General features: G+C 37.6%; 1 protein-coding gene and 1 pseudogene across 1 annotated transcript in view; both read left to right on the top strand.

Moving 5' to 3' along the window:
- The first annotated feature begins 17,860 nt into the window (after nt 1–17,860).
- Nucleotides 17,861–50,772, top strand: LOC116533357 (annotated as a pseudogene).
- A 16,562-nt stretch (nt 50,773–67,334) lies between these two features.
- STEAP1 (STEAP family member 1) overlaps nt 67,335–72,089 on the top strand; it is a 12,254-nt gene continuing 7,499 nt past the window's right edge. The window contains exon 1 of the mRNA XM_032252984.1: nt 67,335–67,732. The gene's annotated coding sequence lies outside the window, so the exon portion shown is untranslated. The remainder of the gene's footprint in view (nt 67,733–72,089) is intronic.

Here is a 72,089-nt window from a genome sequence, read left to right as displayed (position 1 = left end):
ACAAGCCTAGACTAAGAAGACTATAATAAATCCCAAACTCTTCAATGTTCAGACACCAAAAACATCTACAAGCATCAACACCACCCAGGAAAACATGACCTCCCCAAATGAACTAAATAAGGCACCAGGGACCAATCCTGGAGAAACAGAGATGTTTCAGACAGATAATTCAAAATAGTTATTTTGAGGAAACCCAGAGAAATTCAAGATAACACAGAGAAGGAATTTAGAATTATGTCAGATAAATTTAACAAAGCAATTAAAATAATTTTTTGATGCTAGCTGGTTGTTTTGCCCATTAGTTGACACAGTTTCTTCATTGTGTTGATGCTCTTTACCATTTGGTACATTTTTGGAATGGCTGGTACTGGTTGTTCCTTTCTATGTTTAGTGCTTCTTTCAGGAGCTCTTGTAAAGCAGGCCTGGTGGTGATGAAATCTCTGAGCAACTACTTGTTCCTAAAGGATTTTATTTCTCCTTCACTTATGAAGCTTAGTTTGGCTGATATGAAATTCTGAGTTGAAAGTTCTTGTCTTTAAGGATGTTGAATACTGGTCCCCACTCTCTTCTAGCTTGTAGGGTTTCTGCTGAGAGATCCACTGTGAGTCTGATAGGCTTCCCTTTGTGGGTAACCTGACTTTTCTCTCTGGCTGCCCTTAGCAGTTCTTCCTTCATTTCAACCCTGTTGAATATGATGATTATGTGCCTTTGGGTTGCTCTTTGTGGTGAATATCTTTGTGATGTTCTCTGTATTTCCTGGACTTGAACATTGGCCTGCCTTGCTAGGTTGGGGAAGTTCTCCTGGATAATATCCTGAAGAATGTTTTCCAGCTTGGATTCATTCTCTCCGTCAGATTCAGCTACACCTATCAAACATAGATTAGATCTTTTCACATAATTCCATATTTCTTGGAGGCTTTGTTCATTTATTTTTATTCTTTTTTCTCTAATCTTGCCTTCTTGTTTTATTTTATTGAGTTGATCTTCAATCTCTGATATCCTTTCTTCTGCTTGGTCGATTCAGCTATTGAAATTCATGTATGCTTAGCAAAGTTCTCGTGTTTTTCATCTCCATCAATTCATTTATATTCCTATCTAAGCTGTTTATTCTCATTAGCATTTTGTCAAATCTTTTTTCAAGGTTCTTAGTTTCTTTGCATTGGGTTAGAACATGATCTTTTAGCTCAGAGAAGTTTGTTATTACCCACCTTCTGAAGCCTGTTTCTGTCAATTCATCAGACTCATTCTCCATCCAGCCTTGTTACCTTGCTGGTGAGGAGTTGTGATCTCTTGGAGGAAGTGAGGTGTTCTGGTTTTAGGTGTTTTCATCCCTTTTGCACTGGTTTCTTCCCATCTATGTGGATATATCTACCTGTGGTCTTTGTGGTTGGTGACTTTCCAATGGGGTCTCTGAGTGGACGTCCTTTTTGTTGCTGATGAAGTTATTTCTTTCTGTTGCTTAGTTTTCCTTCTAACAGTCAGGACCCCTGCTGTAGGACTACTGGAGGTCCACTCCAGACCCTGCTTGCCTGGGGATCACCTGCAGTGGCTGCAGAACAGTAAGGGTTGCTGCCAGTTTCTTCTTCTGTTATCTTTGTCCCAGAAGGATACCCGCCAGATGTCAGCCTGAGCTCTCCTTTATGGGGTGTCTCTTTGGTTATACAGGGGTTGGGGAGCTGCTTGAGGAGACATTCTTTCCTTTGTAGGAGCTCAAGTGCTGAGCTGTGAATTCAGTTGTTCTGTTCAGAGCTGCTGGACAGGTACATTTAAATCTGCTGCAAGAGAACTCATAACTGCCTTTTTTCCCAGGTGCTCTGTCCTGGGAAGGTAGGGTTTTATTTATAAGTTCCTATCATTCTGCTGCCTTTTTTCAGAGATGCCCTGCCCAGCGAGGAGGTAGCTTAGTCACAGTCTGCCAGCAGAGGCGTTGCTGAGCTGCCGTGGGCTCTGCCCAGCTGCTGTGTGAACTTCCTTGCAGTTTTGTTTATAGGAGTATAGTTAGAACTGCCTCAGTAATGGCAGACTGCCTCAGTAATGGTGGACTGTCTATGTAATGGCAGAATGCCTTGGTAATGGCAGATCACCTCAGTAATGGCAGACTGCCTCTGTAATGGCGGACACCCTATCCCCCACATAGCTGGACCGTCCTGTGTCCAGCTGTGCTTGCTGTGAAACTCTCAAACCAAAGCATCTCAGATTGCTGGTCTTTGTGGGGGTGGGACCAGCCGAGCCAGATCACCTGGCTCCGTTTCAGCCCTTTTTTTCAGTTGAATGGGTGACACTGTCTCTTAGGCGTTCCAGTCGCCAATTGAAAGGGTGGCCGGATTTGCATAAGTTTTTGTGCAGAGACCTGCGGCGCCAGCTGAAACAGCCACACTGGAGACTCGTGGTGCTTTTCTGCCCACGAGTCTCCTGGTCTGTGGGCAGTAAAAATTCATTTGGAAATGCAGTGATGACTCACCCTCTGCGTTTTCACTGGGAATTGCAATCCAGAGCTGTTCCTATTCTGCCATTTTGGACCCTCCTGCATGTTCTTACTTATCTGTGGGAGCTAAAAATTAAAACTATTGATCTCACAGAGATAGAATAGAAGGATGGTTATCAAAGGCAGGAAAGGGTAGTTGGGTAGAGAATGGAAAGGGAGTTTGTTGATGCGTATAAAAAAAGAGAAAGAACAAATAAGACCTAGTGTTTGCTAGCACAACAGGGTAACTATGGTAAAAATAATTTAATTATACATTTTAAAATAACTAAAAGAGCATAACTGGATTTTCTGAAAGAATAAATACTTGAGGTGATGGATACCCAATTTACCCTGATATGATTATTACACAATGTATGCCTTTATCAAAATATCTCCTGTAACCCATAAATTACACATCTACTGTATACTCACAAAAATTAAAAATAAAATTTTTTTTAAAAAATAAATGAAAGCACTTTGCCTTTTTCTTCTTATTTCCTTGATATTATTTCCCACAATCAGCAATCATTGTTATTGTCATTTTTCCCTCTTTACATCCTGAATCATGCTAGCCCATTGTAGTTGTTCAAAAATAGACAGTGAATAAATAATTCATCCAATTAACCCATAAGAACTATAACTGAGGCAAACCAGTGGGAATACATATTAATAGTTGTATAATTTATTTTCCATCTCAAAGCTTTTCTGGATATTAATTTTACCAGAATTTACCTAATGATATGGTAGGATTTCTAGACACACGCAACAATATTCTCCTTAATTATACACTTCCCTAGGAGTAGCCAGTATTGAAGTTCAAGTCTTCTGTCCTTTCTACACTTTGATTTTTAGAAGGGCTAGTGGGGTGTGAATAGCATCCTGTATGAGTAATTTGCATGCCCATAAATATCCAGTGCCTTTCTTTTACTATGCTGATATTGTCTGATAATAATCATTAACAGTTGATAAAATTGTGTGTATTAGTAAAGAGACTAAAAGCCATATTTCCTGGGTTTGAATCCTCCTGCTCTGCCCCTTATCAGCAGTTCCCTTGAAAAACATAACTATTTTGATCCTCGGTTTTGTCAGCAATAAAGTGGAGCTAATACAGCATCACACATTTATCAGGGTTGTTATGGAAAATAGATAAGCAAATCTGTGTGAAAAGCATTTTGCAAACTTTCTATACACTGTATACTGTAAGTATCATAGCTATTTCAGTGTAAGCTTTTCCCCTTGGCTAAGCATAATTTGTTGCCCTCATTTCTGCTTGGAATGCAAACGTTATGGCAAGCTAGATAAATGGAAAATTTTAATCATCATATAATGGAGCACATTAATGTGATAAAGACTGTTACACTGGCACAATTATTGTGCCTTATGTCAGTTTGGTCCCAGTGCCAATCAGACCTTTTATATATATGCTTGTGTGTGTGAGTGTATGTTTTATATCATTAAATACTATTTGCCAAAATGAAACAGATTCCAAGAAATAGTTTATTTCTGGGATATCAACTTATTCATACTTTGCCTCTAAGAGTATTAAAATACCCAAACAATATTGTAATTTGTAGAATTTAACTTTTATTTACACTATCCCGACAACCAAATTTTTATTAGCAAAACATTTTCATGTATTTTAAAATGATAAAGACTAGGTCACAACCTATAACCCTTATTCATATCTTAGCAGAAAGCAGCAATTAAATTCAGTTATGTGGTCACTGTCGCAACTATGGCTTTGACGCAAGCAGAAGTTCTGTCAAGATTCTCTGCTCATCTTTTTCTTTACTTTTTTTTTTTTTTTTTTTTTTTGAGTCAGAGTCTTGCTCTGTCGCCCAGGCTGGAGTGCAGTGGCGCAATCTCAGCTCACTGAAACCTCCTCCTCCCAGGTTCAAGCAATTCTCCTGCCTCTGCCTCCCAAATAGCTAGGATTAGAGGCGGAAGCCACCACGCCCCGCTAATTTTTGTATTGTTAGTAGAGATGGGGTTTCACCATGTTAGCCAGGCTGTCTTTTGATTATAACATAATAACCACTAGGATTAGAGACACATTGCTTGATTAGTCTAAAACCATGCAAGTCATAAAGAGTCATCCATATTTATGGAGCTTATTATATAATAAAATGTTAATGATAAACCATAAGCAAACTCTGAGGTCTACTATCTTGCCTCCACAATTTAACGTAATTTACATGCTTACAGAATTTATTACATTTCTAACAGAAATTTCATTTTCTTGTGGAAATTTTGTATCAATATGTTTTTGCATTTACTAGAAACAAAAAAAGAAAAGTAAAGAAATCTGAAACTCCAGAAAATTAGGATATAATGTAATAGAGCCATGTTTTATGCAGCCACTCCAATTTAAAACAGTAAGTCCATGGCTTTAAGGTAAATAAAATAATTGATTCTAAAACAACTGATTCTAAAAATGTATACAGAATAAATAGAAAAACTAGAAGTCATTAGCAATATGTTGAACAAGACACATGATTTTTTTGTCCATCAGGGGAAAAAAGGAATTAGTACTCCAGGAAAATAATAAAATTGATAGAAGGAACATAGTTGAAACATGAAACTAATTCAAATGTGACATGATTTTGAGCAGCCATTAGAATGCAAGACAGGAGAATATAAATGTTATCAATCTTGGCCATGTAAAACTAGAGGTAAAAATTTTAGAAGCTAGGTCACTGCCATGAAAAGAAGACTAGACCACAAATATTTTTATCTTACAACTTGATGACACAAGAGGTTCTCCTACTTTATAGATAATGAAAGCAGATTTAGGCAAATTATTTAAATTTACACATGTACTCAAGAGGGTAATTTCTAAAAGATATAAACTATATTGGGAGGAGGTGGGGGAGAAATGGAAAGTTTTGGTAAATGGGCTAAAGCATTATATAGCAAAGCAATAGATAATTCAGAAGTTGATAAATTGAGGAAGAGTAATTAACATAGCAGAATATTTAAAAACACAGACAATGGCACTAATCACTAAAGGAGCTAAACACAGTTAAAAAAATGTTTAACTCTGGGGAAATGAACTGTGGTGGAATGGATCAAAACAAATGGCCTTTTTTTATAGGCCCTTCTGCACCATTTAACTTTAAAATATCTTCATCAAAAGTAATTATGACCTGCTAAAAGAAATCATAGATTATACAAATAAGTGGGAAAACTTCCATGCTCATGGGTTGGAAAAATCTATATTGTTAAAATGGACATACTGCCCAAAGCAATCTATAGATTCAACACTATTCTCACCAAAATACCAACACCATTTTTCAAAAAATTAGAAAAAAGTATGCTAAAACTCCTAAAAAGCCAAAGAGCCCAAATAGCCAAAGCAATCCTAAGCAAAAATAAACAAATAAATAAAGCTGGAAGGATCACATTGCCCAACTTCAAACTATACTTGAGGCTACAGTAACCAAACAGCATGGTACTGGCACAAAAGCAAACACATAGACTGATGGAACAGAATAGAGAACCCTGAAATAAACTCATAAGTCACACACCTACAACCTCAATAGGGTGGACTGAATTTTTTAAGTGTGCTACCTATACACCGTTAAATACTACCCAGCCATTTAAAAGAACAAAATAATGTCTTTTGCAGCAACATGAATGTAGTTGGAAGTCATTATGCGAAGCGAATTAATGCAAGATCAGAAAACCAAATATCACATGTTCCCATTAATAAGCGGGAGCTAAACACTGGGTACTCGTGGACATAAAGATAGTAACAATAGATGCTGGGGACTACTAGAGAAGGAAGGAGGGAAGGAGGGCCAGTGGTGAAAAACTTAACTATCGGGTACGATGCTAAGTACCTGGGCAATGGGATCAGTTGCACCCAGAAACTCAGACATATAAAATATACCCATGTAACAAACCTGCACATATAACCCCTGAGTCTAAAAAGTTTAAAATATTTTTTAAAACCAAGTAAATAAAAATACTTTTTTAAAAAGTACGGGTGAACTAGGTTTATTAACTGTTTGGAAGACATGTTCAACTGGCTGTCTCACATCTTCCCCACACTTAAAATCTCCATGTTGAGTTCATCATCATCATTCCCCATTAAGCATTGCCTCCTACTACATTCCTTTATCATTCAATAACTCCTTCATTTATTTATCCAAAATGGAGCACTCACATTGATGCATTCACTTTGATCCACTGTACTAAATGTGGGAAGTACAATGACGAACAAGATAGAAATGGCTCGTTCACTCATGAAGTATACATCTTAGTAAGAAAGACAGATAAAACACACACACACACACACACACACACACACACACACACACATACACATACACATACACAAAACCTGACAATTAAAATAATTTCATCTTTAAAAGAAACAAACAAGGGGCTGAGAAGCAGAATAGTAAGGATAGTCCATCTTTAACTGCAGGATGTGCAGGAAGATCTCTCATAGGTGACATTTAAGATGATACCTAGCCGGGCGCGGTGGCTCACGCCTATAATCCCAGCACTTTGGGAGGCCGAGGCAGGTGGATCACGAAGTCAAGAGATCGAGACCATCCTGGTCAACATGGTGAAACCCCGTCTCTACTAAAAATACAAAAATTACCTGGGTATGATGGCACACACCTGTAGTCCCAGCTACTAGGGAGGTTGAGGCAGGAGAATTGCTTGAACCCAGGAGGCAAAGGTTGCGGTGAGCCGAGATCACGCCATTGCCCTCCAGCCTGGGCAACAAGAGTGAAACTTCGTCTCAGAACAAAAAAAAAAAAAAAAAAAAAAAGATGAGACCTAAAGAATTAGAAGGAGCTATCCATATATAATGAGTATGTCACAGTCACACTTGGGTTTATTCCATTTATTCTGAATACCCTTTTTACATTTAGAGAACTCCCTATTTCATAAGCGAAAAAATGTGAAGGTCAGGTATGGTGGCTCACACCTGTAATCCCAACATTGTGAAAGGCCAAGGTGGGAAGACTGCTCGAACCCAGGAGTTTAAGACAAGCCTGGGCAACATAGCAAGACTTTGTCACTACAAAAAATAAAAATAGTCAGCCACGGTGTTGCATGCCTGTAGTCCCAACTACTCAGGAGCCTGAGATCACCTGAGCCCAGGAGGTTGAGACTGCATGACTGAGCCACTGCACTCCAGTTGGGCAAAAAAGTGAGATCCTGTCTCAAAAAAAAAAAAAAAAAAAAAAAACCCAGGCCTACTGCAGAACAGTTTAGCATTGTGTAAACATCTATTGCAATTAAGCAAAAGGAGCCAGTCACAAAAGATCACATATTATATATACCATTTATATAAAATGTACAGAATAGGCAAATCTATAAAGAAAGAAAATAGATTAGTGGTTGTTTAGGGCACTGGGACAGGAGGAAAGAAGAGAAAGAGAGAATAGGGAATGACTGTTAATGGGTATAGGAATTATGGGAATATTCTAAACTTAGATTGATAATGCTTGTACAACTCTTTGAGTATATTAGATCTCCCACATTAGTTAGAAGTATAACTCACAAGCCTGCATAGTTTTTCTTTAATGTGGTCATAATAGGATTAAAGAATACAAGGTAGGAGTTATGCAGAAGCATTTCCTGGGGAACAGAACAATGCAAACCATGTGATTAACTATTTAGGGTTAAGGATCATGATGGGCCAGTGAGAGCCCAAGTGTGCACTTTAATAAACTGAATGTGATACACAAAGCCCTTTCATGTTTGAGACCCAGGGAAAGAGCCCCACTTGCCTCAACTAAGGTGGTGGCAGTAGACATGAAGAAAAATGGAAAGACTCCATTAATATTTGGGAGTTTCGTTGGACAAAGACACCTGATATAGGAAGGTGGAGAAAAAGCTGTTAATGCCTTCTCAACTACAAATGCCTGCCACATCTTGGAAGAAGAGGAGAAGCAGAGAGAACAGGAAGAGGATGTGGAAGAAGAGAAGATAAATAGGTATAGAAGAGGAAGTATTAAAGCAGAATTAGAATATTTTGCTGACTTTTTGAGCAACCATGTGTTCCATTCCTTCTTCCCCAACCCCAGAACCTGAATGACTTGTCTCAATCAGTTATCAAATTCTCCTAACCATAGGGCATGGGCATACAATATAACCTTGAACAAAATTACATATAGAAAGGGAATATCTGATAAGAGAGCTTCTGCTATGATTTCCTTTATTACTCTATTCCATAAAAGGACACAAAAAACAAGTACTCTGGTAGGGAAATTATTCTTATCTAGGTAAGACTGATGACTTTTTTCCTGTATTTATATGTGTACTACAGCTCATTTAGCAGTTACCTACTTACATGTTTGAATTTTTGTATTAAATTTTAAGTCCCTCGAATGCATAGATGATGTTATTTATCTGAATTATCTTCAACTTCCAGCACAGTGGCTGGCACATAGTAGCTTGTATTAAATTATTGCTGGATGGTATGATGAAACATTTAAAATTAAGTGCCAATAATAGAATACATTAGCAACAAGGTAAAGAAGACACATGCTCTTTCATCCACCAGGGCAAAAAAAAGGAATCAGGTGCTCTAGATATAATTTTTTAAATGACAGAAGCAACATAGTTTAAACATGAAACAATTTCAAATGTGACATGCTTTTGAGCAGCCAGTAGAATGTATGACAGGAGGCTGTAAATGTTATCAATTTTGATGATGCTTTGATATCTGGTGAAACTGGAAGAGCCTCTAATGGCCTAGTCATAAATTCCCCTTCCCATTCTGCTCCTTTGGATAAGATCTCCTAACCAAACAACACTCCTTATCAAGTGGACCAGGTTCAGTTCCTGCTTATCCCTGAGTAGTAATTTTTCAAAGAAGCCAATCACACCCTCCTGCAGCAACCAGAAATCACCCCACACTCTTGTTACTACAAAGCCTGCCTCACACAGCCCCTGGTTGCTAACTCTTTTCCTGAATGCTACCCCGAGGAGTCCCTGTCACATGTGATGAACATTTCCACTAGGCTGCCAGTGTATCTGCCTTATATCTGCCTGTCTGGTGCTGGTGCTGGCTTTCATATGGGCCTTACCCTCTCTGTGTTCTTTCCTCCTAAAGAAGGCTAATTAACCTCCTCGTGGCACAGCACCGATTCCAAATGCTGTTGCTCATCTGTTCACTGTTGGGTGTTGGGCATTCCGCCATTCCCATAATCCTAGAGCAAGAATCCCTCCCTCACCAGAAGGGTAAACAGGGGGTGATTAGAACAGATGATTGCATGCACAGATACATGGATGAATGTATAGGTGAAAGGTAAGTGAACCACTGTTTTTCACTTGAGTTTAAATTAATTTGAATTAACTATTGTTATTTCATTCTTTAATTAGCAATTGTTATAGCACTCCTCTGCTATTTCTTCTTCAATAAATGGAAGAAAAACTTTTAAGTTTGAAAGGAAATTTTTCAAAATGTTTTCTTAACCAAAGACTAGAAAGTACAGGAACTGTAATAACTATGAGAAACTTAAGAGTAGAAACCAGAAAAATCCCACTGTTTTTAGCATGGGGGAGAAGAGCAACAGGAAGGTCAAGGTCTTAAGTTCCTGATTAATAGTTACAGTTGAGGTGTTTTCTTGTAATGAAATTTATCTCAAACTTTTTCAGTCTAGTGACCCCACTGGCAAATAAAATAGAAACTACCCCAAAGAAGAACTAGAGATAAAGTCACTGTTTCTTTGAAATATTTGCTGCTTTAAAAAGTCAAGCAGATATTGCCTTATACTCCACAATAGAGCCATGTTATCTGTGGCTGTGTGACAAACCACACCAAAATATATTGGCTTAAAAATAACCATTTTGTTTTGCTCATGAGTCTATGAGTCAGTGTTTGGGGCTGAGTTTGGCTGTTTTTATTCATGCAGCTTCAGACATCTGGCAGCTCAACTGGATACGGAAGGTCCAAGATGGCATTACTTGCCTGCCTGGCAGTTGGTGCCGGCTGTCATCTGGACTTTACTCTCCCCATAGTCTTTCATCCTCAAGGAGACTAGTCCAGGCTTCCCCATGATGCAGCACTGATTCCAAGGGTGGACAGAGTAAAGCCTTGAGACCCAGGCTCACAATCAGAAAATGTCACTTCTGCCACAGTCTAGTGATCTAAGTAAGCCACAAACTCTGACCAGAATCTAAGAATAGGAAAATATACTCCATCTCCTGATGGAGAAGTAACTAAATCACATTGAAAAGGTATGTGCTCACAGAGTTAGAAGGACCTAATATGGTCTTCTTTGTATACTATCTATTACACCCTCCCATACATGTCTAAGGAAGATGTGCCCAGATTTACCTTGTAGTTTCTGGCACTTCACTACATGTTCCTTAGGATATATGGAAACCAAGATAAGAAGCAAGGATCTGAAGAATATTTATATTATGAATGCATGAGCATTTTTATTAGGAATACCATATGAATAAGATGAATGGTGTCACTGACACTCAGGGTGTGAATGAAATATGAAGTAAGATGAAGCACATTAGTAACATCCAGTGGGATTTTCAGAGCCTATAGCATCTTGATTTTTCTCCCTTTCTTTGTATTTTGTAGCATTGGTTTTTAAATGGGCACAAAGGGAAATGCAATGATTGTTATATTGGTAAACACAAAGAGATAAAGTACACAGGCAGATCGACATATTGACAGTGAATGTCCCCCAAATAGCACCAAATCCACCACCACAATTTATAGAGATTTTGTATTACCTCACACACTCTTGCTTCCTTTCCACTTGCTCAAGGTCTACCCTGCCTTTCTCACTTGCAGGTTGAGACTATTCATTCAATTAAGAGTTATATCTTCTCATGCTTTCTCCTTTATGAATATCTCAGATCACACCCTGGTTCCTGGTGGCCTGGATCCTTCTATACCCTAATTATTCCAACTTTAAGTTAGATTTTGTAGCTGAAAAACACTGATAGAGACTGTGTGCATTTTAGCAACTGACAATCTTCAGTGAAATTCACTACAGAAACAAACTCTTTTTCACACAGCACTTGGTTAATGAGGCCGTTAACCACTGTAGTCCTTTTGATCTTAATTTGATTTTATTTTGGACACAATCGCTACACCTACCTCTACCAACTCAGTTGAATGTCACCTTAATTTCTCATCAAAAATGAAAACTAATTACATAGAAGGTCTTCAGCTGTTCTAAAAATTAGAAGTGTCCCACATAACTCTGTTTTACTGGAAACAGAGCTTGCTCACACTACCTTGGGCAACCATCCAAGTTTGTCAATCAGCAGCATGTTCTCAAAGACTGTTTGCCAAAGAACCAAACTAAGCGATGCATAGTTCTGAGTAAAATACACATTACAGAAAGTGTTTCCCTTTGTTTTTAAGACACAAATTCTTTATAAACTTGAATTTTTCCTCTCTACCTCTGGATTTAATAGTGCTATCCACTGATTAAGAAGTATTAAAGATAAGTGCATTAAAAAAAAAAAGACAAAAAAAATCAAGTTTGCTGTATGCTGTCAGCATGGTTTTTTCATCAGACTAAAGAGTTAAGCACCAAAGTTGACCCAGTTAAGTTAAAGGTAGATTTTAACAAAATTATCTTATTTTAGAAAGCTGGGGCAAGGAGCTATTGGGAAATCTTTAGAAAAGTACCTATTCAGCTTTATTATTATAATTTTCCACCTAGTGATTCTGCTCTTGTTTTATTTTTGCATTTTGCAGTTTGTAACATTATTGGATTCTTTTTCTGTGTTTTAATACTCTGAACTTGTTTTCATCTATTTAGTGTACATGAATACACATGATTAGCCAGTAATGCAGATGACTAAGCTACCACCGTTGTGAGCTAAGCTTTTCAGGAAAGATGCTTACAGTATAGTACAAAGCCACAGTTTAACTTCTACAGCACTTGGGTCACATATTCTCTCCCAACCTAACTTATAAATAAACTCAGATAACAAATACAACAACTGACATCCATTGAACATCAACTGTGTGCCAGGAACTATGCAAAGCTCTATATATGTCTCAGTTCATTTAAGCCTTATGCAGGTTAACCACATCATCTAACCAAAGAGTTTGGGAAAAAGAGACTTTTTCCCTTATTTAAATGCCATGTCTATATTTCTATGCCAGCATGGTTGACAATAAATGAAATAGCCACATTTGGATTCCCCCCAAAAAAAATCAACTTGATTACGAACATATAAACACAATGAAAAGCAGATAAATTACAAAAGGTTTCCCCTTTACAAAAACAAAAAGATTGCCAGAATTTTTTATAAAATTAAACATATTCACCAGGTGACTCAAAAATTCTACTCCTAGGTATTTATCCAAGAAAAAATTGGAATATATCCACACAAGGACTTGCACACAAATGTTCACAGCAGCTTTATTCATAGTAGCCAAAAATTGGAAACACTTCAAAGTCCCTCAACAGGTTAAAGAATAAGCAACGGTGATGAATATTCAATGAACATTCAATCAATGGAATACTACTCAGCGATAAACAGGAACAAACTACTGATGCATGCAAACAATAAATGATCCTCAAAAACATCATGCTGAGCAAAAGAAAGCAACCACAAAAGAGTACATCTCATACAACCTTTTTTATATGAAATTCTAAAATAGGTAAAAGTAGTGACAAAAAGCAGATTAGTGGTTGCCTCCAACAGAAACTAAGTGGGAATAATTGCAAGTGAGCACAAGAAAACTTTTTGGAGTTCTGCATATATTCTGTATGTTGATTGGGATGCAACTGATATATATATATAAATTCTTAAAACCTATACTGTACAATTAAAACAGGTATCTTTTATGGCCATAATTTAAAAAATCAAAAAATAATACATGGCAGCTTGGATGTGGTGAAAAGTGAACACTTCTACACTGCTAGTGAGAATGTAAACTAGTACAACCACTATGAAAAACAGTGCAGAGATTCCTTAAAGAACTAAAAGTAGCACTACCATTTGATCCAGCAATCCCACTAATCCTGCTACTGGGTATCTACCAAGGAAAATAAGTAATTATATGAAAAAGATATTTCACATGCATGTTTATAGCAGCACAATTTGCAGTTGCAAAAATATGGATGAAACCAGCCCAAATGCCCATCAGTCAATATATAGATGATACATATATCATATCATATGATATATATATATATCGTATATATATACACACAGCACAATTTCTTTATCCACTATATATATCTATACATATATATATGATGGAATACTACTCAGCCATAAAAATGAATAAATTAATGGCATTTGCAGCAACCTGGATGGAACTGGAGACTATTATTCTAAGGGAAGCAACTCAGAAATGGAAAACCAAACATGATATGCTCTCACTGATAAGTGGGAGCTCAGCTATGAGGATGAAAGCATAGGAATGATACAATGGACTTTGAGGACTCAGGGGAGAGGGTGGGAGGGGAATGAGGGATAAAAGACAACCAATTGGATTCAGTATATACTGCCCAGGTGATGAGTGTACCAAAATCTCACAAATCATGGCTAAAGAACTTACGCACGTAACCAATATCACCTGTTGCCCAAAAGCCTATGGAAATGCAAAATTTTAACAATAAATAAATAAAACAGGTGTATTTTTATTGCATAAAAATTAAACCTCAATAAATTAATCAAATGTTAAAAGACTGCCAGAAAGTTTCATTTAAATTGAAATTTTTTCCCTCAGCCCTTATATGTTTTTAACTACTCATGATGGGTGAAGTAAAGAAACAAAGTACTAAAAGCTACAGTCAAGTAAAATCTGAAATATAGAGAATTTCTGAATTATGCTTAATTTCATTTAATTCAAAAATCATTTATTCAACATTATACAAATATATTTACTGTCTATTACATTTCTATTTTGGGGAATTAATTATGTCTTAAGCAACACTCATTGAGAAGAAATGTCACATATTTTTTCTTTCCCAAGAAAGTAAGGAAGAGGAGCATGAGTCCCACCATAAGAAAATGGTGACAATCCTGGCAGACTCTTCCTTATCTAGGAAACAAGCTTATTTTCCCATTGTCTTTATACCTCAAATTGTCAGTAAGTGTTGCTCTCTGATTTTTCCATCCATTCCGTGTTGCCAGAGCCTACAGCTATAACCTTTATCTTCCTGGGGCCTCATTGGAACAGCAGTAGCTTATTGGCCCCAGTGTGACTCTGGGGCTTCTTCACCCCTAACCGACAGCATAGGAGTTCTCATCTCCTTGCCCAATCCACAGGCTGGGGAAGAGCATTGGCTGGACCAGGCAATTACTAGCTGCTTCCCACATAAAAGTGCTCTACCCCTGCTTGTACAGTGGTCAGTTAGCCTCCCCTCTGTAATCAGAGTAAGTAACTCCTACTGTCATTATGCTTCGTTTAGCCAATTCAAAGCCTATCACAAGTTATCTTAGCAATTCCAGAAGAAAATAAATTTTAAACTTCAGAGGTGACTGAATTGTATATGAATTGGTGTTGGAATGAATTGGGCCCACATCTAGGGCAGCTACATCTAACCCGATGCTCCCACTGTGTCAGCCACTGTTAGAAAAACAATCTCTTGGTGTTCCAAGTTGCTATGTCCACTCCTATTCCCTGCATAACTCCTCTTCCTAGTGTTATCTCTGAGTTTGACTTTCCTGATTGCTTCGGTCAGAAATACAGTCTTGCTTTTTTGTAGGGAAGGTATGTGAAATTTTAGTTGATCTTTTAACATTAGTTGATTCCATTTACATGATACTTGTTTTCTGAATGTGAAAAGGTAGATGGAAACCGCAGGAAATGTTGTGTCTTTTTGCCCAATCCTGAATGTCTTTGGCCTGATGTGAGTCCCCTTAATCCCTGGTTATAATGCTGAAGCGTCAATTTGTGATTGTTTAGAAACAGAACAGTGGTTTCTGCTGCCACTCCAGGTCATAGATTAGTATCCACGGTTGTCAAGACATTTTGTTTACCCAGGCAAAATGATAAGGATACAAAGTGGTATACTTGTCCATCACATGCTGCGTGTATTCCTATATGGGTATCCTCAAGGATAGGAGCCTTGTAGGTACAGGTCTGTTGCCACAATAATTTTGATGTTTAATTAAGCCTATTTTTTAAATTATTGCTTTAACCTTGTTAACTAAATTGGGAAGGTAAAATAATAAAATTTGTATTAGTTATTTTTTCAAGTTAATTTGGCAAGACTAACTTCGCCACTAGATTATATTTTTTTGGTCAAGAAAAGACACCTTTTCTGAATGTGACAGTAATAGTAAACTAAATGACAATGATGGTTTTACTCAGACATGTGATCCCTCATATACTGAATTCAGTTTTTAACTTATGTCTTTATGTTTGTATGTAAATGTGTGTGCGTTTTGATGGCTCCATTGCTGCATTAACTATATCATTGCTGCACTAACGTAATACAACTCCACAAAATAACACACTGTGGCTTTAGCACTTCCCTGTCCCTGTCAGTGGTTTCAAGCTCACACCAACATAAACTTCTGATTGTGACATTACATCCCCTGGAAGATTTACTAAGCCTATGTTAAAATTTTCCCTCCTTATATTTATTAAGTCTGTTAGCTAACCATTGTAAGCATCCTAATGTCACATTGATGAAGATTGTTTGAACTTTTTCAAACAGTATTTTGTTATTTCAAAAGGAGTAATTGAAGGAGCATCCTAGTGTGACAGACTTCATAAACCTGAAGTCTCTGGTATTCATAAATTCCAAAAAGACTGCTCCCTGCTCACTCGATTCTGCACACTGATTCTAAGAGAATCTCACTTATATTTAGACATATAAGATTTACATAATGCTGCCCAAATATTCAGTAAGGTCTAAAACAAACAAAAGTACAGTCCCTACTGCTTTGCATAGGGGACACTTGAGCCAGACCCAGAGCACATCTGCCCAGGTGTCCCTCCTTGGCTTTTTGACATCATCCTCTCTCTGACTGACTTCCAGCCCTACAACAGCTTGACATGCAGGCATTCTGCCAACAGGGAAATGCGAAGAAATTTCACCCATTACCCAAACCAGAACATTTTTCTTTTTTCCATCCCCAATTTGCTGCCAAAAGTGTCTGCTTGTAGCTTGCATTTGGAGGTTCTGAATATGTAGAGACCACAGTTTCACCTCATGGAAAGTTATTTAAAGAGCTGGAACAGATGAATAATTTAATCCACATGTCTTGTTCTTGGTGGAATTCTCTTATCATCTCCAAGCATGATCTTTCCAATCCTTTTCCAAAAGGAAAAGTGAATCTTATTCATCTGGATACCCTTGAGTCTTTTCCAATATTTATCTCACTTTTCTACTGGACATTGCTTAAGTAAACTGAATCTCAACTTTCCAATGAACTGTTGGCAGGGTGCTCATAGCACAATCCATCTAATTTTTAGTATACAATACAGTTGTGTTCATGACTAAGATAAAAAGTCTAAAGAAAATGAGATATATTTTCAAGATTTTTTTAAGTAGTATAGTGTCACAAAGAGTGGAACATTAAAACATTTTCAAAACTTTTAATAAACATTCTTCATTCAAAAAGGCAGTTTAAGCAAATCATGTGGAGTTAAGAACTTGTCAAAGCTTCTAGGGTTCGCATCTTGGAAATGGTTACATGTAATATATAATCCTGTTGATTAAATTGAACCAAAATAAATAAAAAATATTACATTACAGATTTGTTTTTAAATCCAAAATTGTCCTCTGCAAATGTAAACTGAAGACCCAGGAAAATGCCCAATTTACATAGCTTACAATTTAAAGTGTGGTTATTCCAGGATGCCACAAATAAGAATCTTCACTGAGGCATTTCTGCATACCACTGCATTAGGAAATGCTATTTATTTTGACAATCATTTCCTCAGAGATTTGGCTGAAATCATATTTCATTTGAAATTCCTTTTTATGTATATTATACTGCCACCTTGTGGTTAGAATGATTTTCCAGGGTGTTTTTTTTTTTCTCCTTTACAAGTATGTTTAGATGTGATTGACATTTCCCTGAAATCGTAAACTTCCACTCAATAGTAACTTTCAATGATATTGTCCATATTCCCAATAATATCCATTTTAAATCAAATGATTCCTTTTTATCTCTAAATTAAACTATAACTGTTTGAGTAAACCATATTTTCAACATAGATTCAGTCATCTACTTTATAAAAGGCTCTAAATTCTGATATTACTTCACAAAATAATCATAGAATGAGACAAACAGAATTCTGGATCTATGTATACAAAGACAAATAAAAGATATTGAGGCTACTATTCACATAGCTCGGGGAAGAAAATGACAGCTCTAAGACTAGTAAGAGTCTTTCACTTTAAGCGCTGCAGGGTATGGATTCTCAATATCAGCACATACGATCTTTGGCACAGTACTAAGAAGACCGAAAGAATGCCTGCACATCCAGCTGTTGTGGGGCTGGAAATCAGTCAGAGAGAGGATGAGGCCGAAAAAGCCAAGAAGGGAGAATCAGATGCAAAGGTCAGACAGTTAGCTAGCTTTTTTCTATTCGATCTTAAGCCCAAGCTAGAAGCTCTACCCACATCTGAAAACTTGTTAGAAATTCAGAGTTTTGGTCAGGCACAGTGGCTCACACCTGTAACCCCATCACTTTGGGAGGCAGAGGCAAGTACATAGCTTGAGACCAGGAATTCAAGACTTTACTTGGCAACATGGTGAAACCCAGTCTCTACCAAAAAATACAAAAATTGCACCCTGTGGTCCTAGCTACTGGAAAGGCTGAGATGAGAGGATCGCTTGAGCTGGGGAGATGGAGGCTACAGTGAGCCACGATCATGCCACTGCACTCCAGACTGGGCAACAGGGCTAGACCCTATCTCGGAAAAAGAAAAAAAAAGAAATTCAGAGCTTCAGTGTTCATTCTAGACCTATGAAGCAGAATATCTACATTTTAATAAGATTCCTAGGTGATTTGTATGCACAGTACAGTTTAAAAGCATCACTCTATTCTTTGTGCTCATGACAAGCTGTTGCTTAGATTGACTGAACCTATTACCTCTAAAGATATAGCGGATGTGGTCAATAAACTTCACATGCCTAAAGGCTACTTCAAGATCTGGTCATTATAACTCAGCTGGTCATATTTTCAAATTTCCTGCCCACTTTCGGAAATAATTGGTCACATGTGAGCAGAAGTACAAAGAGTTCCTATAAAAGGTTCAAAATTAACTACAATCTCTGTTATGATAAATAAATTAACACCTAAGGCAAGAGAAAGGTATATGATGGCTAGCTTTCAGTTTTTCTTTACTTTTCCTTTTTGTGGAAGGAGAGACTTAAAATCTATTCTTTTAGCAATTTCCAAGAATATAATACATTGTTATTAAGCACAGTCACCATGTTATACTATAGATCTCTTGAGCTTATTTCTCCTATCTAACTGAAATTTTGTAGGCTTTGACTGACATCACTTCAAACCCCCACCTGCTCCTCTCCCCTGCCCAGCCCTGGTAACAACCATTTTATTTTCTATTTCTATGAGTTCAACTTTTTGAGATTCCAACTTTTTGAGATGCCAACTTTTTGAGATGCCACATATAACTGAGATCACGCAGTTATTTGTCTTACACTGCCTTGCTTATTTCATTTAATGCAATGTCCTCCAGCTTTATCCACATGGTTGCAAATAACAGAATTCCCTTATTTTTTAAATCTGAATAATATTCCATTGTGTACATACTACATGTTCTTTATCCACATATCCACTGATGGACATTTAGATTGATTCCAAACTTTGGCTACTATGAAGAATGCTTTAATGAACATAGGAGTGTAGACATCTCTTTGACATGCTGATATCATATCCTTTAAATATATACCCAGTAGTGGGATCGCTGGATCATATGATAATTCTATTTTTAATCTTTTGAGGAAATTCCATTCTGTGTTTCATAACGGCTATACTAATTTACATTCCCACCAACAGTATGCAAGGATTCCATTTTCTACACATCCTGACCAACACTTGTTACGGTTTTTGTTGTTGTTGTTTTGAGATGGAGTCTTGCTTTGTTGCCTAGGCTGGAATGCAGTGGCACAATCTCGGCTCACTGCAGCCTCCTCCTCCCAGGTTCAAGTGATTCTCCTGCCTCAGCCTCCTGAGTAGCTGGGATTACAGGCGCATGCCACCAAGCCTGGCTAATTTTTGTATTTTTAGTAGAAACAGGGTTTCACCATGTTGATCAGGGTGGTTTTGAACTCCTGACCTTGTGATCTGCCCACCTCAGCCTCCCAAAGTGCTGGGATTATAGGCTTAAGCCACCGCACCCGGCTTTTTTCTTTTTTAATCATAGCCATTTTAACTGATGTGAAGTAGGGTATCATTGTGGTTTTAATATGCATTTCCCTAATGATCAGTAATATCAAGCATCTTTTCATACACTTGTCAGCCATTTGTACGTCTTCTTTTGGGAAATGTCTATCCAGTCCTTTGTCCAGTTTTTAATTGGGTTATTTGCTTTCTTGCTATTGAGTTGTTTAAATTCCTTAAACATTTTGGATATTAGCCCCTTACCAGGTGTATCATTTGCTAATACTTTTTCTCATTTCATAACTTGTCTCTTCACTCTGTTGATTGTTTCCTTTGCTGTGCAGAAGCATTTTAATTTGATGTAATTCCATTTGCCTATTTTTGTTTTTGTTACCTGTGCTTTTGGCATCAAATCCAAAAAAATCATTGCCGAGACCAATGTCATAGAGCTTTTCTTCTATGATTTCTTCTAGAAGTTTTACACTTTCATGTCTTATATTTAACTTTTTAATTCATTTGGGGTTGATTTTTCTATAGGGTGTGAAATAAGAGTCTAATTTCATTCTCCTGCATATGTATATCCAGTTGTCCCAACACCATTTATTGAAGAGACTGTCCTTTCTCCATTCTGTGTTCTTTGTCAAATACAAACTGACCAATGCATAGTTTTATTTCTTGGTTCTATATTCTGTTCCATCAGTCTACATGTCTGTTTTTATGCAAGTACCATGCTGTTCTGGTTACTATAATTTTGTAGTATATTTTAAAGTCAGACAGTCTGATACCTCCAGCTTTATTCTTTTTGCAGCAAGATTGCCTTTAATATTTGTGGTCTTTGGTAGATCTACATGAATTTTAGGGCTGTTTTTTCCATTTCTGTGAAATTATGGACATTTTAACAGTATTGATTATTTTAATTCATTAACATGAGATATATTTCTATTTATTTGTGCCTTCTTCAATTTCTTTCATCAATGTTTATATTTTTCTTGGATAAAATTTAACCTTGTGGCTATAGCTGATAAATATTGAACACCATATAAAATATCACTCTTCACTATGCTTTTATTAATTGAAAAAACTCTTTATTTTAAAAAGGAGGTTGTCAGTTCTTATTGGATGTTCATTACTTTCATTCAAAAGCACATGCTATAACGTATCAAGTGTACTTTTTGAATGCATTTTTAATTTGGAATATAAATATAGGTTATGCATTGGTTTAGAATAAGTATTTTGTTATTTTGTAACTACTGTAAATGGAATTGTTTTCTTAATTTCTTTTTCAGATAGCTCATGGTTACTGTATAGAAATGCTACTAATTTTAGTACATTGGTTTTGTATTCTTAAACTTTACTAAATTTGTTTATTAATTCTAAGAGTTTTTTGGTGGAGTCTTTGGTGCTTTCTATATATATATAGAAATTGTAAATTATACAACACATTGTATATAGTGACAATTTAACTTCTTCTTTTCCAATTTGCATGCCTTCTTTTTTTTTTCTCTCTTGCTTTTTTTTTTCTCTAATTGCTCTGAGTAGGACTCCCAGAACTATGTTGAATAGACATGAGAAGTGTGGGCATCTTTGTCTTGTTCCTGATCATAGAGGACACATTTACAATACACTGTTATTAACTATAGTTACCATGATATATAATAGATCTCTGAAATTTATTCCTCTCGTATAACTGAAATGTTGTAGCCTTTGACCAATATCTTCTTCTCCCTTCTCCTCCTAGCCTAAGGTAACTACCTTCCTACACTCTGTAAGTTCAAACACCAGTTTTAAAGCTCTGTGTTTCTACTATCATCATCTCTATTCCTGCCCAGCATTAAATCAAGTCAGCAGATCACATATTTACATACTTGAGAGCTGATTTCAGAAAATAAGCAATATAGGTAACATATAAAAAGCGAATGTAGAAAATATTATGAAGAATCAGCCTCATGCCTCTGCTTAAAAGCCTCCATACTCCAAATGGAGAGCAGGACCTAAACATGAAAGAAACTCAAAAGAATTATTCCAAGTCTACTGCTCCTTCGTAAGTGTAGATCACAGACTATTGGTATATATCATAAGATCAAACTAACATACATTATACAGTTTCACACATTACAAATTTTGGTCCACAACTTTTTTATATCTAAGGTACAACTAAAAAGCAAGACTTTTGAATGTTAATGTCAAGATAAAAGCTTTCCTGCCTCAAGAGCAACACTTTAATTTTCACAGTCTCTGAGCCTGGAAAATATGTTACCCTTCCGTAAAAATAAGGAGTTCTGAGAACTAAATGGTATTGCAGTGGAATTAAAATTATTGAATTCCTGGTTAATCCACTTACTCTGAGTAAGAAACCATTGCATTATAGGTCTAATTAGGCGAAGGACCATGAAAAAATCCTAACTAAAAAGTTGTATCTGAATGCCTCCCGCTCCACCAATAAATTTTTAATTATTAAAAATTAAATCAATTTGTTACTATTTGGACGCATTTAGGTTATATGTAAATCCAAGCAAGTTTACTTGAACTCCTATTTTTTAAGCTGAAATCAACAAAAAGCAAGATTGTTATGTCTCCATAATATCAATAATTTGTTCAACTAAATTTTTATCTTTTTCAATCAGCTATTTTGTCACTATTTCAACAGAGTCAGGCAGAAGTTGAAATTCTGCTGAACATTTTCCTTGTTGTGTTTGGTTGTGGTGTTATATAAATACTGGACTTGCCATCAAATACCATTCCTATTTTGCTGTTGTTAGGTCATTTTTGTCTATCACAAGCCACCAGAAGTGATCTCTATCAAAAGTCTCCAAGGATATTTTGCAATAAAAAAGTTCTTTCTAACTCTATGGTTTAATATTTTATGAACTGAAGTATGATCTTATGACTTAAAACATAAAACTCTTAAGTCACTTACTTGACTATATAAATGTCATTGGCTATAAAATTCTCCCAACCTCATTTTGAATCCGGCTGTTATAACTGGCTTGATGACCTCCTTTAGTAATAAATTACACAGTCTAACTAAATGCAGTCTGGGAAGCACTCCTTTCTACTCTATTACTTTTACTTACTAAGGCTGATGTGAGCAAGAGAGAGAATCACAGGATTCCAAGTTTCCTCAGAAAGAAAGCTGGACTTATTACTTCCTTGGACTATAGCTGATAAGTGTTAAACACCATATAAAGTATCACTCTTTCCTATGCTTTTATTAATTGGAAAAATATATATTTATTTTAGAAAGGAGGGTTATCAGTTCCTAACTTCCATTCAAAAACACACATGATAATGTATCAAGTGCATATTTAAAATGCACCTTTTAACTTGGAGTATATTTTAGGTTGGACATTTGTTTAGGGAGCACATGTCTTTCAACTTGTCCATCTGATTTGGAGTTTACCTTGGCAACACAAGTATCAGATGTGCAGCTCACGAAATTTTCTATTCTGTTATTTATTATGAAATAGGCTTTGTCCAGTATTGTTTGTACAAAATGTAATTTTTAAATGCTTAGTCTTTTGCCTAAAAAAGGGACTGAGTATTTGCTCATGATTCTTTCACACAAAAATATGTAGAAAGCGGGGGAGCAACTACAAGAATCACTTATATCCAAAATTATTCTACTGAAGAATGAAATAATACAGGTTTCCCTGAGTTAATTTAATTGCCTATTTATATTGCCCAAATTCATGAAAAATTGTTACTGTCTGTTCTAATTGGCCTATGTAGTCACAATTAAAAGCAGCTTTATTTTAATCATCTCCTTCTTGCTCTACCCTCTGATATCCAGTGGAAAATATTAAAACACCAGACATTTCTGTTGAATTTCTCTTCTATATAACTTGAGACATTTCGCAGTACCACCTCATTAATCCTAACTATATTACTTCTGGTAAATAATGGGAAACTATCACTATGTATATTCATGGACATGTGCTAAGGCACAGAAAAGTTAATTCACTTGCTAGGAGTCATCAACCAGACAGCCTGAACCTCTTTCTTAGTCTCCTGTCTCCTAACACCTCATATTCCATGTTCTCTGTTTGGCCTCACTGCTCCCTGCTTCTACTTTGGGAAATAAGTCTTTCCTGCAGTTCTGAAACCTAAACGATTTTATGGTTCAACTTTGATTTTTATGTTATCACTGTGCTTTTTCTGTAAGATTTCTACTGTTAGATGTTTTGGTTGAAGGCGATTTTTTTTAACTTTGAGCTGTGAGTTTTTTTACCCACAAAAAAAGTTCTGCAATGGTGCTCTCTGAATCCATCAACAAGTCAAAGGGGAATTCTGTTTTCTTCTACGTTTAGTTTACATCAGTATCAAGCCATCAATTTAGAATATCTCTTATAACTTTGATTATAACTTTTGATCTATTTTGTAGCTATTTCTTGCCTGGAATCACACCAGACTCTGAGTTTCAGAATACGATGAAGAAAGTATTTTAGGATCTTACTATGTTATGTGACAGTCAGAGGAGGCTATCTGGGGATCACTGGGAAAGAGGTTTGAATAAATGGGGCAGGGAGGGCAGAGCATTAAAAGGCTTCAATAATGAATCAGAAAGTTCCACCTTAATTGTAATTTGCAGACAAAGAGTTAACAAAATTATTTCCCCTTCTGCTTGAGATGCTAATCATCAATTGAGTTGCTATTTCTTTTCTCCTGATAACCCAATAAGGATAGAATATTAATTGTATTGCCTCATAACATTGCTTATAGTAAAAATGACCCTGAATGATGAAGAACTATAAACTATAAAGAACTGATGTGGATGCCATACTTTCAACTTCCCTAAATGTTGTGACTCTTGTAACAGGCATGTCCTCGCAGGAACCTTGGAAGCTATGCCTGAGGGTTGTTGAAAGGCAGTGTATAACTGAAGACTTCTAAGCCAGATAGTTCTCTTGCCTCTTAGCTATTGGACTGCTATAATAACTCCCTCAGGAAAGAAAGACCCAGCTGGGCATGGTGGTGCATGCCTGTAATCCCAGCTACTACAGAGGCTCAGCCAGGAGAATCCCTTGAGCCCAGGAGTTCAAGACCAGCCTGGGCAACATAGTGAGGTTTTGTCTCTAAAACAAAAGAAGCGGGGGTGGGGGAGAAAGAAAGACCTGATGCTGCCATGTGGCAATCTTCGTGCCTTCCTACTCCTTTTGAGTAGGCTGGTATTAACACAGCCTTTGATAGTCTAAGTCTAAGTAAGTCTGAATGTTTAGTTAGGTCTAAGAAGACTACCTGGTGCATGTTGCTGTAACCAATGCACATCAACCATAGACACTTATATATGAGGATGATATAAGAGTGCTTCAGGAATTGGGTGTTGGAGGAGAAAGTAGTGGTAGGATTCATGGTAGATTAGACAGAAGGCTGTTAGGATGCATGGCTGATAAAGAAGAAAAGATATCAGAGGCAAAAAATAAAGTTATGTGGCCCTTAAGATAATGAGGGCCTAGATTAGGGTAAAGGTAATAGAAAAAATAAACACAACAAAAAGGACAAATCTAAGGTCAAGGCTGCAGTGAGCCATTGAGCTATGATCGTGCCATTGCACTCCAGCCTGGGCAATAGCAAAACCTTATATCAGGAAAGAAAAAAAAGTACCGTTCATCCTTGATGCAACCTTTCTATCTATTAAACATACACACAAACACACACACACACACCACCACCACCACCACCACCACCACCACCACACCACACAAAAGGAGAAAGAAATAGAGAGATTAAACGAAAACAAATTCAAAAATTAACATTGCTAGTCAACTTATTGCTATCAACCAGGAGACCTTTTTCATAACTATACTTTACCTATATCACTGATCAGACTTATTGAGGAATACAATTTATGACTCATGAATACTTTGCTAACTAGAAACAATAAACTGCCTATCCTAAGAAGATACTTTGTCAGCCACTCACTCGAAAATGCAGGGGCTGTATAAGCTAAGTAAAAATGAGCAGCCACTCCATGTGGAATGGACATTGCATTTTGAAGCAGCCAGAGTTATGCTCCTTAGTGCTCCCTTCAGTTTATATTTCTGTAGAAACAGATCAGATCTCAATTCCAACTGTAATAAACAACAACTTAAAAAACAGAAAAGGTAGCTGTTATTATTTGCCTCTGGGGTAATATAGATCCCACTAGTAAAGTGCTTCAAGAAGAGACAAGTAAAGAGCCTAGGTAACTATACAGGTTTTGCAGTGGCTCCTGGTGCTAATTTTCGTTTAAGTAGAAGTGGTAAAAGAACATCCTACATTTCAGTCAGTCCAGCAAAAACAGAAGACTGCTGAATACTAGGAATTAGACTCATAATTGCACAGTCACTTGGTTTCTTTGGGAAATCTATATGGAATTCAACTAGCATCAAGTTAGCTAAGTGTGATCCAAGCATTTTGACTCGTTGTAAGTATCCTTTACGAAAGAACACTCGTTCCAGGGATCATGGAGAAAGCACAGTCTTTCAATCCACGTAGACATGAGTTTTAATTCTAGCCTCTCCACTCTAAGCCTCAGCTTTCTCACTTATTAAATGGAAATGCTGATAATTAACGCATGGAAATATCCATTACTGTGTCTAAGCTGAAGCTGGTACTCTATAAATGACATTTTCTATTATTTTAAGAAAGAATAGAAGCAGAAAAAATAGAATGGGCTTAAGCACATATACTAAAAAACAAGTATAGGAGTACAACATATTTAAAAAGAAAAAAAGAAGCATTCCTTTAAAGATAGTTACAAATAGGAATTGAAGGAAAATGTTTAATATAATTCCACTTTTATAAACAATTGAAAAGTCACAAATTCTATGAAAAAGAAACCAAAATCTGAATAGGGAAAGCAAAATGAAATTAAAAGTAAATATGGCTAAAAGGATGTAAAAGGATAAAATGTAAATGTTAGTTTTTTAAAGGAATAGGAAGAGGAAATAAATAGAAATAAAATATTACTTTAGTGGTAATTTTAAAACTACAGAATTGATACTGAGGAAAATAGAATAAGTGATGAGAAGTGTAAACTTAAAATGATCTCACAGAATGCAGAGGAAAAAGGTTAAGAAATAAATGAAAAGGATGAAAGCAAAAAGAAGAAAATATAGAAATTTAAACTAAAAAGTCTTGTTTTTTCTAAAAATAATCAGTAGGAATGATTAGAAAAGATGCAATTTATCAAAAACAGGACTGAAGAATTTTTTCTGAACTGAGACAAACCAACATAAAAAGAAAACATGTCACCAAGTGTCCTTTCTGAGGAAATTACACAAGAAGGTATTCCAACTTATGCAAATTAGATAAGAATGAAGATTTCAAGAAAGATGAAGAAATTTTTAAATGGTGATGAATGGACCAAGATCCTAATGAAGGATGAAACTATAAAAGCCATACATAATACAAAAAGCCACTACCTAAACTCTGGAGAGCAGACAAAAGCAGAGCTTGGGAGGGAGCACATGTCAAAGGTAGATAAAAGAGACACTGCAGGAGGTAAGTTTCCAGATTTTGTGACTTTTAGACTCAGGTTAAGTACAATTGACATACTCATAGGAATCAGGAGACAAGGGACACTAGAGGAAAAAGACACTCTTTCTTTCTTAAAGATACATGTTTAGGGCAGGTCACAGTGTCTCACGCCTGTAATCCCAGAACTCTGGGAGGCCAAGGTGGGCGGATCACGAGGTCAGGAGATGACGACCATCCTGGCTAACACGGTAAACCCCGTCTCTACTAAAAATACAAAAAGTTAGCCGGGCATGGTGGCACATTCCTGCAGTCCCAGCTACCCAGCAGCCTGAGGCATGAGAATTGCTTGAACCTGGAAGGCAGAGGTTTCGGTGAGCTGAGATCACGCCACTGCACTCCAGCCTGGGCGACAAAGCAAGACTCCATCTCAAAAAAAAAAAAAAAAAAAGATAAGATACATGTTTAGAAAAACAGAACGTTTCTCCAGACAGGTCTCTGTGGGATAAAGTTACCCCTAATCTAGAATACCTTCCAGACTAAAATATATTAATCTCTAAAACTTAATACACAGGCAATATAATTCTAATTTCTCTCAATTACAACAATATTTTGGAATATATTCCTACCAAAACAAGTAGGCTGATGCTGCTCTTTCTTTACCCTGAGATAAAATAAATAGAAATTTAAGAAATCACCTACACAGTTATGATTTTCACAATTATAGTTTTCTTAACCAGAAAGAGCATAATTATTCTTCAGTTTAGTTTACAGTCAAAAATATTATAATTAAATGTCTAGTGTCAAGTCCATGCTCAGAGGTTCAGAAACCGTAGTTTAAAACAAAAAATCACCCAGAAAATGTTCAATAGCTCCCTGCCTCCAGAGGTTTCTCTTCAATTATGCTCGTAACATTCCAAAAAGACATTTTAAAGCTGTATTTCCTTACTGCTTAAGCAAATAAAAGAAAGTGTTTAACATATGAGGCATAATTAGATTTCCATAGAGTTCTATAAGAAGTAAGGTCAAGTCTGTAGAAAAAAAAAAAAAAAGAACTGCTTTGTGAAAAGCATTATAGCAAAATTACAATATATATGTTTTATAAGCAACATTTAAAGAACTAAATCACTTTATAATATGACAGATGTAAGAAAAAACTTTAAGAGTTCATATTAATCCATTTGTTTTCTACTTACAATGTCCCATTTTCTTGCATCATCAGATATAAGCATTTATCACTAAAAGCAGTTTTAAGTCATTTTATGAACAATTTACCCAAAGTACAAAGTGACACAATTATCTTTTAGGTGCACTTTGCAATAAAGTGAACCCTTTTTATGGTCTCTTAGAGATAAAAAGAAAACATTCACATTAGAACATTTTACCCCGATTTATTATAATGGAACATAGAGACCAAAAAACTAATTTGATCAATCAGATCCAATTAGAAAATACTATAGAGGAAAATTATTCATGCTATCTTATGTGTTTCAAATAACTACATTTCATTGCTTTTTGAAAAAAAAATGCATTTTTATTTTATACATATTTTCCTTCAAAATGCTGTTGCTCATTTTTCTGTTCCAACCCACACATTGGGTTTCTGTCTTTGGCAACTGAAATTATGTCACAGCACAGAGCACAGCTGTGATAGATAATTACAAGGAAAATTTCAACTGCCTTGCAGTCCACCAATGGCATAGACTTTCCAACACACACACACAAAGATTTATAAGCAAATCTAAAAAATGTTTCTCTTCCCAGAATGTATCCTCGCTGCACTCTCCACTATTTCTGCTGGTGCAAGAGTGAAAAACTTCTCTCAAAGAACAATTATATCTGGGGAGCATTTCTAATATCTGCTAATGAAACAGCATTTTTGAACACCTTTTAGCACAATAGAATTATCTGAGATTTTTATTTTATTTTATTTTTTTATTTTGAGAAGGGTCTTACTCTGTCACCCTGGCTGGAGTACAGTGGCACAATTTCAGCTCACTGCAGCTTTGACCTCCTGGGCTCAAGCAATCTTCCTACCTTAGCCACCATGCCCAGTTAATTTTTTAATTTTTTGTAGAAACAAAGTACCAATATGTTGCCTAAGCTGATCTCAAACGGCCGGGCTCAACTGATCCTCCCATCTCAGCCACCCAGAGTGCTAGGATTACAGGCATGAGCCCCTGACCTTCACTTTTTGAAAATACAAATTTCTAAACCCCACCCAGACTTACAAACTCAGAACTTCCAACATGGCTCCCATATATTTTTATATATATATATATATATATATTTTAATCTTTTTTACTTCTTTTGACATGCAGTCACGTCTGGGAACCACTGTTATACAAGATCACTCCAACACAATCTATATACGAAATTTTTATTATTATTGTTTTTTTTTTTTTGCCACATCATGGTTACTATATACTTTAATTTGTGTAAAAACATTTCTATCTCCTTGACGGATGCAGAAATGTTAAAATATTTCGTTTCATTTTAACTCAACATATTACTCTTGAAGAAGCATAACTTTATGGTAAGAAAATCCAAAACAACAAAATTGAATTCAAAATTGATTATCTCTGTTTCCTTGTATGCTTTGAATTTGAAACATGGCTTTAAAATAATGTATAGAATCACCCAGTTAGAATATGGTTGCATATTGACAGAATTTTCCTTTCCATTCTTAGAAATCCCCAAAATTAACAAGGAAAACAAGGACAGAAATAGAAATTTTTCCTGTAGCTATATCTAAAATACAGCTAAAAAGAACCCACATAAACATAAATTCAAAAACAGAATAATGAAACACTGTCATTAGTAAGAGATACAATGCAAGAAAAAAATAGAAGAGCTCTGAATCTATACATCATAAGACAGGCCATACTCCAGGCAAAAAATAAAGTTAGAGCAATCAACATCAATATACAGCTTTGTAAAGCTCCAAAAAGTCAAAAATAACAAAGAAATATATTGGGAATACAGGGAGGAAGAGATCAAGTTGTTCATTGAAGAAAAAAAAAATTAGTCTGCATGCAAACATCTCTACAGTAACATTCAACATTTACCAAGAAGTGGAGCAATTATAAAACTTATAACCCAAGAATATAAACATAGCCAAATGTCTGCTTGAATATGAAGACACATTCAATCAATTTTTAACATGAAGAATCTCATTTCCCATTCCCAACTCTTTCTATGTGGAGGGAACTCCATTAATGTAACACTCCTCAATCCCTCCTAAGAAGTACTTTAGCTTATTACTGATGTGATGAAACTGGGACTACACATCATGCCCCAGTCCCTCCCTCCTGCCATTGCTTTGATAGTTGCCTGAGTACAGAAAGTATGACATCTCAATTACTCTCGACCATGTATCAGGTCTAGTACAACATTCCTTAATGTGGACATGTTTGACATTTTGAGAGGCATAATTCTTCAAGCATTACAGGACTTTAAACCCTGCTCTCACACACTAAATGCCAGAAGTACTTCCTAATTACTGGGATAGCCAAAACAGCCCACTCACTTTTGTAAGTGTAAATTCTAGAAAGGAAATTTCCCCCAGTTGAAAACACAGCTTTGGCTTGAAGAAAAGTCCCTTCCACAGAAGAGTCATGTGATCATTCAACCTGTTCATGACTGGGGTAATATATCTGTCTGATTTGTGGGTTCAGTATTAAGAATTCCACTTGCCTACAGATAATAGATAACAGCTAATATTTATTGTGGGCATATAACACAGGCATAATCCTAAGAATGTTAGATGTATACAACATTGGATCCTCAAAAGTAGCCTCAATTAAATACTGCTATCTTCCCAATTGCATAGAAGAGATATAAACGGATCACAATCCTATCAACTAGTACATGGACAAGGAACAGTGAAAAAATCAGTCAGACATGGGGAAGTAAAATATTATATTTTCTAATACAGTCAGGAAGTGACTTTAAACTTTTACACAGTACAGACCAAAAAGGTTCTTGACTTCTGCAAAACTAGCAGAGGAGCAAACATGGAAGTCATGTGGTACTCTGGAAACCAAGTAAAGCAAGTTTTTTAAGGATGAGAGAACGAAATCAACCATGCCAAAGGCTGATGCTAAGCCACGTAATGTAAGAACTGAGATATAATCACTAGTGACGTAGAGGTTAGCAATGATCTTGAGAAAGTTTCAGTGAAGTGGCATGTGTGTGCCAAGAGGGCAAAAGCATGACTGGAGTGGACTCATAAGAAAACTCGGGAGAAAACGGATGACCCCCTTTGAAGAATTTTGCTATACCACACAGCAGAAAAACAGGACAATACCTCATGGCAAGAAAGGGGATAAAGAAAAGTTTTTTAAAGATGTAAGAAATAATAGCATGGTGTTTGTAATTGCATATTTGTATGCTGATGGGACTGTCTAATTGAGAGGGAATAAATAATTATAGAGAAGAAAAAGGGTCAAAGATTGAAGTACAGTCCTTACATAGGCAAGAGGTGCATAAACAATGAGGTTGGCCTTAGACTGGAACACAAATACTTCACCTACAGTACCTGATGGGAAGACAAAGTGTATAAAGTCAATGCAAACAGAAAGGTAAATTGGATGTAAGAGGCTGGTGAAAATTCTCCTCTGATTCCTTTTCTTTTCTCAGTGAAATATGGAAAAAATCTATAAATGAAAGTAAGGCCAGACAAAGAGATAGCGTTAAGTTTAACATGTCCAAACTTGAATTCTTTATTTTCCTTTATTAGAGTTTGCTATATAACAAATACCCCAAAGCATACTGGCTTTTACAAATATCATTCTATTATTTCTTACATCTTTAAAAAACTTTTATTTATCCCCTTTCTTGCCACCAGCTATTATCCTGCTTTTCTGCTCTGTGGTATAGCAAAATTCTTCAGAAGGGGTCATCTTTTTTCTTCCCTTTATTAGTTAGAGTTTGCTGTATAATAAAATGCCCTAAAACATACTGGCTTAAAACAAGCACCACTTGTTGTGGGTAGAATTGTGTCCTTAAAAAGTAATACTGAAGTCCTAACTCCCAGTACCTGTGAGTGTGACCTTATTTGGAAATACCATACATCTTTGCAAATGTTAAAATGAGGTCAAACTGGATCTGGGGGCCATGAATCAAATAACTGGTATCCTTATAAGAAGATCATCTGAAGACACAGAGACACATGAAGAAGATGGGGGCCGAGATTAGAGCGAAGCTGTTACAAGACAAGGAATGCCAAGAACTGTCAGGAGCCACTGGGAGCTAGAAAGAGGTAAGGCAGGATTGTTCCCTAGCGCCCTCTGGAGGAGCACTGCCCTGCCAACACCTTGATGTCGGTCTGCTAGTCAACAGAACTGTGAGAAAATAAATTTGTTTTAAGGTTCTCAGTGACTTAAACTCATGATGTCATCATTCTCTATGTCAGCTGGGTAGCTCTTCTGGTCTAAGCTGGCTTTCCTGATCTCCGCTGAGCTCTCTCAGACACCTCTCTGGATATTGGGCAGCTGGATGATCTCATGCATCTGTGGTCAGCTGAGTTCTCAAACATGCCTGGAGACTGGCAGTCTGTCAGCCAGGATACCTCAATCCTCAAGGGATGAGGAAAGAGACACTATCTCTTGATGCAGTGTCACATTGCAAGGAAATTTATGCAAAAGGATAAACAATCTCTGGCTATTTTTATAATACTCCACAATGTGTAAATCTTATCTACCTGCAGCTTTCCCCTATCTCAATGGATGGCAACTCCATCTTTCCATATACTCAGGCCAAAATCTTATAGTCATCTTTGACTACTTTCTTTTTCTCATATGAAAATTCAAGCTATCAGCAAATCTTCTGGGCTCTACCTTTAAAGTATATCCAGAGTCTGCCATTTCTCATGACCATCATTGCTAGCATTCTGGCCTAAGCCACCCTAATCTCTCACCTGGCTTACTTCAATAACTTCCCAGTAAGACTATCTGCTTCTACTTTCACCTTCTTACCATCTGTTATTTTCATCACAACATCTAGAGTAATCCTTTTAAAACATATGTCAGATCATATCACCCTTCTGCTTAAAACCCTAAAAGTAGAATACTCAGAATAAAAGCCAAGACCTTGAAATGGTCCACAAGGCCTCACATGATCTGGCTGCCCTTTTCTTCCCTGACTTCATCACCTCCTCTCCACCTCACTTACCCCATTCCTGCCACATTAGCCTTTTCACTGTCCTTTGAACAAGTCACATATTAGGGACTCTGTTTTAATTACTATCTCCATCCAGAACACCCTTGTCCAATGTATTTTTTTACTAACTCCCTCATCCCCTTTGGGTCATTGTTCAAATATCACCTTCTCTGGGACCTCACCTGGACCATGCTAATACTCCGCCCTGCCCTCCACAACCCAGAACTCCAATCTCATTTTCCCTGCTCTCTTTTTTCCTTTTTCCATAGCATTTAACACTTTCTATACCTTTATTCATTAGTTCTACTGTGTATTGTCTATTTTTCCCAACAAAATTGCAAGCTCCACAAAGGCATAAATTTCTGTAAGTTTTGTTTGCTAATATTTCCCAGTGTCAGAAGAAATTGACATAGAATTGGAAAAGGGCGAGAGAGGATTACTGAGTGTCCTTTCAGTGGAATGCTGGACAGGGTCTAGTAAACTCTCTGGGGATTTTTGGATTCTATACAGATGTACACCTTTGATTGTCTTTAACTGATTCTGTAGAGATAGAAGTTAACTTAGATGGTAAAACAAGTTTCTTTCCATAGGAATGCAAGTGATTTATGTTCACAGCAATGTAAATGTACTTTGTTCATTACATCTTATTGATCCCATCATTAATTGAGTTAAATACAATATTTGACATGTGTTTAAATCTTATGCCTATCAATGTCATGTTTTTACCTTTTCGATAATTACTCTTTAGCACTATTGCAGGTCACACACTGGGATTCCCAACTGGACTGACCCGATAGAGTCATGTAAACTGTGCTGCCAGGGAAGCATGCTCCATGGGCTATTTAAACACAAGCACATCTTTTCTTGGCTTCTACAGTGAATCCCAGGGGCAATAGAAGCTTATCTTTGCTGATAATTTCTCTGGGATGTTTGTTTCGACAGTTTCTCTAGGATTTTTCTTTCCTCTCTACTGATTTTGTGTTTTATTTTTTTACTGGTATGTAGACAACTAAGAAGATATTCCCCATTCATGGCAGCAATGATTGAGAATTTGGTTTATGGTCTAACTCTTGGTGAGTTATCTCAACTGATGAGAGCAATCAATTTTCTTAGGTGGATTGCTGTTATCCCAAGCACCCAAGTTGGATGAAAGATAAGAGAAAATCTGATTTGTTAGTTATATTTGTCTGCTTGTCTGTATGTCTACTTGTGAGCACAAGTCAATTAGGAATTCACACCCTCTAAGAAGAAGAAAATGCTTTGAGATCTGAGCCAGGGATTTTTGTTTTGTTTTGTTTTTCTCTGTTTTCCTTTGACCCGTAGCTGAAGTTGTACAACTTAGCTATTGAGCTCGCTATGTGCCTCTGTGTCTGACTGTGTATCTGTAATTGAGGTAAATCTTGACCTCTTGTTATATAAATACAAAATGTTTTTCTCTCTCCAGAGAGTAGAGTTAATCATTTAAATTATAATGTCTCTTAAATGAGTGCCATTCTAATTAGTTTATAGAGATAGCTATCAACACGGTCTAAGCAAGTATCTCTAATATTCCCATAACTCTCAATACAATAAGGAAACTGAATTTCTAATAAGTTGAGTATGCTAAGCATGTAAGAAAAAATTCCTCTTACAGAAGCTGCTAGCTCAGGAATATTTTAAGAATCCAAGATCACATTACTAAGGTTTGATTACATGGATTTACATGTAACATGTTTACATTTTTTTAAGAGCTATGTCTCTTCTCTAATTTATCAGAATTAAACAGAAATTTATTTTTTATTTTTATGAGTTAAATTGTCTCTTAATGAAGAAACTAGCTAATATGAACTTCATAACATGACTCCAACATCGTATTTAAGCTTCTAAAAAATACAAATTTGTGTAAAACTAATTTGAATCATTGTGACAAACTTTATATCAACAGTAATTATGATATAATATTTCAGCTTACAAATAATTTCTAAGATCTTAGGTAACTTAAAATCTTAATATTAAATTGAGTTAGCTAATAGGTCATTCTACATAATTTCTAAGTAAGATAGAATACCTAAGCATTGGTTACTTGCCATAATTTTGTTTGTATGTTATTTGTGTGTACTGTAGAGTGACTATATTTTTGTGTCGTGTTAATGTACACATTCATTTTGGGTACCTTAATGTGTAAAGTTATTACATGTGGCTAAAAAAATTGGGTAATGTGTATTCCTAGTCATGATCTGCTAAAATGCTTGTATGATGATTTTTCAGTTACCTCTTAGCTTTCTCTGTAAAATAGAAGTACTTTTATCAATCTGTATATGCATTCAATATATTTGTAGGTGACATTTTATTTTAAATTAAAAGGAAAAAAGACTTGCTGAAATAATCAATGTATCATCAGTTAAAACCTCTGTTTAGGCACCCCATTACAAATGGGGCAAATAGCAAATGGAATAAATGTGAGGGGAGTCACAATAAGAGATATTAATGAGCCCTTTTAATGTTACAAGTGATTAATTGGGGCCCACGTAAAATAAAAATGCAAATTAAGTGTAAAGATTGTTCGTGAATTAGAAATTAAGGTGGTATAAAAACAAGGTACAGACATGAAATGGTGGAAGAGTCTAAATCACAGAGAAGGCTGGCCCCAGTGGCCATCAGAGAGGGTTTCTAGACAAAGGTCTCTGGATAGTCTCCACAAAGAGATGTGGAAAGTAGGAAAACACCCAAAAACTTTGATACTCAAACCCACTATTGAGTAAATTCACCTATAATCATTTAGCTGTCCAGTTCATCATACTTCATATCAACTATATGGGCCTATATGCTATAGCCATAAATTATGGAACACTACAGGTGTCAACTGCAGCTAAACATCAAAGGGAAATACACACACATTCATGAAGAGACATGGTAACCACATCCTCAAAACTTCTAGCTAAATAATCCCCTGCAAGCTTAAAGTATCTGAGTTGGGTAAGCCAATAAAGGAATACTTTCCTTAATGGCCTCTTCACTGAGAATGTACATATGACCTCCACTTGGCTTAACTGTTTCTGAAGCTGATTCCATTTCAGATGATGTAAGGAAAGGGTCCCTTCATTTGCTTCATCCCTGAGACAATGTGATAGAGCTTAGAATCTCAAATCAGAAATAATTGGATTTAACTCTGGTTCCACTTACCAGCTCTGTGACCTTGAGAAAATTACAATGTATTTTAAATCCCAGTTAGGTGAAGAAGAACAAAATAATACCTACCTCAATAAGTTATGGTGAGACCTAAATGTGATAACATAGTTATATATACTTAGCCACAAAGTACCTGCCACAAAAAATTTACTCAACAAATATTCTCATTCTTTTCTCTTCTTCTTACAAAGTGTAACTGTTTGGGGAATAATTGGAGGATTCATTACAGCATTTTAAATATTGTATTTCAAAGACAACAAGTTGTGCCTACTGAGTTTTTTCCCAATAGAATCAAATCATTAGAAACCTAAGGTTCTATAATTGATTGCACCCCCAATTTTATCATGTCATGGCACATTTAGAAAATAATAATGTTAATATGGCACACTGGGATAAACAGACAAGGCTCATCTCAGCCACAGGCAACAGACTTTTGGCTCTGGCTACTCTGCGATCCACTTGCTACTCCTCAAAATTAGGTCCTATTTCAGTTCATTTGAAACTCATTTGAGGTACACAAGTGAGTCACAGCTCACCTACTAGAACTCTAAGGTGGCTCTTAAAGTGTGTTCCACAGACCAGCAGCAGGAGCTACCTGGGAACTTGTTAGAAATGCAATCTCTTCCCACACCCCATTCCTACCGAATCAGCAATTCTGAGATTGAGGTTTAGCAATTTGTTCAACAAACCCGGCTCATAATTCCCTTGCACGGTTGTTTGAGAACTACCGCTCTACATGAACCTCTGAAGTTCTTCAGTGACAAAGAACCCTTTTTTTTTTTCTATTGAACATACTTTAAGAAAAAAAAATTGTGGCTTTAGGGATAGAGATAGGACCAACTCTCTGATGACCTCTCCCCACTCGTGCATGGTATGTTTCAAGACAGAAGAGTAGAGTTCTGTCACCCCTACAACCCAGAAGGAAAAATGTCCCCTCATGGATTGGAGGGTTAGTATTTAGCAAGGGGAAGGAGAAGGAAATAAACAGTCACAATGGAAAACATTTAATTCCTGGAAAACCTTTCCAAAGGGCCTTAGGTCCTTTGCTGCCTCCTAGAACCTATTTCCTTGAGCACCTGTGAAACTTGATCTTTTGTTATAGCCATTCTTGCCTAGAAGATGAATGAAATTTTCTACTTGGGTTTTAGGAGAGGAACCCTTAACCTTTCCTACTGCATTACATTATGAAAATTAAAGTTAAATAGCCTAATGGAGAAAAGGGGAATTTATTCCATATTTAATAATGAAAGTCATCAAGATGATCAATTGAAACCGTGCAGTATTTTAAGTAACAAATGTAAAAAGGAATTCTTCTTCAGATTTAAGTATTGTCTTTATTACAAAGAAAGCATTTTTAAGAGGACTTTTACAATTTAAATAGCATCTCTCTTATTCCCTGTGGCCACAAAAATGAGAGACTTGTCCTTTTGTTGTGAATAATTTTCAAGTGAAAGAGTCACAGTAGGGGTGAGAATAGCACAGCTCCAAAAGATCTGAAAAGAGAAGATTAATTTATCTTTTAACATTTTGGTTTCTTGTGTATTTATTAAAAATTATACCATTTTAGTGGAATGGGTTTTAACAAATGTCAACCTTAAGCATTTTCACATTTTTAAAAAACCGATTCCACACTTTAGCTGGTTCCTTATTCACACCTCTAGCCCCAATACAGCCTGAGGAGCATGTACTTAAAAGTGACTGGTCTCCACTAAACTTGTGTAAAGGAAAATTTAGTGTCTCTCAGTGCTCCAATTAAAGATTTCTTTTTATTGCTCCACTACTTTATATCATGTGTTCTCTTCCTCTCACAAAGGAATGTTACTCATTTCTATTTTTATCTTTCTTGTTTTATACCTACATTTTTACAGTATTTATTCCTTTAAAATGTCTTCTAAATTGTATAGAGTTCTTGACCAATAGTCTTTAAATTTGCCACAATCTATAAACAATTTATTCTCCTACATATTTTTGCAGGATGTGTCAATCTCAAAGGGTTTTTATTTAATCCAAATGAGATTTTATCTTTCATTCATATGCATAGTGATGTCATTATTACTGGATCCCAAAACATATCATTTGTTTACATTATTTAAAAACTATATTTTTTCATTTCTCTGTTCTATTTGTGTGTTTTCTATTTGCTTGTCTGTTGTTTGCATGTTAATTGCCACCTCCACAAAGGAATTATTTCAAAACTCTGGATCAGAGCCTAACATGTTTCTCAGATTTTATAGGTTATCAGGATAGACATAAAGAATGGTAGCCTCTCTTTGGTGGTAGTTATAATTTGCCATAGCAGCAGGCAATAAAATGTGGTGATTTTGAAATCAGAGATTCCTGGGTTCCAATTCTAGCTCTACCTCTTACATACTTTAATGACAATAAGAAAAATGCTTGATTTTCAGTGCATGCATTTAGCAAGCCTGAGAGCAACCCAAAAAGATAATAATTTTAGGGAGTCTGATGGAAACGTATCACCCATTGACCTGCAGATTGATTCAGCTGATCTGGCAGAGAAGTGTCCCATATTTTCCTCACCACTTAGAAGCTGCACTCCAGGATAACATTAGAGAAAAAATATAAAGATATCCTCTTCTAATTAGAAGGAATTATTTTTACATTAAGAATGTAAGAACAACCATATGCCATCATTAGAAGGATAGTAGTGTAAGATCAGAGATCATTTCAACAGTGGCAAATACTTATTTTTATCAGTATTTTAAGAATCAATTTATTAAAGACATATACTTCATTCTCTATAATTAGCACAAACTTTGAGGTCACAGAGTTCTTGAAATTATAATTTTTAAATTTCTTGGAATAGAAAAAATTAAGAAGAGAAAAAAATTAAGAGAAAGGAAAGAAACAGGGACAGAAGAAGAGGAAAAAAAAGAAAGAAAAGAAGAAAAAAACAGTAAGTTAAATTACATTAATTAAAGAGACCTAGTATGAATACAGGTATTTCAAACAAACTAAACAACATTTTCAAAACACTGAAAAGATAGCCAAGAATTCATTAGAAGATTAACTCAGTATGCTAGCATAGTAAAGGCACTGAAAAGTCCTGCTTTTGTTTAGGTTGTTTTAGCCTACGATTTCCAAAACTTCTTTAATTATGGAACCATTTTTTTCTAAGAATACCTCCAGACACTTTGTTGAACTAGCTTTCCAAGTAAGATAATTGGGAGACTGCTAATCTAGGCTAATCACTGAGTGTGCCTAAAAACTCAGGGCCAAGTCTTCAAACATCTGAACTACCACAGATTAGTACAGTTGGAGCTTTATTGCCTATCTTCATATACTGTGCAAACAGATCCTATGCTATTGGCTGGTTGTATTAGACATTCGCACACTGTTGTTTACATGGTCCCTTCTCTATTACTCAAAATCCTGGTTATTCTCAGGACCCAGCTAAAATACCTTACCTGATTCTCCTGAAAAATAATATTTTCACTCTCTGGGATCCCACAGTACTGTGGATTTTTATCTCTATTGCATTCTTGACTTCTGATATTCTCTTTTTAGAATTAGGTCATAATATATGTATTATATAAAATAACATAGCTCTTACCTCATATTGCCTTATATCACAGTTACATATAATTTGCCTTCAAAATGAGGCTTCAACTCCTTTTGAATCTTTAAATCTTCCATTAAATTCTACAGACTGGTTTACATAGATTAGATACTCAAATATACATCCCACTTGAATTAAATGAAGACCAGAATTGAGACATTATTTGACATTACACTAGGAAGGAGGAAATTATGTTTATTTCCTGTATTTTCTTCATTCCCCATCAAGATCGAAATTTATGAAACTTAAGAAGATAAAACAACATATTTTACCCTCTAACATGAAAATATCATGGAGAAAGATCCATTTGTAGTTTAATAATTTTTGAGAACTGGGTGATATGCATCTTATTACCACATAATTTGGGCATTTCAGTATAGCCAGAATGAAGACTGCAGCACAGCTAATAAATGCATTCAAATAAAAGTAAAAAGTCAATGTGCATGACTGAAATCCAAAATACATTCACAGTAAGTTTTATTGGCCTGTATCTATCATCAGAATTTCTTTTCCACTTAATTTGCTTGCATTGGCACAGTTTTTGGGAAACTAATCTATAGATAATGCTTTATTTTAAATAAAGCAATGGATGGAATTCTGTGTTTCTCATTTATTACCTTTATTGTCATACATTCAATTTCAGAGGAAAAATATTTCCCAATAAACTGGAGTTAAAACTTTGGTGAGATAGGATCTAACCAAAGAGCTCATTAAATACCATAGTTTTCCTACAGAAACATAAGTTCTAACTTCTTAAAGAACATTGGCATTTAACGCCTTTCCATTGCTGGCCACAATCCTAATCTTCAACAAATTATTCAACTTTTGGGGATTACTTAATTTTCTTGCAGCTCCTAAAACTGTGGCTCCTACCTGATTTAGTCTAAATATTTACAAAACAGAATTAAGCTATATTTTACTATCTTGTAGGCACCCATTTGGTACTTTATACATAAGAATGTCATGAACCTCAAAATTCCTTATGTGTGAGATTCTATCTATACTTCCTTAAGTCTATATATAGAGTTCATTAACAAAGAATTTAGGAGTGAAGGCTAGTGTGTTTCCATATTGCCATCTTTGGTGTCTTTTTTTCCATAAGCTCAGAGAAAATAATTTGAATGATACATTTTTGCTAATGGTAGTTAACACCTATTAGACACTCTTGTAAGTTCTTTATGTGAATTAGTTCATTTAATCTTCATAACAATCTCATCAGGCAGGTACTAATATTCCCATTTCATAGAAAAGGAAATTGAGGCACATAGGTTAGTTAACTTGTCCCAGATTAATGAGTGACAGGTATGGTATTTGAACGCAGGTAGTCTGGCTTCAGTATGCATACTTTCAACTACATCACTATATAACCTCTTTTGCAAGTCTGAGCGAGAAAGTAAATCATCTAAAATGCTAGCTCAAACATGATACATTATTATCATTGTGTTAAGCATCCTTTCAAGTATGTCTTTAGAAATATTTTTTTTCCAAAGGTGTTTCTTCGCACACATGACTAGCTCTTTGGCCTCTCTCTTTACATGTCACTTCATCCTCTAGGGCCTGGGGCTGTAAGACTTCTTACATGGTGGCTCAGGGCTCCAAGAGCCAATGTTCCAAAAGAAGAAATTGGAAGATACTATTCTCTTTAGGCCTAACCCTGGAAACTGGTAGAACATCACCTCTGCTACATTCTGTTGGTGAAAGCAGTCACAGAGCTTGCACAGGTCCAAGACAAAGGTTCACAGTTGCCCATCTTTTGATAGCAGGCATGTCAAGAAATTCATGGCCATTTTTAATCTGCCACACCAAAATTAACATATCTTTAGCACTCTTTCAAACGTGTCTTTAGACATACAGTATATGCATATCTATATATATTGTAAATTTTAAATAAATGGAATGATACAACAAATGCTATCTTTGTAGACTCCTTTCTTTAAATAGTTTACTTTTCTTCCATTTGCCTTCTTTCTCCACTCTATTTTCTCCTCCCAAGCACAGGACTCCTTTCCCCAGCCAGGTAACCAATGTTAATCAGCTGGAGTGTATCCTTTCCTGTAGTCAGATAACCATGTTTTACACACACACGTGCATACGCACCCACACGCCACCTTTATTAAGTCATTTAACAGTTGACAAAGACTCTTTTCTTGACCACTCTTTTCTTGACTAACCATGTTAGGTTTCTCTAAGTTCTCTTCTCAAGTAAACTTTGGCCTTGGTCTTCATGTCCATCCTTCTCAAGCCCATGTCACTCAGTTTTAGAAGAATCCTGTCAAGTCAGTTTAGCCAGAATCCCCCTTTATCCTTGGTGTTTCCTCTTAGTAATTTCTATCCACCTAAGAGGAAGTATCTTTTGATAATTTTCTATCCACCAGCCCCCATCCTGCTTCTTGGCTGTAAATCCCCGCTTGTCCTTGCTGTATTTGGAATTGACTTCATTTCTATAGTAAAATCTCTTTTTTCTGACTGTAATAATTCCTGTATTTTACCACTCTAACTACTGCCCAGCTCTTTTTTTTAACACAGTACGTTGGACATCCCTTTAAGTTACATGGAAAGGGGCTTACATTCTTTTTACTGGATGTATATCTATGCTGCTACTAATATATCAAAATATATTCAAACATTTCCTGTAAAGATGAGAAGTTATTCCAAGAAAATTGTGAAAAGTACTGAGGGGGGGAAAGATGTTGGACTAAATACATGTAGTTACCCCTCTTCTTTCCTCAAGACTTATTAAAATGATTTCACATGGAATTTTCTGTAAGTCTCAAACCCACAATGACAGAGAAAACAGAAGAGTACACAGTAGCAACAAAATTGGGGAAATTAAAAAACAGATGGATGTTTTGCAAATCATCTATCAGATCTGAAAAAAACTAAAGCCTAAATCGGCATTGTAGAAAGTCAAGAAAACAAATTTACGCTGCCGAAAGGGGTCAGGAATTGCAGTATCAAACATACCTCTGGAAGAATAGGAGACAAGAGCAAAGATTGAAGGTTTAGTCGCTAGACTGCTTATATTGGATGAGAATCTATTTAAGAACCAGTTAGATCCTAAGTCTCAACTCCACTCAGAGCAGGCAGAAAACTGCCATCCTCCAATCCTGGCAGGGGAAGTCTTAGTCTCTAAAGGTGTTAAAACAAAAGATGTGGCAGCTAGTACTACATTTTCAACAAAGTCAGCTTCCTTTTCCTTCTGGGAACACACCTAGACCACACTTGTCAGCCTCCCTTGCAAGGAAGTTTGACCACGTGACTGAATTCTGGCCATTAAAATGTGGATGAGAGTGAGGTGTTTCACCAAAACTTCCTATAGGAAAATATCTTATTTTCCCCTTTTTGCTAATCAGATGCAAAGGATCCAGTATAAACTTTGATGCCACTAAACTGAAAGAACTTCATTCCCTAAATAACTATACACAAGGCTGTCTGCTGAATATCACACTAGGCTTCAGGTAAGCAAGGTATAAGCTTTTACGGTATTAAGCCATTATGATTTGAGAATTTATCACAACTGTTTCATATTTTAACCTACATAGAACCTATTACCCTGAAATGGGACTGTATTATAACAAAGCTAAACTAAACTAAAATATTCAGAGTTGAGATGGCATCTAAGTAAACAAACAAGACAGGGTGGAAGGCCGTAGACCCTGTAATGCCAGGTAAAACATTTGATAAAACTGCCATCTGTGATAACTTGAAGACAGGCCACACCTTACTGAATCTATAGCCCTAAAGGAAGTGTTTAGAAAGTGTTGGACAGATCATGTGTTTTGGCTACAATTGCCCTGCCTTCAGCAAGATATGACATGAAACACAGGAGTTTAGGCAAGAATTTGCCTGTTTTTCAGACAATAACAGAAGAGAATAGAAAAAGCCCAACATTCAAGGACTTTACAGGGTTTGAAGAATCTGGCTTTTCTTTACCCATATAATAAGACAGATTTTTTTTTAACACGTTGAAGAACAAAGTCCAGTGAGCTTTTTCTGCTAAGTGACTCAGCTTTGCAACAGGTATCAGAACAAAGATACCACCCTCCCAATAAGCCACAACTCAGAGGAGCCATGTTTAAGTAGAGAGATATAAGAGTGAAGAAATAAACAGGCGAACCTTAATAATTATGCCTAGGAAAAATCTATATGACTGGTGACTAGCATAAAATTTTCTAAAATCAAATAGATCAAAAAACATCAAAATGTTGGTGGAACTGCCAAAGAAATTATGAGGCTGGTGTTAAAAAGCCTGGCTTGGAAAAGCCTCAATATAACACTTGGAAAGGAAGGGACATAAATGCCACATACACTTCCAAAAAAAGGTATCATCATCAAAGGCTGTTTCTGTCTGAGCATAAACGATAATGGACAAGAAAGGGCCTCCCAGAAGATTCAGGGGCCATGAAGAGTGATCAAAGGAGTGCCTCTCCAAAAGGAGAATCAGGGAAAACTAAGAAATCTCTTCCACTCCAGGTTAGGCAGGCTTTTGAATGCATGCTTAACAGAATTTCAGAAGTTATGAGCCAGAGATTGCTGTATCTCTCCCATCCTTTTCTTTTCCAGATAGGAGCTTTCCTTGTCCCTGTACCATCATCACTGAAGGGGTAAGGAGAGCAGATATTTTCCTCCTTGTTCAAATGTTAATAGTTCACAAATAGACACATCCAGCCCTCATAGAGAAGACTGCATATCTCCCAGAAATCCACGAGTTATAATGGGATGCAGTGACCAGATGGGTTACCTGCCTTTGGGAAGGACTGGGGTAATATGTCCTATGTGTAGAAAGAATGTGAGACAGATCCTAAGTGACCAGCAGGGCAAACAGTAGCAGAGACTGCTTTATGTTCATCAAAGTCTTGGTTTTTTTCTCCTCCCAGGCACATGCTTGACTACAGTTTCCCAACTTGCCTTACAATTGGGTGTAACTAAGTGTAACTGTGTTTCCTCCACAGGATATAAATGTAATGCTGCATACTGGTTCTAGACCTGGTCCACAAAAACCTCCCAAAGTGACTCTCCTTCTCTTTTCCTATCTGCTTCAGAGATCTAGATGAGAATTCCATGGCCCTCAGAAATGGCAGAGCCACAGGATAAAACTAACAGCAAAAATCCTGGTCCCTGTGTGATCATGAAAGAAAAATAAGGAAAATAGTGAAGAGAGAACCACCAACAAAGAATTAAGAACATTTTCTAGAACCAAAAGACATAAACTCTGTCAAAGCAAAAACTGTACCAGAGTTAGACAGAGAAACAAGGCAATCAAGGCTGTCACAGTAGGGAAGAAAGGCCAAAACTAAGTTTGAGCTCAACTTAACTGAATCAAAAAGAATCACTTGAATCCCAGAGGCGGAGGTTGCAGTGAGCCTAGATTGCACCACTGCACTCCAGCCTGGGTGACAGAGTGAGACTCTGTCTCAAAAAAAATTTTTTTGAAGAATGGAGAATGATCATTTTATGCTAAATACCTCATCAGTGAAGAGGGTATCAGAGTTATATAATTAGTGAATAGTTATCTAACCAAAATGATATTGAGGGGGTAGGAGATAGGTGTGGTGCATGTGTAGTGGGGACAGTGAAGGAATGTGTTAACTTCTCTTCTGGGTCCACAAGGGGAGTGGTTTCAAAGGCAAGAACTTCCCAGCAACATGCCTGACCTGCCTTCTTTTATGTCTCCATCCGGGAGCTTAGAGGTCTTTGTCTAACTTTCGCCCATGCAGGAAGGTAGACTGCCCAGGTGAGCTCCCTTTGTTTAGAAAGCCCGCGAAAAGCTATGGGAGGACTGTGTGTTGAACAACCAATCAGATGTCAGAGTCAAAGATCAGCCACTCCAGCGAAAGTTTGGAAAAACTCCTCTCACTGGACAAGAACTTGAATGGGACGGGATTAACTCTCAGATTAAAAGACCCCCTGCCCCTTACCTGTGCGGATTTCCCTCTCTGGGATCCCCTGCCACGACAGCATGGGAGCTGGCTTTCTCTCTCTCCCTACTTCTCTTTCTCTCTCTCTCTCTGCCTAATAAATTGCTTTTCTGCAAAACTCTTTGGGTCTGATATTTACTTGAAGGAGCCCACTGCTCCTCTATGGCCTCTTCCCCCATTCCTGTGGGAGGGGGTCCAAGAACCTGAAACACCTGGTTACAACAGGGAACAAAGACAGCTGAATCCTCATCTTGCATAGTAAGATATCAATGTAAAATTCAACATCAAATAGGAATCTAACAGTTATTTGATTATTGCCTCCGAAAGAGGGAAAGCAGGACAGAAGAGCCTGTAAGAACCGCCAGTTTTTGAAGGGGAAAAAGCCATATAAAACTATTTGACTATTAAACTGTGTGCATATATAGCTTCATTAAAACCACAACTAAATAAATAGCATGAGACAATTTTTCTTACCAGATATCAAAGTGTGCTATTAAGCCATTACATTCAAATCAATTTGTAATTGCATGGCAAAGGACAAAGAGTGAAACACAAAAGAAGCTAAACCCAAAGAGACTCCACTATATATTAGGATTTATTTCTGAAAAATGTGGTATTTAAATTCTTTAGAAAGATAGACAGCAGAATGGTAGTTGCCAGAGTTGGGAAGGGAAGTAGGTGAGAAGATAAGGAGGAGTTGGTTAATGGGTAAAAAAAAAAATAGTTTGATAGATCAGTTCTAGTATTTGTTAGTACAATAGGGAAGTTATAGTTAACAATAATTTATCATATATTCCAAAATAACCAGAAGAGAATAATTAAAATGTTCTCAACACAAAGAAAAGATAAATGTTTGTGGTGATAGATATCTCAATGACTCTGATTTAATTACTATACATTGTATGCAAGCATCAAAATATCACATGTCCCCCCATATATATATAACTATTACATATCAATTTTTTTTAAATAATAAATATCTTCTGTAGGGAAAAAATAGATTGGAATAATTGACCACTCATGTGGAAGAAAATAAAATTATATCCCTATCTTCCACAAAACAGAGAACTAAATTTGAGAAGCATTAAAGACAAATATTAGGCCGGGCACGGTGGCTCAAGCCTGTAATCCCAGCACTTTGGGAGGCCGAGGCGGGTGGATCACAAGGTCAAGAGATCGAGACCATCCTGGTCAACATGGTGAAACCCCGTCTCTACTAAAAATGCAAAAAAACATTAGCTGGGCATGGTGGTGCGTGTCTGTAATCCCAGCTACCCAGGAGACTGAGGCAGGAGAATTGCCTGAACCCAGGAGGCGGAGGTTGCCGTGAGCCGAGATCGCGCCATTGCACTCCAGCCTGGGTAACATGAGTGAAACTCCGTCTCAAAAAAAAATAAATAAATAAATAAAGACAAATATTAAATTAAGCAACAACAACAACAACAACAACAAAAAAAAAAAAAAAAAAAAAAAAACAAATCAAGAAAATGTCTGGAAGACTACATATATACAACTTTAAGCCTTTTTTTAAAAAATTAGACCTACTTAACTTTATAGAAATAAATTATATGGTAAAAGATACCCTAACAAAATCAGTAAAGCAATAGCAAGTTGACACCAGGCACATTGGCTTAAGTGCTTTGGGAGGCTGAGGTGGGAGGGGGGATCTCTTGAGCCCAGTAATTTGAGGCAGACTACAGTGAGCAATGATCACACCACTGCACACCAGCTTGAGTAACAGAGCAAGACCCTGTCTTGAAAAAGAAAAAGGAGGAGGAGGAGAAGGTGGAGGAGGAGGAATAGCAAGTTGAGAAAAAATATTTCTGACATGTCTATCAGATAAACTGTTAATCCCTCTAATATCAGAAGTTCTTGAAATTGATAACAAAATCACAAACAAACCAATATGAACTTCAAGCAAATTATAGGAATTGATAATTTACAGAAAGGCAACTCCAAATGGCCAATTAATCTATGGAGATATACTTGAACTTTCCAGTAGTCAGAGCAAAAACAAAATAAAGTAGCTATATTATGAGGTTACATATTCACCAGATTAGCAAATTCCTTGTCTGGTAAAGCCCACTATTGGTGGGGCTGCCAGGAAAATGCATTGTTAGACAAAATGTTAGCTGTTAAGAGTATTTTTAAAAAGGAATCTGGACACAAGTAAGCAAGCATCCTCTACCTTCTTCTCTGTTCTTTCTGTCCTGTCCATTGGCTGGTGAGCTCTGAGTTTTCCTTCTGAAAGGATGCAGAGATCTTCCTAAATGCACCCAGCTATGACTGGGTCTTCAGGCACAGCCAGTTAATTTACTAGTGGATCAAAAGCTTGATCCTTTGAGGGGCTCAAAATTGGGTGATTAGAAGCATCTGGTACTCATCTCCTCCAGAAAGAAGAACTGAAATAGTAGATAATCACACTTTGAGTAAATCACCTAAGTGGGAATGCTACAATGCAGCAGAGAGTTGACAATTAACAATTGAGGCAAGGAAGGCGAGAGAACTGAGGCAGTCTGCTTGGACTAATCAACTAAGAGACTTAAGAGGCTGAAGAGGCTCCCCATGGTGGGGAAAGGGTAAGTGAGTGTGACCCCTAGCTGTCCACATTCCCACCAAGAACTCCTGCAATCCTAGCCACAGGAGAGCCGCCTGACCTGCCAGGCCCTGAGACTAACATAGGGAGGTGCTGGAGACCATGTGATGGCATTGCTCCAGAAAGGGAAGTCACACCAGGTCCCACACACTCCCCAAGTCCTAAGCAGTTATAGCAAGGCACTATTTTATAAAGCCAATCCCCACCAGACTGCATCTTGCCCTGCGGCCCAATAGTCCCTGCATATCCACAACCCTGGAGTCCCACTGACATCCCCTATCCACAGCTGTTGCCACCAGAGCCAATGCATAAACTGTTGGAAGCAACTGTGCAGCCCCCAGTGGCAGGACCACCACACGTTTAAAAGCACCCTGAGGAAAGATCACCCCACCTATAACCACCACCTGAGGCCAAAGCCACATCACCAGCCACATGCTTCTGACTGCTACCACTGAAAGCAACCCCACTCTCCCCAGCAGCAGAGCCATAGCATAGCCACTGCTACCCCTACCCAAGCATTCCTCTGGGGACCTAGGGATCACCCTGTCCCTGCCTACCACAGCCAGTGCCCATATAACCATCAGGGGGGAAATCACTGGGGAAATGCACATCAAAACCACAATGAGATATCATCTTAACCCAGTTAGATGGCTATTACTAAAAGACAAAAAAAAAAAATACTAATAACAGATATTGGCAAGGATGCCAAGAAAAAGGAACTCTTACACGGTGTTGGTGGAAATGTAAGTTGGTATGGCCACTATGGAAACCAGCATGGAGATTTCTCAAAAGCTAAAAACAGAAGTTTTTAGCAATCCCACTACTAGATATTTATCAAAAAGAAATCAGTATCTCACAAAGATATTTGCACCCCCATGTTTACTGCAGCACTATTCACAATAGGAAAGATATGGGATCAACCTAAGTGTCCATCAGCAGATGAACGGATAAAGCAAATGTGGCATATATACACAATGGAGTAGTATTTGGCCTTAAAAAAGAATGAAGTCATGTTATGTGCAGCAGTATGGATGGAATCATGGGTCATTATGTTAAGTGAAGTAAGACAGGCACAGAAAGGCAAATGTTGCAGGTTCTCAGTCATATACAAGAGCTCAAAAAGTTGATCTTACGGAGGTAGAGCTAGATAGTGAATGCGGGAAGGGTGTGTGGGTGCAGAGGCAGGAGGATGAAGAGATGTTGTTTAGTGAGTACAAACATATACATAGATGAAGGAATAAGTTCTGATATTTGATAGCTGAGTAGGGTGAATATAGTTAACATCAATGTATTGTATATTTCAAAATAGCTAGAAGAGAGGGCTTGAAATGTTCCCAACACATAGATATGATTAAATACTGAAGGTAGGAGGGGAGGGCCGTTGGCTGGGGCCTGCAGGCTGCCGCTTCAGTGAGGGGCTCCACTGAGGCCACCCAGCTTGTGGCCTTCCTGGGCGCCACTCCCCCTGCCGAACCGACGCGACGCCCCAGTAGCGCAGCATCGATTCCTCTCGGGCTCTTGGGCGCTGCTCTGAGCAGCATGACCCTTTGCACCAGAAACCTGGCGGGTACTATGGGAAAACAAAACAAAACAAGAAGAAAGTGGAGGAGGTACTAGAAGACGAGGAAGAATATGTGGTGGGAACAGTTCTCGACCGTCGAGTGGTAAAGGGCAAAGTGGAGTACCTCCTAAAGTGGAAAGGGTTCTCAGATGAGGACAACACATGGGAGCCAGAGAGAACCTGGATTACCCGGACCTCATTGCTGAGTTTCTGCAGTCACAGAAATCAGCACATGAGATAGATAAATCAGAAGGAGGCAAGCGCAAAGCTTTTTCTGACTCTGAAGATAAGGGCGAGGAGAGCAAACCAAAGAAAGAGAAAGAAGTCAGAGAAGCCACGTCGCTTTGCTCGGGGTTTGGAGCCGGAGCAGATTGTTGGAGGTACAGACTCCCGTGGAGAGCTCATGTTCCTGATGAAATGGAAAAACTCTCAGGAGGCTGACCTGGTCCCTGCCAAGGAAGCCAATGTCAAGTGCCCACAGGTTGTCATATCCTTCTCTGAGGAAAGGCTGACATGGCATTCCTACCCCTCAGAGGATGGTGACAAAAAAGATGACAAGAATTAACTCTCCTGAGTACCAGCCCCTGTCACATCTGACTATGGGTTGCAAGTGGGAAGGGAAGGAGTTCTAGTGTCTTGACACCATAGAGGTGGCTTGAGAAGATCTCCTTTGAAGAGCCAGTATAGTTTCTGTGCCCTGCAGCAGCCCAAGTGCTTCCAAGCCGTTTCAAGCTGTATAGCGTGCACCTATCCCAGTGGAGGGGAAGAGGGATGAGAGTTTCAAGGCAACCTCTTCTGCACTTTGCTGAGAAAAGCAAAGGACCTTCTATGAAGGACAAAACTTGCCGAATTGGGTGTGTGGGAGAGAAATAAATACTGAAGATCTTCAAAGAGCATCTCCACAACCCACAGCCTTCTTCCCAATAGTGTTAACACTGCATTTTTACAGCATAGCATGTGTGTAGTTTTTGGCTATTACTGGTGCATTATTTGGGAGAGGGTGGGATGGAGAGGGGAGAAAGGGAGACGGGTAGCATCATTTTGATTAAAATTTGGGGCCTGAAAGGGGAAATGGTGAAGTAATAGAAAGAATAGATAACTAATGATTTGCTTCTATGTCCAGAATATTTTACCTTTGAAAAAAATGCCATTGGCACCAGAAATAAGGACTGTGAGAGACTGTTTAAAAGCTGTGAATGTCTGAAACTTATCAGCCAAGGTGTTCCCTGCCTAAATGTATTGCTGTTCCCCACAAAGGACTAAGCCAGTTCATGAGTTACCAAAGTTGCCATTTTGGAGATGGAAATTGACTAAGGAGGGAAGGTCTTTTATTGGAGAGCATACAGTACAAACAGATCGTTCTGTCTCAGAGGTGCTAATTCCTGAAATTAGAATACCTTTCTTTTTTTTCCAATAATGAAGTTATAAATATCAGCTTGTTCATCCAAGCCACTGGCTGAGTTGTTGGGGAAGACGAAGAGGGCGGTAGAGGAGATAAGACAGTAGGGAAAGACATGGGCCCATGCTCTTAGTGGAGAGAACTCTTGGAGCCGTTCTCTTTTTTGAGCTTTGAACTCTGAAACCATTGGTGGCAGTGTTCAGTCACTGACAGCACAAAGTTTCACTGAATTGATTCAAGCATTGAGTGATTTCAAATGCCTTGGTCTCAGGAGAAGATTAAACTTTCATACTGGGCAGTAAGTGGTTCACTTTAAAACACACACACACACACACACACACACACACACACACACACACACACATATTTTTTAAGAAATCCTAAGAAGTAACTGATACCCAAAATGCTCCATATTGAGTCATGAGGTCCATCAGTTCTTGATATTGTCTAGATTTGCATCTAGAGCTACATTGTAAAATCTTTTTAGGCATGCGTTAGATTTCTGTGGAAACTTTGTTTAAATGTAAACTTGATACTACACTGTCAGTTTTTGTCTTAATAAAAGTATAGATTTAAAAAAAAATACTGAAGGTAATAGATATCCTAAATACCTTGAATTGATCATTACACATTCTATGCATGAAACAAAATTTCATATATACTCTAGAAATATATACAAATATTATGTATCAATAAAAGATTAAATTAAAAATTTAAAAAGAAGTAATCTGGCTTATCAATTAAAATTTGTACAGCCACAGACCTAGCAATCTCTTGCTTGGATATCTATCACATAGTGATAAAAACACTATGAGTATGGATATTAGTACAAGAATGTTTACTGCAGCATTGTTTGAAGTGACAAAATCTCACAAACTAAAGGGTTTTTTAATGGTGTCACTGATGAAAATAGCTGCTTCAATAGGTTAAATCACAAAAATGGAATCAACACACTCAGCTCCATTTAAACACTGCCCTTAACTTATCAAGAAAATCAGTATTTTCCTCCTCTTCCTTCTTTACAAGCTGTCTCTTGATTTTGTCTATCCCAACACTTTCAAATTTCTGAACCTCGTGACAGCAAAATACCTGGCACCCACAGAGACAGTCACATGTCCAAAGCTTTTCATCAGAAGAAATTACTTTATTTTTGCATTGTTCTCCGTGGAGCTATTGTTTCCCATTAGATCACACCTCCTTTACTAAGATACTGATCTGAGAGATCAGGAAATTGAGTGACAATTATATGGCAAAAAGCAGCAATATCTAGTATAATCCCAGTTACAAAACGAAACAATACTACCTAATGGCCTATCTTTCTCTGGAAAGGCAATTCAAATTCTCAACAGGTTAACTCCATTTGGTTGGTGAAATTACCACTAATTCTTTTTGTTTCTGTTCTACAATGTCCACATTTTATTCAACTAATATGTACTTTTATAACTGGAAGTCCCAATAAAAATAAGTTTTAAAGTATTATCGCAGTTCCAATTTTCTTCTTATGTTGATGTGTGTATCTGAGAGTGGGAGAAAAGGTGTAATATTTTTTAAAAGATATTTATTTGAATCATAGAATGAACAACATAAACAATAATATAAAACATACAAAGTAATGAAACGGGAATGATACAGCTACTTTACATGTAGGATTACAAATAAAATTTTTAAATGTCATATTTGAAGAAAGAGTCCTTCCATTTTGGCATCCTCTAAAACCTGAAAAACCAATCAATGGATTACTCTTCACTTGCGTTTGTCCAATAGCCATGTGTATAAAAGATAGATGCTAATACACACACATAAGTGAGATTTTTTTCTAAAGAAGGCTCTGAAAGCATAACTCCATTGAAAATATGTTAGCCCATAAAATCAAGTGACTGCTATTTTTATTTAAGAACTTACTAAGAAATAAATCTCTGTTATATCATAAGTAAAAATAATAGAAAGAATCTTGAAGAGATCACATACAAAAGAAGCCATATTTCTTTCATAATGGGGAAAATCACATTATGTGCAGTCTTTCTAAGAAGAGATGTATTGAATGTACCGTGAACTCGAGGATACTATGTCAAGGAGAACTAAGTCTCCACGCAAGTTGTCCTTTTGATTTAAAGTTATAACACCTCAATTCCATGTGGCATTGTGTTTTAGCAACTCAGTGCTCTAAAGTGAGTTCATACAATAGAAACAAAAATTATCTCAGTCTCATGATTGCAAATGTCCTGGTTAACATAACACAGAGTAAATAGCAGTAAAACAAACCAGAATTAAAGTCAGGGGACCTTGATTCTATACCTGGAGCTGTCACTAGCTGATCTTGAATAAGTCCCAGAACTTGTTTCCTCTCCTATAACATGGTTAAATTAGATGATCTCTAAATCTCCTGCAATAAATTGTCTGCCTTTGTGGTTGGTCGTAATCAGGACTGAGAAACTAATGAACAGCTATTTCAGCCTAGTTGGATATAACTAAGGGCCTCCTTTCTTATTCCCCTCAGTCCCTTAGCACATGTGGTCTTTCTTCATTCTTCATTGCCTTTTCCTTTCTCTTTCTGCCAGTTCTTTCATTCAATGCTACAATCCATTATTCTTCAATAATAATAGCAGCATTCATTGAACACCTTCTATGTGCCAGACCCTATGTGGAGCATTTTACATTTATTATCTCATTTAATCTTGACAACTGCTTTCAAATTTTACAGATTATAAGCCTCAGATTTAGAAAGATAGTTTTTCCTTCACTCTACCTAGGACTTCTAAACTAAGTATATGCAATAAACCAATCATTCCAACACCTTGAATGAATGAAGTCCTTGGCCTTGGTGATAGGAATAAAAGGATTAAATGAGTAATCTTCTCACCATGTCTCAGATCACTGCTGCTGTTCATGATTCTTGAGCCAATCCCTGAAATAATGCCTAAGATTTCAGTGGGGCTGTTAAAGCTGTTTGGGAAAGAGAATGATTTCTTTAACTACCTTTCTACAATAACCTGCATAGATCATATGGTGTTTCAGCAATAATTAGAGTTTGGATGTGATATGTCTACTTTGACCAAGGACAAGATTTCAACAATCACAAAAAAAAAAACTAATAATTAACAGGTCAGGAGTCAGAGACAAAAACTTTTGTCAGAAACTTTCTTCTTTTTCTAATCAATTGACTATTACTGTTCTTATAATTGCCTATAAACTGTTCTTGCAAATATTTTGAACTCACAAAGATGCGAAAGTTAAAGAAACTATGATAAGTATTTTATTGTGGTTGTAAAGAGTAAAAAGACTTCATATCCTTAAGAAGATTATTTATCCTCTCTAAGCTTCAATTTCCTCATCGGTAAAAAGAAGAAAGTACCTAGTTTTAAGGATTTTTATAAAGATTAAATAAGATGATGTATGTGACATGCTTGAAACAGTAAGCATCTAATAAATATTACATACAGATGTAGATATACAGAAAATAAAGGATAATTATTATATAAAGATATAAGCATATATATAATAAGTAAACAGATGTTAGCGATAGATGAGATAGATAGATAGATAGATAGATAGATAGATAGATGATAGATAGATAGACAGACACATACACAGATAGAAGTGAGCCTAAACATACATAGCCTAATACTTTCTCTAAACTTCATGAAAACTATTTAGACTGCAGAATATGCTCAAATACTATAACACCAACCCAACCACATAAATATCATCCTTTCTTTTTCCACTAAGTTTGAGAAAGTCTGGTAGAAAAACCATGTAAAGGAGAAAGGGGCAGGGGTACCAGAGGACCTTGATGGCATTTGTTTTTAATGCAAAAGTCTCTGGAGCCACCTTGCGACCGCATAGCACAGCAGGCCCCAGCACATCAAGCTCTATGGGAGCTGGAAGTCTTCACTTTTCAAAGCCCCTTTGTGACACTAATAAGATGAATTGTTTCCTTCACTGGTAATTGGAAGAAGAACCCTATCCCTCAAATGGAAACAGTCCATAAAGTTCACTCTGTTGTTCACAAACCTGTCTCTGTGGTTTTGACTGCACTAATCCAATTAACTGCTTCCCCTGGGAAGCTTGCAGTGGGTTCTTAAGGATCCTGCAGCAGTCAATCCATAGGGGAGACAGGCATGTTATACAATTGACTAGAACATGATGGGAAAAGAGCTATAACAGGTGTGTACAAATGAAGTAGGCAGAGATGACGGCTTTCAAGAAGCTAACCAGAATTTTAAAAGAACTGAAGAGAGACCTAGAGCAAAAGTTGAGTGGGAGCAGCATTGAATTCAATAAATTTTTTTGAGCTCCAGCTACTATAAGTCAAGCTCTCTGCTAGGGGTAGAGATCTGAAGATGGTAATACCTTAAAGAGTTCACCCCTTAAGTGCTTCCTTCCAGAAGCACTGAAGAATCTTCTTTCAGGAAGCACTAAAGAAACACGACCAGTACCCTCTGTTAGAAATTCCTAGTTAGCCCACACACCCAGTAGGTCTAGGGGAGGAATTCTACTAAATGTATAAAGTAAATTCCTAGACATAAAAATATGGCTAGGCCAAAGGAATACTTAATCCTTATACATCACTTCTAGTTTGAGAGGGAAAATAAAACCATTCTTTTTCTTCTCTTCAGTGAAAAACCTTCACTCTTCTGAGACCAAGTTCAAAACGTCTTATCTTCCATAATCAGAAAAATTCCAAATCACCGCACTATCACTTACATAAATTTTAAGTACCTTAGTCCTTATATTATTATCCACCACTCTCTTCTCAGGGATTCTGAAATTTTTCCAGCAAACTCAATTATTGGCATAGCTTTTCTCTTCATTTCACCCAAATAAATGTGGAAGGTAGGGAACAAGTCTTCAATTTTTGCAGTTCCAAAGTCCGTATCCTCCATCCCCTTCAACTGGTCCTGACTACCGTCAGTCATGAGCACACTTATTGTCCTTCACCTCTCCCCACAAAGTTGTGTACATTTCAATATCTTCTTTATTCTAATTCCTGAGAAAGGAGTGTCTCTGCTTCTGTTGAATGATAATCTTTCCACTATTTTCTGGATTTCATCTCTGTTCACTTTTCTCCAGTACCACCACCAATTATTCTTTTTTATATATCTTCAATCTCTTTTTTTATGTAGTTTTCATTCTCTCCATCTATAAGGAGAATCTAATCTTCCTTATCCTTAGAAGACCATTCTCTAGCCACTTGCCCAGCTCTCTCCTTTTTATGCAACCTTATTGGCAGCTACAGTCATTGTCTTCACTCTTTCTGGCTTCAACCCCCTAAGACTTTGCATACAGTTAGCAGAGTCCTCTTAAATGATGAGTTAAGCAGACTCTTTTTTTTTTTTCCTGTCTTATTTTGGCCTTTTTATAGCTCTTAAAACTGCAGGTACTCTTCACTCAAGAATTATTTACCAACTACTCACTACATACCATATATACCATACTCTATTGCAAGCTTGAGGAGTCAAATGGAAAGTAGTCATTCCTGTCCCTCTCAGTTTACGTTCTAAGAGAGGGGGCTGAGTAAAATGTAAAGAATTATCTCTGTCTCCTGGTTCTTTTACTGAACCTTTCCACATTCCTCTTTTCCCTACAACAAAGATCTCCCCAACTTTTGGTCACACCCCCATCCATGTATGCATTCCCAATATATTTATAGCTAAAGACATATACATACATATGTACTTTCTCTCTCTCTCTCTTTCTCTCTCTCTCTCTCTCATTAACTAATATCCCAAGATAATAAGATAAGGTTCATGATTAACATTACCTATGCTGTATATAAATCCACATTTCAAATAATCTTCTGGATGGTTTCCAAAAAATTACTTTGCAATGCAGCTGATAAAGAGATTAAACTTGGATAAGAAAAATGCCAATTCTGCCACCTATTGTTTGCTTATGCTTTCACTTTGGAAAATTATCTTCAAACTGCAATTTCTCTGCAGAAATCTTTTAAGTAACTCTTTAAGTTGAACTTACCTAACAGGATTTAGCACAATATTGTGTATATATAATGCACTTAATAAATGTTTATGAATAGATTGAAGTAATATGCATTAGGGCATAGGTATTTTCCATGCTAAGAAAAGATAAAACTTGCTTCAGGTGATTCAGAAAGATTAGAAATCCAAGCTGCTGTGAGAAACTGGAAAAGCTGCTCTGGCATGGTTCTAGATTGCTATGCACAGATGTTTCACTCTTGGGAATACAATAACCCTGATCAGGCAGAAATGCACAGAAATGGGTAGGTGCCACCTAGAGGAGAATGGATCCCAAAAGAGCACGATTATTATGGGTGATTGGCTTAAAATAAGAGAAAACAAATATATAATAGATTTGTCTTCTTAATGCCCCTAGTATTGGTTTTAAATTCTGGTACCTGCTTATTTCTCTGTAAATAAAAAGAAGAGCAGATTTTATGATAGTGTATTAGTCGGCTTTTACACTCCTAATAAAGACATGCCTGAGACTGGGTAATTTATCTTTAAAAAAGTGGTTTAATGGACTCACCATTCCACGTGACTGGGGAGGCCTCACTATCATGGCAGAAGTCAAAAGGCACAGCTTACATGGCAGCAGAGAAGAGAGAAAGAGGACCAAGCGACAGGGATTTCCCCTTATAAAACCATCAGCTCTCATGAGACTTATTCACTGCCACAAACATAGCATGGGGGAAACTGACCCCATGATTCAATTATCTCCCACCAGGTCCCTCCCACAAAGCACGAGAATTATGGGAGCTACAGTTCAAGATGAGATTTCGGTCAGTACACAGTCAAATCAACATTCTGCTTCTGGTTCCTCCAAATCTCATGTCCTCATATTTCAAAACCAATCATGCCTTCACAACAGTCCCCCAAAGTTTTAACTCATTTTAGCATTAACTCAAAAGTCCACAGTTCAAAGTCTCATCTGAGACAAGGCAAGTCCCTTCCGCCTATAAGCCTGTAAAATCAAAAGCAAGTTTATTAATTCCTAGATACAGTGGGGGTACAGGCATTGGATAAATACACCCATTCCAAATGAGAGATATTGACCAAAACAAAGGGGCTAAAGGCCCAGTGCAAATCCAAAATCCAGCAGGGAAGTCAGATCTTAAAGCCCCAAAATGATCTCCTTTGACTCCATGTCTCACATCCAGGTCACACTGATGCAAGAGCTATATTCCCACTGTCTTGGAAAGCTCCACCCTTGTGGCTTTGCAGGGTACATTGTTCCTTCTGGCTGTTTTCACGGGCTGGCGTTGAGTGTCTGTGCCTTTCCCAGGCACACAGCACAAGCTGTCAGTGGGTCTACTATTCTGGCATCTGGAGGATGCTTCTAACAGCTCCATTAAGCAATGCCCCAGTGGGGACTCTATGTGGGTTCTCCAACCCCACAATTCCCTCCTGCACTGACCTAACAGAGGTTCTCATGAGGGACCCATCCCTGCAGCAAACTTCTGCCTGGACATCCAGGCATCTCCATGCATCTTCTGAAATCTAGGTGGAGGTTCCCAAACCGTAATTCTTGACCTCTGTGCACCCGCAGGCTCAACACCACATAGAAGCTGCCCAGGCTTGGGCCTTGCACCCTCTGAAGCCATGGCTGGAGCCACACCCTGGCTCCTCCTAGCCATGACTAGAGCATCTGGGATTCAGGGCACCAAGTCTCTAGGCTGTGCACAGCAGGGGTCCCTGGTCCTGGCCCAGGAAACCAAACTTTCCTCCTAGGCCTGCAATGGGAAGGACTGCCACAAAGTTCTCTGACATGCCCTAACGACATTTTCCCCGTTTTCTTGGTGACTAACATTTGGCTCCCTGTTACTTATGCAAATTTCTGCAGCAGGATTGTATTTCTCCTCAGAAAATGGGTTTCACTTTTCTATCGCATAGTCAGGCTGCAAGTTTTCCAGACTTTTATGCTCTGTTTCCCTTTTAAAACTGAATACTTCTAACAGTATCCAAGTCACTTCTTGAATGCTTGGTTGCTTAGAAATTTCTTCCTCTGGGTACCATAAATTATGTCTCTCAAGTTCAAAGTTCAACGAATCTCTAAAGCAGGGGAAAAATGATGCCAGTCTTTTTTGCTGAAACATAACAAGAGTCACCTTTACTCCAGTTCCCAACAAGTTTCTCATCTCCATCTGAGAGCACCTCAGCCTGGATTTCATTGTTCATATCACTATCAGCATTTTGGTCAAAGCCATTCAACAAGTTTCTAGGAAGTTCTGTACTTTCCCACATTTCCCTGTCTTCTTCTGAGCCCTCCAAACTGTTTTAACCTCTGTCTGTTACCACATCCAAAATCGCTTCCACATTTTCAGCAACACCCCTGTTTTTACACTGCTAATAAAGACATACATAAGACTGGGTGATTTGTAAAGAAAAAGAAGTTTAATGGACTCAATCAACGTTCATGTGGCTGGAGATACCTCACAATCATGGCAGAAGGCGAAAAGCATGTCTTACATGGCAGCAGACAAAAAAAAAGAGGACCACACAACAGGGATTTCCCCTTATAACACCATAAGATCTCATGATATTTATTCACTACCACAAGAACAGTATGGGGAAAATCATCCCCATGACTCAATTATTTCCCATCAGATCCCTCCAACAACACATGGGAATTATGGGAGATACAATTCAAGATGAGATTTGAGTGAGGACACAGCTAAACCATATCGGATAGGAAGGACACCCCTGGTGGAACCAAGCACTGCTCCCACTGAGTAGTCCTCATGTCCAGACATAAATGGAAGGCCAACAGGAAGGCCATGTGAGAAAACCTCTACACAAGGATGTTGGTGGTAAGGACACATAAGAGGTCTCCAGTGTAAGACACACTGCTGACTAACAAGTTTGCCCCCTGAGCCCCCAGAAAGAATCCAGAATGAAGAAAGCATTCAGCCTTGTGAAGAAAGAAATCAAATTGCCCAATCTAGCATAAACATGGAGATTAGAATTACAGGTAAGAATGTGATAGAGGTTTCCAGTTGTTCGCCAAAATTTACTATCCTTGCTTCCATAGTGGTAGACCTTACAAACTGTCCACCTGGTTAGAGACTACTTTCCCCGCCTATCTTGCCATATAAGTAAATTATCATCAATGGAAAATGAGAGGAAGTGATTGGACAGTTTCTGTCTTAATTCTTTTAAGAAAATAACTTGTCCTCGTCTTGTACTCATTCCTTTCTTGCAAGCTAGATCACGGTTGTAGCCATGCCACAATTTCAATCACAAAGCCAAGATCAGTGCACTTGGAGACAGCAGAGCAACAAGATGGAAGAAGCTGGGAATCCCTGAATGACCTCATGAGGCAGATTAACTCTACTGGATTAGAATACTCAGTATATGACAGTGAAACTATCTTCTTAGAATCACTCTACATTATTTTGGTCCTCTTTGTTGTAGTAGCTTAGCCCATACCCTAACTGACACCAAAGAAGAAATGAATATATCATAAGATACTTTTTGTTAAATGTAACCTCCCTGAATCCTCCCAATTTTATGTATCCTAAGGAAACTTTGATTGATTATAAGTGGTCATAGAGGCAGTCCAGTACAGTGGAAAGAGCACTGGAATCGAATAGACTTTGTCTGACATCTTGGCTTGACCTCTAAAAACTTTGATCAGGTTAATTAAATGTTTTAAGCTAAACTTCACCTATAAACTGAAGATAATAACTATACAGCAGGGATATTGAGGGAATTAAATGAAGTAATATATAAAGCCACATAATACAGTCTTGGGAAAGAGTTGTATTTTCATCAGTGACAGTATCCCTTTTTCATCCTTTCTTCTGGAAGCTCAAATCTAGGAAAAAGTAAACATGTTGTGACTCCTAAAGCAGAGTCCATTACTGAAAATTTTTGGTCAAGCCAGGCATGGTGGCTCATGTGTGTAATCTCAACGCTTTTGGAGGCCAAGGCAGGAGGATCCCTTGAGGACAGGAGTTCAAGAACAGCCTGGTCAATACAGCAAGACCCTGTCTTTATAAAACAGTTAAAAATTAGCCAGACATGGTGATGCGCATCTGTAGTCCTGGCTACTTATGAGGCTAAGGCAGAACGATGGCTTGAGCCCAAGAGTTCAAAGCTGCAGTGAGCTATGATCACACCACTGTACTCCAACCTGAGTAACAGAGTGAGACCCTGTCTCTAAAAATAAATAAATAGATAATTTCAGCTCCAACACTACTGATCAGCATTCTTCAACTATCCTTTGGACCAGGTAGCCCATTCAATATTCTCCAGCTCCCTATCTCCTACAACTCAAGACGTCAAAGACCTGTAGGTCCTGTGACAGTGGCATCCCTGGACCCACATGTTCCTGTAACAGAAAGCAAGAAGGAGGAGGATATGGACTAAGGACAATAGATTAAAAAATGTTCCCTATAAAACAAATGGATGTGTACCCACAGCTTTTGTCTAAGTGATGCCTAGGCATTCATGGGTTCCATATCCATGTGCTTTATAAGACTTCACTGGGGCCCAGGGCTAAAGTCACATTCTACAAGCATTTACTTTGAGTCTGTTCCATCGATCTTTAATTTACAAGAGATGCAAAGATAAAAATGGCAAAGTCTCTGCTATTTTAGAGCTCACAATTTAATGGGGGAAATATAAACAAACAAAAATCTCTAATATGGATAGACTCTGAAAAGTGTTATAATATTATATCAAACAAGGTAGAGCATGAGCTAAACTACTATAACAAAGAGAACCAAGATAAAGAGATTTAAAAATAGCTTATTTCACTATCATGGAGTGTTTGATATGGACATATGGGGAAGGGAGAAATTGTCTAGAATGAGTAATATTATGAAGTTGGAAAAATTTGTCCTTGTGGTCCTAACACTTCTTTTTTTCCTAAGGTATTACCCCTTTACAACCTTCTAGTATAAGTGTTCAGTATCCTGATATTTCTTTCTCTATGCTAGGACATACTTTCAGAAAAAGCTGAAATATTCATTTATAGTAGGATTTAAATAGCTGATAAGGTTTAATATGATACCATTGCCAGGAACTTTAGTCTTTTCATAAATCACAGCATATTTAAACCCAGTAGAATATATCACAGCATTTTGAACATCACTGAGCAGTATTCAGGCAGAGGTCTGTGGACGTTGAAATGAAGCACCTACTCTTAAAACCTACCTGAAAAGATGTTTACTGTTGCCTGCGTAGGTGAAAGAGCAATAAAGGACTTTGAGTTTAGGAGATTCACTCTACCCCTTACCACTTTTAAACGCAGACACTAGGAACAAACTGACCAATACTTTGAAGATTACATTAGATCTTGAACTAGTGAAGCAAATGTATCATATGAGGTTAACAGAATCAGAAATTTTGGCTAGTGAAGCTTTATCATGTCTGTCTTAAAACAATCATTTTGACAAAATATTTCTCCTTGAACTTTAGGTAATTTTTGCCTTCATTTAAAATAAAAGTCTGGTGGGTGTGGTGGCGCAGGCTTGTAATCCCAGCACTTTGGGAGGCTAAGCCAGGTGGACTGCCGGAGGTCAGGAGTTCAAGACCAGCCTGGCCAACATAGTGAAACCCGGTCTCTACTAAAAATACAAAAAATTAGCTGGGCATGGTGGCAGATGCCTGTAATCCCAGCTACTAGGGGGTCTGAGGCAGGAGAATCACTTGAACCCAGAAGACAGAGGTTATAGTGAGCCAAGATCATGCCATTGCACTCCAGCCTGGGCAACAAGAGCGAAATGCCATCTCAAAAAATAATAATAATAATAAAATAAAAAATAAAAGTCTGACCATTCTTCCATAGTAAGATACAAACTTGGAAATAGTGTTGATCATTTTTGAATTGCTGTCCCTTCAGTGGTTAATTTGATTTCCAAAGGAGAAAACGAAATATAATTCTTGTCATTCACTTACAATTTACTGTCTATTGCTCATGGTGATTTTCTTTAATAGTATGATATTTTTTATTTTCTCTCTGACACCATAATATTCCATTTACTTTTAAAATGGTAGTCTCATCAGGTTCTAAGATCAGGTTGCTTATTGGTCAGGCAAAAATACTCATGGATTCTAAATTACATTTTCTCCACAGCATGTTATTATCAAGTCACCAGTTTAGTATTTGACCTCAGATAACACTGAGGTTCATTTTGCTAATATGCTCTCTCACTATATTTCAGTTTATTACAGAATATTCTGAAAGATACAAATTTATTTATAACTCATGGTTGAATTCCCATTGTAAATCCTCTAGTTCTTTAGAGTCACAGTAAACCTAGCAACCGGCCTTTCAACATTTGCAGTAGCATAATGTGGCTTTCCACAAGCCACACTTGTTTTGAAAATGATTGTATATTTAAAAGATCCCATTGTCTCAGCCCAAAATCTACTGAAACTGATAAGCAACTTCAGCAAAGTCTCAGGATACAAAATAAATGTGCAAAAATCACAAGCATTCCTATACACCAATAACAGACTTAAAGAGAGCCAACTCAAGAGCGAACTGTCATTCACAATTGCTACAAAGAGAATAAAATACCTAGGAATATGACTAACAAAGAATGTAAAGGACCTCTTCAAGGAGAACTACAAACCACTGCTCAACGAAATAAGAGAGGACACAAACAGATGGAAAAACATTCCATGCTCATGGTTAGGAAGAATCAATATTGTGAAAATGGCGATAATGCCCAAAGTAATTTATAGATTCGACACTATCCCCATCAAGCTACCAATGACCATCTTCACAGAGCTGGAAAAAACCACCTTAAACTTCATATGGAACCAAAAGAGAGCCCGCATAGCCAAGTCAACTCTAAGCAAAAAGAACAAAGCTGGAGGCATCATGCTACCTGACTTCAAGGCTACAGTAATCAAAACAGCATGGTACTGGTACCAAAACAGAGATATAGACCAATGAAACAGAACAGAATCCTCGGAGGCAAAGCCACACATCTACAACCATCTGATCTTTGACAAATCTGACAAAAGCAATGGGGAAAGGATTCCCTGTTTAATAAATGGTGTTGGGAAAACTGGCTAGCCATGTGCAGAAAGCAGAAACTGGACCCTTTCCTGACAGCTTACACTAAAATTAACTCCAGATAGATTAAAGACTTAAACATAAGACCTAACACCATAAAAACCCTAGAAGAAAATCTAGGCAAAACCATTCAGGACATAGGCGTGGGCAAGGACTTCATGACTAAAACGCCAAAAGCATTGGCAACAGAATCCAAAATAGACAAATGGGACCTAATTAAACTCCAGAGCTTCTGCACAGCAAAAGAAACAATCATTGAGTGACTTGGCAACCCACAGAATGGGAAAAAATTTTTGCAATCTACCCATCTGACAAAGGGCTAATATCCAGAATCTACAAAGAACTAAAACAGATTTCCAAGAAAAAACAAACAAGCCCATTCAAAAGTGGGCAAAGGATATGAACAGATACTTTACAAAAGAAGACATATATGAGGCCAACAAACATATGAAAAAATGCTCATCATCACTGGACATTAGAGAAATGCAAATCAAAACCACATTGAGATACCATCTCATGCCAGTTAGAATGGCGATCATTAAACAATCTGGAGACAACAGGTGCTGAGAGGATGTGGAGAAATAGGAACACTTTTACACTGTTGGTGGGAGTGTAAATTAGTTCAATCATTGTGGAAGACAGTTTGGCAATTCCTCAAGGACCTAGAAATAGAAATTCCATTTGACCCAGCAATCCCATTACTGGGTATATATCCAAAGGATTATAAATCATTCTATTGTAAGGACACATGCACATGAATGTTCATTGCAGCACTGTTTAGAATAGCAAAGACTTGGAGCCAACCCAAATGCCCATCAATGATAGACTGGACAGGAAAAATGTGGCACATATACACCATGGAATACTATGCAGCCAACAAAAATCATGTCCTTTGTAGGAAGATGGATGAACCTGGAAACCATCATTCTCAGCAAACTGACCCAAGAATGGAAAATCAAACACCACATGTTCTCACTCATAGGCGGGTGTCGAACAATGAGAACATATGAACACAGGGAGGGAAGCATCACACACTGAGGTCTGTAGTGGGGAACTAGGGGAGGGACAGCGTGGGGTTGGGGAGTTGGGGAGGGATAACATGGGAAGAAATGCCAGATATAGGTGATGGGGAGGAAGGCAGCAAACCACATTGCCACGTATGTACCTATGCAACAATCCTGCACGTTTTTCACATGTACCCCAAAACCTAAAACATAATAAAAAATATGTGTGTGTGTGTATGCGCGCGCGTGTGCGCGCGCACGCGCACTAAAGAGGCTGACTCGGCATTCTGAGATGGTCAGGCATTGTATTCCCCCCACCAAAAGAAATTTTTATGTATCTCATATCTCAAATTACAGGTTATCTGTATGCAAAAATTGCAGATAGTTCATCTATGATACTAACTCCTGGCAATTCAATAAAAGCTTTTTGTAACATGTTTTTCTTCATTTAATATTTTGTTGCTTTTACAATATCTACAAACTAATTCATAAACAATGTCACACTTTTAATCATTTTACTTTGGAACATACTTTATTCTCCACACTAAGCTACTGGGCAAAAAGAAACTTTTATAAGAAATGCAGAAATAAAATTGCTAAAATCTAATTACAAAACAAAAATATTTGGGGTTTGATTTTAAATGTTTTAATTAGAAAAGGAAAAGCAACTTTAAGTGGAGGTTGCTATACTTAGCCATATTACTATTAACATATATTATTATGTTAACACAATAATAATTCTTTGCCCTTTTCATACGGAAAATAGATTGTAAAAAAGAGAATGATCTTTTTTCTACTAAATGTTAAGCAATAAAAGCATATTGCTTTATGTGACCATTTAAGACCTATGATCACTTTTAAAATTCAACAATGCTTAGACACACTTAACAAGTCTTAATGCTTTGTAGTCTGTGCCATACAAACACAATAAAGATTACGCAGATTTTTTTTTCTAAAACTTTTTAATTATTTTCTAGTTTCACTAGAAACGAGTGTAAGATTCTATTTCTACCACAAGGTGTCAGTCCATGGTAATTTAATCTTCAAAGGGCTTGAAAATAATCCATGGAAAGTCAATGACTACAGAAAATACTTATATTAAAACATGAAGTCTTTGGTGCTCTCACAGTGAATAAAAAACAATCACAGAAAATGTGGTCGAGCGTTTATTTTCCTTTGCATTTTCTACTCAGCTTAGTTCTGAGAATGTTGTACACCAAATCCCCAGAATTTTGTAATTCATGTCTCAGACACTATCCTGAGGCTCGTTCCAACAGAGAGAAGTAACTCCCCCGCTCAAGTTCTGTTTTTCTAAAACTTTGAAATATTAACAGTTAACTTTGCCTTAGGTCTGGAATACTTCATTGAGCTAGGATATGGAAAGCTGCACTTAAAAGCTGAGGCAAGGGAGGGCCGGAGTAAACATTGGGTTTAAGGGTTTTTTCGGGTGGGGAGCGGAGTTTGTGCCATTACAGGTACACAATGTAAACAATTCAGGGAGCAAGTCACTCTCAGAAATTCAGCTTCGGATTCCTCAAGCTGTAAATCACAGACACTTCACGACGGCTGTTAGGTTTTAAATAAGCTAACGTGTAGGAGGGTTTGTAAGCTCTAAACGACCCATCTCAAAGTGTGACCTGGGAATGCTTCCATACCTCCTGGAAACTTGTTAGAAATGAGAACCTCAGACCCCATGCCAAACATACTGAACCAGAAACTGAGTGGACAGCCTGACAATCGGTGTTTTAATAAGCACCTAGGGAATTCTGATACATGCTAAAGTTTGAGAATCACTGCTCTAGAGAAATGCACAAACGTTACTTATTGGAGATTAAACAAAAGGCGAAGGGGTGGAGGGCGCGGAACGGACCTCAGGGGCAGGGCAGAGAGCATTCGAGAGGAACCTGGGAGAGGCCGAGGTGCGACTTGAGGAGTCGTATACCCGCTGTCCCCGCCTCTTGGACGGTCCCGAACCCTCGGAAGCCGGGCGCCAGCAGGTGGCGCTGGACGCGCAACTGACCTGGAGGCGGAGCCTGCAGCAGGCGTGGTGACTCGGCGCTCGGGAGGCTCGGGCTCCGCGTGGGGTCTGCACCTCCGGGCAGCAGCTGCAGCAGAGACTCACGGTCAAGCTACGGCGAAGAGTGGGTGAGTCCCTTGGATCGTTCTCACTGGCCGCTTGCTCCTCGAGTCCGCCCGCGTGTCCCTGCAAGGCTGGGCGCCGGCTCCCAGTTTTGGGAGGGGTGTAGTGGGTCGCACGCCTTCTCGGGACCTGGGCGGCGGCGCTCCTGGGCGAGCGCTGCTCGGTTCTCCCTTTATGTGCCGCTCCGAGAAGCGCTGCCTTCCAGCCCAGCTCGGCGGTGGCCGGGCGGCGGGTTGTGGGGAGCCAGAGTCACTGGAAGCCTTTTCGGTAGGGGCTTAAGGTTATAATGGATTAGTAAGTTTGTTCTCAGGTTGAGTTTTGATATCAAGTGTTTTAACGTGGCAAAGTGGCCAGTTTGCTGTGGGTTGACGAATGATTGGTGCACTAGTACTTAAAATCGTGCTACTTCTCGGCTTGGGGTTTCCTAGTAACAGGTTTTCCTTTTTAGTCGTTAGAACACTGGCCCTACTCTTTCAGGATCTGGGTGGGGTTCGGGTTCTCTCCAAAATAGTCAATCAAGGCTTTAAATATGCAATTCTGGTCAAATCCACTGAAAGGAGTTTGTAGACATAATTTTTTTTTTTTTTACTTTATTTCTTACTTTTGTAAAAAAAAAAAAAAAATTCTTACTTTGTTACTTTTGTAAAAAAAAAAAATCCCCTCCACATCCTAACATGCAATAAAAGGTTATTCATTTAACATGAATGTTAAGCACAGAAGGAAAGCAAGGCTTAAAAAGAAGAGCAGCACAGTGAAAAAAACAAACTTGCCTTCACGTAGTTAAATGTAAAACGAGTGTGTACTTGAAAGTATAAAACGTTGGAAATGCAATGCAACTCAAACAGTGTATTCCAGTCATTGGGTTTCTTCATATTCTCAACTGTGGGACATAAACATGAGTCAGTTGGGCTGTGCCAATATTTAGGAGCACGAGGGCAGCCATCCTGGTAGAGCTAAACAGCAGTTGCATTAGAAATATGCTTCACTTTTTTAAAAAGGGGTGAAAGAGAACTTTGGGTCGAATTCTGGAGTGCCTAACATTTTAACACTATGTTGTTTTCTGTTATTTTTCTTTTTATGAAAAGATTTTACTGTAGAACTAAAATTGCATTTTGGTTAATGTCTGATGGAAACCAACAAATTTATTTGACTTAATAGTTTTTTTTCCTGGCTTACGGGCACAGAGTTGACTGTGGGCTACACAGTCAACAAGCTCCCTCACAGGGCTTTTCCTTGGCTTTGCTCTGAAGCATGGTCTCTTTACCATGCAGACAAATGGCTGGGAACCTCTCCAGGGCAACTCTGGTTTTCCACCCAGACTCTTTTTAGTGACCATCAGTCAGCAAACATTGCCAACTTGCTAGCTACCCCAGGACTGGATCTAAAACACAGCCCTCAGCCTTTTCCTCTGCTTCCCTTCCCATGCCACCATCTGTCTATAAAACTTTATCCTCCTCTAGGATACATTGCTCTACCGTGCAGTTGCTTGTTGAAATACCTGCCTTCTCTCCCAGACTTCAAGGTTTTTCAGAGCAGAAGCTTTATCTCATTTAACCTTGTACTCCCCCTGCCTTACATTGTTCACAATATAGTTAATGAATTCATATTGAATAAATATAGATGTATTTGTTAGCATCTTTACCATCATGAAACTCTCAAAGTTAAAACAACTTCTAAACATAATGAATTATTTCTTATATTTGATTACAGTAGGTGACACTTCCATCCTAGCACCTCCTCCCCTACCCCACAAACTATTATGTTTGTGGTATGGTTTGAAGCTGTGTCTCCCCCTCAAATCTCGTGTTGAAATATAATCCCCAAAGCTGGAACTGGGGTCTGATGGAGGTGATTGGAACATGGGAACAGTTTCTCATGTTTTAACACCATCGCCCCTTGGTGCTGTTGTCACATTAGTGCAGGGGTCCCCAACCCCCTGGCCACAGAATGGTATTGGTAAGTGTCCTGTGAAGAACTAGGCTGCACAGCAAGAGGTGAGTGGCAGGCCAGTGAGCATTACCGCCTGAGCTCCACCTCCTGTCAGATGAACCATGGCATTAGATTCTCATAAGTGTATGAACCCTATTAGAAACTGTACATGCAAGGGATCTAGGATGCATGCTCCTTATAAGAATCTAACTATTTTGCCTGATCTGAGGTGGAACAGTTTCATCTTGAAACCCTATCTTTCTCCCCCAACTTGGAAAAATTGTCTTCCATGAAATCAGTCCCTGGTACCAAAAAGATTGGGGACCACTGTGATGATGTAAGATGCCTGCTCCCACTTTACCTTTCACCATGACTGTAAACCCCCTGAGTCCTCTCCAGGGGCAGATGTTGCCTTGCTTCCAGTACAACCTATGGAGCCATGAGCCAATTAAACCTCCTTTCTTTATAAATTACCCAGTCTCAAGTATTTCTTTATAGCAGTGCGAGAACAGCCTAATACAGTTAGTTAAGTCACCAAATGACTTGGCATAACGCTTCTTTAAGGAGATAGAGTGTCCTTTCCTCCAGAGCAGGAGTGAGTGTCATTTCTGTTTTTCCTCTTTATTGTTGATCGCAGAATTGGCTTCATAAACACTTGATGATTGGTATATGCTTTACTCAGAATTCTTGTTCATGCTAGTGCTGAACACCCAAATCACACTAACGTAAACCAAAAAAGGAACGTATGGACTGTGTAACTGAAAAATTCAGGATCTAGTCTCAGGGACTCTAAATACTGAAATATGCCACCACGACTCTTCTGTGCCTTTCTTCACTTCCTGTTCTGCTTCCATGTTGGCTTTCTTCAGTTCTAATGAAAATATCTTCCTTCTTACAGCAAGGAGGAAAGAGCATGGCAGGCTTATAATGTCCTATCTTAACAAAATGTCAGACCTCTCATCTAACCCTTCCACCTCCATATATAAATTTCAGAGAATGACCATGGGTTAACTAGGGTTGTGTGCCATCCCTAAGCCAATCAGTGGAAGAATAGGAAACTCACTGGCCAGGCCTGAGTCATATACCCACTTCTGTGACCAGAAGATGGGCGTTACTATTTTGTGCAGCCTCCCAAAATCATACTGGAGGGAGGAGGGGCATTTCTCCAAATGAAGGAAATGTTTTAAATTAGAAGAGAACGTGGGCAAACTAAAACAACAAATATCCTCATCATGAATGTTCTGTAATTTTGAAATAGATAATATCTGGAAAATGTTCCAGGAGCATCTCAACAGAGAAAATGTTGGCTTATGTAAAAGCAACTCCCCTTTATTCATTGTTATGGTTAAACTTTTAAAACTTGGAGAATGTTTTAAGAACAGTCATATGTCTCTTCATTACAGAATACATTCTGAGAAATTCATTGTAAGCCAATTTCAGTGTTGGGGGAACATCATAGAGTGTACTTACATAAACTTAGATAGTACAGCCTCCTTCATACAGAGGCTAGATGGTATAGTCTATTGCTCCTAGGCTACTAATCTGTGTAGTGTGTTACTATGCTGAATACTGTGGGCAGCAGAAACACAATGGTATTTGTATATCTAAACATAGAAAAGCTATAGGAAACATACATATGTAGTATAAAAGATAAAAAAATTGTATACCTATAGAGGGCACTTACTATGAATGAAACTTGCAGAACTGGAAGTTGCTCTGGGTAAGTGAGTGAGTGAGTAGTGAGGGAAAGTGAGGGCCTGGGACATTACTGTACACTACTACAGACTTTATAAATGTTGTACACTTCAGCTACCCTACATTTATTGAAAAATTTTTTTCTTTAATAATAACCTTAGCTTACTGTAACATTTTTACTTTATTAACTTTTTAATATTTTGACTCTTTTGTAATAACATTGAGCTTAAAACATAGTTACATTGTACAGCCGTACAAAAATGTTTTCCTTGTTTATATTCTTACTCCTTAAGCTTTTTTCTATTTCTAATGTTTTTTTCTTTTTAGACTTTTTTGTTAAAACTAAGACACAAACACATTAGCCTAGACCTACCCAGGGTCAGGATCATCAATATCACTGTCTTCCACCTCTATATCTTGTCCCACTGGAAGGTCTTCAGGGGGCAGTAACAGGCATGGAGCTATCATCTCCTATGATAACAATGCCTTCTTCTGGAATATCTCCTGAAGGACCTGCCTAGGGCTGTTTACAGCTAGCTCTTTTTTTATAAATAGAAGGAGTACACTTCACAATAATGATAAAAAGTGTAGTATTATAAAAACTAGGCAGTAGGAATTTTTTTGCTCCATTATAATCTTAGGGGACCACTGTTACATATGCAGTCAGTTGTTGACCAGAATGTTATGTGACACATCACTGTATTTTAAACTATTCCTGGAAACAGCTTTCTACCTAAA

Source organism: Sapajus apella, unplaced genomic scaffold, assembly GCF_009761245.1.
Source record: "Sapajus apella isolate SASKATOON/1434 unplaced genomic scaffold, GSC_monkey_1.0 scaffold81, whole genome shotgun sequence".
Lineage (NCBI taxonomy): Eukaryota > Metazoa > Chordata > Mammalia > Primates > Cebidae > Sapajus > Sapajus apella.
The sequence above is the reverse complement of the archived record's forward strand: the minus strand, read 5'-3'. Positions and strand labels throughout refer to the sequence as shown.